Source organism: Camellia sinensis, chromosome 13, assembly GCF_055761805.1.
Source record: "Camellia sinensis isolate YWXY chromosome 13, ASM5576180v1, whole genome shotgun sequence".
Classification (NCBI taxonomy): domain Eukaryota; kingdom Viridiplantae; phylum Streptophyta; class Magnoliopsida; order Ericales; family Theaceae; genus Camellia; species Camellia sinensis.
The window spans coordinates 67,669,527-67,741,615 of record NC_138973.1 but is presented as its reverse complement, the minus strand read 5'-3'; the positions used below and the strand labels follow the sequence as shown (position 1 = coordinate 67,741,615).

General features: G+C 34.2%; 3 protein-coding genes and 1 long non-coding RNA gene across 7 annotated transcripts in view; 3 read left to right on the top strand and 1 right to left on the bottom strand.

Moving 5' to 3' along the window:
* The first annotated feature begins 26,036 nt into the window (after positions 1-26,036).
* LOC145805846 (uncharacterized) lies at positions 26,037-28,471 on the top strand. The gene is made up of 2 exons (XM_082901063.1): positions 26,037-26,747; positions 27,267-28,471. Exons 1-2 carry the CDS (start codon positions 26,228-26,230, stop codon positions 28,316-28,318), a joined length of 1,572 nt encoding a protein of 523 aa, XP_082757189.1. The 5' UTR covers positions 26,037-26,227; the 3' UTR covers positions 28,319-28,471.
* Positions 28,472-29,202: 731 nt separating this feature from the next.
* LOC145805461 (uncharacterized) lies at positions 29,203-33,371 on the bottom strand. The gene is made up of 10 exons (XM_082900598.1): positions 33,018-33,371; positions 32,788-32,928; positions 31,300-32,149; positions 31,000-31,086; positions 30,598-30,901; positions 30,418-30,502; positions 30,240-30,329; positions 29,865-30,116; positions 29,610-29,749; positions 29,203-29,529 (listed from the first exon to the last, which is right to left on the bottom strand). Exons 1-10 carry the CDS (start codon positions 33,369-33,371, stop codon positions 29,343-29,345), a joined length of 2,490 nt encoding a protein of 829 aa, XP_082756724.1. The 3' UTR covers positions 29,203-29,342.
* A 10,132-nt stretch (positions 33,372-43,503) lies between these two features.
* LOC145806201 (uncharacterized) lies at positions 43,504-45,592 on the top strand. The gene is made up of 2 exons (XR_014348955.1): positions 43,504-43,925; positions 45,401-45,592. It is a non-coding gene; the product is annotated as an uncharacterized LOC145806201 (long non-coding RNA).
* A 26,077-nt stretch (positions 45,593-71,669) lies between these two features.
* LOC114259157 (F-box protein PP2-A12) overlaps positions 71,670-72,089 on the top strand; it is a 2,827-nt gene continuing 2,407 nt past the window's right edge. For 3 of the 4 annotated variants that reach the window (XR_003628199.2, XR_014348954.1, XM_028199153.2), the window contains exon 1: positions 71,696-72,089. This exon is cut by the window's right edge and continues 119 nt beyond it. Coding sequence is in view for 2 of the 4 variants with exons in the window: in XM_028199153.2 (XP_028054954.1) it covers positions 71,900-72,089 (190 nt within the window). In the remaining 2 variants the exon portion in view is untranslated. The other variant, XM_028199151.2, reaches the window with a different exon arrangement.

The following is a 72,089-nucleotide window of genomic DNA, read 5'->3' as shown; positions in this document are numbered from 1 at the left end:
ATATTTTGAATAAATTACACTTTTCGTTCCTATAATTTGACTCAAATTTCAATTTAGTCTCTATTCTTTTAAGTTAATTTATTATCTTATGAAATAATTATATTGTAAATAATAATTTTTTAAATATTGCTTCAAAATTACATAGCATGTTTTATAAATTTAAGTAGATTGTAACCCATTATTAGTACTTACTATTCACAAACTCTCAACTATGTTATAATTGTTTACAAAATCTACAATATTGGTGTTGTTAAAAATATAGAATTTACTAGAAAAAGAGTTGATAGAATAACTTAAGAAATTATATATTATCAACAACTAGATTTAATATCTCAAGTATAAAATATAAATTAATTAATTAATACATATAATAAAAACAAACAAATATTTAAACTAAAACCAAAAATAATATAAAAAAAAACTTGTGTGAATTACAAAAAAGAAAGGGCAGGACAAAAGCCCCCTCCTCCAAACCAGTTACACAGATAACCCTTTTTAAATTATCAAAATATTAAAGGGTCAAGATCAATTTGTTTTGATCCAATGATTTATATCCAAATTGCATATGGTATGCAACCCTCACGGCGTTGCACACCAAAACACTACCCATTTTCATATATATCCACAATTGATTGGAAAGAGTTTGTGTATGCACAATCTGTTTACGTATGAGAAAGGATATAAGACCTAACATAGAATAAGTACAAATAAAAAAACATTAAAGTTTTGTCATGAAGATGCAACCATTGGCTTCCTAGCTACCAACTTGAATGATTAAATTAGGGTTGGGATTCTCTCAGGTTAGCCATCTTAATTTAAAGAGAATGTTTAACCTTGGTAAATCCATTTTGGAATTGATTTCGGCGATTTGAACGTTCAGTTTTTAGAACTTGTTGAGTGGAATATTTATGTAAAAAATTAAGATGATCGAATATTGATAGTTATATGTTTGGCTCAAATTTATATTACAAAAAATGAATGGTCATTTCTAAAATTATATTTACCTTCCACTTTTTAAAAAATAAATATGATTTAAACATACAGCTATCGATGTTTAATCATCTTAATTTTTTACATGAATATATTTCTCAACGAATATTAAAAAGTAAACGGTTCAGATCACCAAAATCAGTTTCAAAATAAACCTACGAAGCTCAAACATTTTCTCAAGTTGAAATGAAAACTTGAGACAAAAAAACCCAGTAAATTATATGTCTTAGTGAAACAACTGAACTATTCTTGCGTTATGCTGTGACGTTCAAGAAAAAGTATGCCCTATAAAGTCAATGGTAATGTTGGATCATTTATGGTTAAAAATACAATTCTTTGTTTCAAATTTCTATTTATCTCAATATATTTACAATCATTAAAGTCTATAAGAATTTCAAATTTGTGAATTTCAAAATACAATCTAATAAAAATGCATTAAACGATTGAAACGTTTATGCCCAAAATTAAATAAATAAATAAATAAAATCTTGAGCCATTCTTTATGTTATAGTTTCCAGCAAAATAGCTTCTTTGAGTGGAATCAAGCAATTTCACAATCCTAAGATACTCTGTTGCCCTCTCTAAAATTTGAAAAATATCATATATTATATTAGAAAATTTAAAATAATTTAAAATTATAAAGGTTTGTACCCCAAACATACTTTTGCACATTTATTTTGAATTCAATAATTTTTGCAAATTCTTTTTTGTGCCATATTTGACTTTATTTATTATTATGATAACCCAAAATCTTACCGGGCTAAACCGACTACTCCAAGAACACTCATCTATAAACCTGTTACTAGTACAAATAACATAAGGAAATGATTCAATTCTTGAATGAATCACTATGTGAATAAAATCGATATATGTACATATAATTCAATTCTTGAATGAATTACTATGTGGATAAAACAGATATATGTACATATATTATATACATAAGTACATGTAGTATATTCATAGGAGCTAATTAGTAGTTCATTCTTGAATAGAAAATTGATTTACTTAAGAAGTCTAGAAAACGGAAATGAATTGTTTCAAATGCACGGATCTGGTAAGAATGAAATATTCTCAAAATTCTTTATTGATACGACACAAGTCACACACGCATATTACGAAAGTACAAAGAAACGATGAATTGATTTGAGAGCGCTCCGATATTGCTATTCATGATATTGATCCAATTCAATATCATCGAGAGGTAATTTATCCATTCCATTGAATTTACATGCGAAAGATTTATCATCTCTGTGGGATTAAATCCCGAGTTGTTGTATTGTAAAGTAATAATTCTAGATCCATCCCTGTCTGCACTGCCGGCCATTATTTGCCTATTGGAATGCAAGATTTTATGATTGTTTCAAATTGCAATGGACAAACAGAAATTCAATATCCTATGTTGTTTTCATGGTTCCACAATCAAACTTTGTGTTATTCAATATCCTACTTTTCTCTTAGATTTGTGTTGCATGTATTTCTTGCATTTCATTGTTCATACTATGCCTATACAATTTAAGGAGAAAACTAAGTAGTTCACTTTACCAAAATCTTTGCATTTCATTGAGAAATCAAGGGTTCAAGTCGTGTGAGAGACAATATTTCCATTCTCTCGTACTACAATCTTGAAGGTACAAAAAGGAGAAGAAAAAAAATTCAAGGAGAAAATTTCCCTCACAAATAATAAACAGATTGGGGCCATGTTTAACCCCTTCATTTTTCTCTATTTAGTCCTTTATAAGTATCAATACTGAGATAACATAGAGTTTAGTACCATGCAAAACAAACACTAGATTGGACTATCTAGTGGACCTACATGTTTCACATCTCTAATCTTTTCATCCTTATCCCGCAATTAAACACTAGACTAACAATCTAAGTGTGTTTTACATATTTCCTCTACTTATAATTCCACTAATAGTGAGGCAATCAAACGTGGGCCGAAATGATACAACTAAATTATAGGCATAAAGTACAAGAAATGAAGGTGTTGGAATTAGGCCTTGCTACACATTGGGCCTATGAATCAATAGTGGACCCTGCTAAAGGTCCATATTCAGTTTTCATCTCTTCATGTCAGCCCTAAAAACGTAGTAGACCCTGCCAATCCTCCCATTTGTCCCATCTTCATTTCTATTTCTTCTTCTTCTTCTTCTTCTTCTTCTTCTTCTTTTTCTCTCTTTATTAATTTTTTTTTTTATATTTTGAGTATAATGCTATACAAATAAATAAACTTTCAAACTTTTTTTACTAATTTATTTAACACTTCATGAGTAAAAGAATTGTAAAAGTTATTAATTTGTTTAACATTTTTCATTTTTTCGATAAATATCCATGTTTAAGTTGAGCAACTGCATCCTAATAGCACTTTTACTGTCTTTTAATTTTTAAAAGATTCTAAGCAATTTTTATTTTTTATCATGAAAAAAAGACTGAAAAAAAAAATATGTAAAAAATGATATATGGTATAATTTCAAAATTTATGTAGTGTCAGAATAAAATTGAATCACACATTCTACTTTTTAAACATATGTTTAATACTCGTTTGGGAAGGGAGGGTTTGGGCTTATATGGCTAAAATAGACACACAAAAAAATAGAATAGACTTTTTAGTCCAATAAGACAAAATATCACATTCAACTCATAATCATTACATTTTTCTTTCATAAAAAAGTCAAAAAAGCTAAAAAAATCAAAAATCCTTCCCAAACAAGGCTTTTTAGCCCCAGGCTAAAATAGCCAAAAAGCCAAAAAGTTAACCCACTTCCCAAATGAACCATATATGTTTTGGTAACTAAGCTTTCTCACAGTGGATTGTGTGATTCACCATTTTATGGTTCACAAGTTGATGTGTCGTTTCACACACCAAAAATAAACACTAAACTATACCAAATTTCTTAGAATAATGATAAGTTCAGGTATCGATCCACAGGGACAATTGTGAAATTAAACTAATTTAAATGCTAAATTCCTAAATTAATTTTGATGAAAAAGATGGTTGTTCATAACCTAATATTAATTAAATTAAACAAAGCGATTAAAGTAACTATTGAAATTGAAATTGGAATTACTGATTGTGGAAAAACCAAGGGTAATGAGTCCACCACTAGTTACATAAATAAGGTTTCAATTTAAGATTCAATTATGTTACGGTTCAAACTAAATAATACTTTGCAACTACAAGCTCGAAACATTTATCAAAAAAATTAACACGTTCAATGTCTAGGCATGAACCATCTCAAGTAGTACCAGTCGTTCGCTCTAAACTAGGGTAGCAACATGACTCGTTTCTCGTAGTATGGCTTGTCTCATACCTTGAACATGAAAGTGTAAAAAATTATTGTGTGGAAAGCATTCAACAATCACAGAAAGCAGAATACTTGAAGAAATAATGGAAAGTTATATTAGAGAACTTCTTGAGAACCACACAATTGTTCAAACCATTACATAAAATAAATTCAAAAAGAAACCTATTTACATGGCTAGAGTTTCATCAAAATCCTAGAAAAGAATAGCCTAGTCACTCATGAAGGAGTGGAAAAAGGTTGAAGAGGAAGAAGCCCTCATGAAAGTTCTCCTTGAAGCTTGAAGAAAATCACCTTCTCTAAACCCTAGCCTCCCTTTCCTTAGAATAATTTTCGAACCCTAGGTTAGCCTATTTTTCTTCCTTTTATTCTCAGTAGAACAAACCCAAAATTTTGAGCATGCATCCCTAGGTAGGCCACTCGAGCGGTGGTGGGCCGCACGTGTGGTGGAGCTTGGCTGTGCGTGTGGTGAGGTGGCTGGCTTGGATTTTTCGTTTCTCACACGGAGAATCTGCTTTCGCGCCCTTTTTTATTGAATTTGCATATTTCCTGGCAAATCTATACAAGTGCACAAAACACATCATCTCCACCAAATAAACAAAATTAAAAGACTATAAATGTAACTTAAGCGACCTCAATGTGATACCTTTCGGCCTACATCCCATCCCCTAACTTACATTTTGCTACTCCTTGAGCCAAAATAATAGAAATAAGAAAAAGGAAATACTCTAAGCTATTTTCATAGGGATCACAATTGCATTTAGCATATGCAACAAGCCTTTTAACTACAAGGTTATCTTAAGTGGACGAGTATAGTCTCATGAGGGCTTCTAGAAATGATACCCACAACCATCAACATATTCATATCTGCTCAACAACAATTAACCACATTACTCCACCTAACAATCAACTTATGTGCCAATACAATGTGATATTAAGACATGATGAGTCATTAAAGGCACTGTCATGACCCGCTCCCCATACCCAAAGGTTAAGCATCGTGATGGCCAGTAACTGAAGTAACCTCTGGCCAATTTTTAAACAAATTACTAAACGCGAGTGGAAAAAAATATTTAAGGGTACTAAAATAATCATTGGAGCTTCTATTTAATTAAATTGCCATAGCTGAACTATGTTTACAAAGTACTTTGTGCCTACCCCACGCGCTGGCCCTGATATGTCACCTAAAAGTGGTAAACAACTATAAGCACATGGCAGAGTGAGAAATGTTATACTAAAAGCATAAGGGCATAAAATTCACCATAGATAATTATGGGGCTAAACAGAGCTTGATATTAAAATACATAATATATAATACGGAAATAGTTTAATATATAATATAGAAATCATATAAACAGAATAATCATAACCACGGTACAGAATAGAATAGATGTATGGACTCAAGAGGTGGCTCATATGTAACGCCCTCAAAATAATGACAATAAACCCATCAGATAAGACATACATTTACATATAAACTAACCACATTCTTTCATTCATTAGAGTTCCATTACATAAGTATTACATGTTAACCTCATAACAAAATGCCCTACAGGCTTACAGCTTTCCAAGTTAACACTTGGTTACAACAAAGAGTTCTAACTCGTTTACACATTAAGCCCTTGGCTTGAAATTACATGTAATACATCAAAAGTAAAACGACAAAACTATGCCCGCCACTAGCCTCCCAGCTATGTCCTTGGAGGTGGCATGCTTCCTGTACCTGAAAATGATATTCCCATATAGGGTGAGCCACAGCCCAGTAGAAATACACTAAACCAACCATGGACAATGACTAAAACATTAGCAATTGATAGTTGGTCAACACTGATACAATCACATAAATTACATATTTATGCCAACGACTTACAAGTCCCAATTACTTTTCATTTTCCCTTTTTCAACAGATAAGCATGTTAGCTCTATCATCATTTCCACAGATATGTATAAAAACTATATCTCACATTCAGATAAGCATAAAAGCTATATCCACATTCTCAACAGATATGTATATCAACAATATCCACAGATAAGCATACAAGCTGTATCCACACTCTACAACAGATATGTATATCAACAATATCCACAGATAAGCATACAAGCTGTATCCACACTTCACTTCACAAAGATAAGCATATGAGCTCTATCTTCACTTCTCTAGACAAGCATATGAGCTCTGTCTACGGAGTACATCCCCTATCTCCTCCAAATACCTATCCGGTTTAGAGGTCCATCCCCTATCTTCCCCTAAACCGCGGAGTACATCCCCTATCTCCTCCTCTACACACAACATATATAAACACATTGGTTCTATATACAATCACACAATACAAACAATTAATGTATTCTAGCAACTGTCAAGTTCCATAACACATTCCATTGATTAGTTTCAGTTTGCCTAATCAACATACATTGTCTACAACAATCACGACTATCCTCCACCGATAGCCCAAAGCAGTTATTTCTAAAACAGAAAATAAATGCACAAATGGATATTCAATCAACATTTCATTTCCTCATTTCTCACCAATTAATTATCCCAATTAATTAAACAATGTAATTAGGCCATTTTCCATAATTACCATTTCAACCCTTAGGTCCCATTTTCATCAATGATTCAACAATCATTCCATTTTCTTCATGCCAAACATGCATCTAGGTTTATTATGAATGAAACCCCAACCTTTGTAAAATTACACAAAAGCCCCAAACTTTCACAAAATTACCCAACCAAGCCCAACATCTCAAAATACCAAAATTTAAAGACAAAACCCATAGAGAGGAGTAGGTTATCCCTACCTCAAATTCGGAGTCCCAAAGGAGATGAAGATCAAAACCAAAATGCTCCAAACCTCGAAATTTTCAGATTAAAATAAAGCCCTCGACGATCAACAACTTTTTTGTAAAGGCCAAAGGTGAGTAAATCACTCCTACTAGATCAAAACCTAGAGAGAAGGTAGTATCTAGAGTGAGAGGCTCAACAATGGTGATTTTGGAAAAGTAAGAGAGAGAAGAGAAAGCAAAAAGTGATTTGAAAAGTCACAATTTCGGGACTTAAACCCAGTCTTCCGCTCGAGCGTAAAACACCCCGCTCGAGCGTCCACTCACAGACTTCCGCTCGAGCGGCCAACCTCCCGCTCGAGCGCAGAATGCACTCGCCCAGCACTTTTGCAGAACCAGGACTCCGCTCGAGCTCCCAACCCTACGCTCGAGCTCACAACACTGCACAACAAGATACTGGATGGATGTAATCTACGCTCGAGCGCCAACACCTCCGCTCGAGCGTACAGGCCAAAAATCTGGGCAACTAGTTTTGGTTTCTAAACTCAACCAACATGTAACAAACCCGCTCAACACATCCTATAACTCAAATACAAAGTAAGAAAGGATGCAAACTAGGAAATAAACAACTACCAACATCCACGGACACATGTCCGGATCACTGTACAACAAGGGTAAACCCGGGATCGCTATAACCTCCCCCCCTTAAAGAATTTCGCCCCCGAAATTAAGCACAAGTTTTCAAAAACAGGTTTTCCTCCATTTTAAACAATGTTACAATTTAACATTCAACAATTCGACCCATTACTGGTCATCCCATCCCTTTAACAAGAGACATATCACAATATGTAAACAACATATGTACTTTCAACATGCATCAACATTATGCACTATCCTTCCAATTTCAACAATATATTCAACAGATATAATGTTACATTCAACTTCCATATGAGGCAAGTTCCAAAACATACTTTCAATAAACCAAACATTCTCAATGTTTCACAACTTAAGACATATATCAAAGCTCTTAAGTTCAACAAAATGTAAAATTCAAATACAAGATTACATATCAATAAACAAGTCCGGATATTTCTCACGGACTTCCAACTCACGTTCCCAAGTGGCTTCCTCCACTCCGTGATGTTTCCACAAGACTTTCACCAAAGGAATGGTCTTGCCACGCAGGACCTGATCCCGCCTATCCAAGACCCGAACCGGTCTCTCCTCATACGAGGCATCCTCATCTACCTCTAAATCAGTCCAATCCAACACATGTGATGGATCTGGCTTATACTTCCGAAGCATACTCACATGAAACACATCATGCACTCCGGACAACTGTGGTGGTAAGGCTAATCGATAAGCAACCTCACCAATCCTCTCAAGGATCTCAAAAGGACCAATAAACCGAGGGGATAACTTCCCACTCTTCCCAAACCTCATCAAACCTCGCCTAGGTGATATCTTCAGAAAAACATGATCACCTACCTCAAACGCCAAAGGCCTCCTCCTACGGTCGGCATAACTCTTTTGTCGACTCTGGGCTGTAACAAGCCTCCTACGGATAAGCTCAACTTTCTCCGTCGTCTCCCTAACCAACTCCGGACCCAACAAAGGTGCATCACCCACCTCGGCCCAACAAACTGGAGACCTACACGGTCGGCCATACAAGGCCTCAAACGGTGCCAAACCGATGCTAGACTGAAAACTGTTGTTGTAGGCAAACTCTACCAAGGGTAAGTGCCTCTCCCACGTCCCACTGAAGTCCAGGACACAACCCCGAAGCATATCCTCGAGGATCTGAATAGTACGCTCGGACTGCCCGTCAGTCTGAGGATGATAAGCCGTACTAAAGGTCAACTTAGTGCCCAAGGCACTCTGCAAACTCTGCCACAACCTAGCAGTAAAACGAGGATCTCTATCTGAGACAATCGTCACTGGGACCCCGTGCAATCTCACTACGTCCTGAATATACAGGTCGGCAAGATGATCTACCGAATCTCTCACGCGCATAGGAATAAAGTGCGCAGACTTGGTCAACCGGTCTACAACCACCCAAATAGCATCACTACCCCGCTGAGTCCTCGGAAGACCTACAACGAAGTCCATAGTGACATGCTCCCACTTCCACTCGGCAATAGGCAAGGGTTGCAACAAACCCGCTGGCCTCTGATGCTCGGCCTTCACTTGCTGGCAAGTAAGGCATTTCGATACGAAAACAGCCACATCTCTCTTCATACCCCGCCACCAAAACTGGCGACCTAAATCCTGATACATCTTAGTACCTCCCGGATGCACCGCAAGGCGCGAATGGTGAAACTCTCGGAGTACTTCCTCTCGGCAAGACTCCGGTACAAACAAACGGTTTCGGTATCTCACACTCAGGTCGGGATACACCGTCAAACCCTTCTCAACTTTCCCACTAGAGATCTTCTCTCGGAGGGATTCTACCTCAAGGTCACCCCTCTGTGCCTCTAACACTCTAATCACAAGTGTAGGCTGCGCAACAACAGAAAACAAGGCCGCAGCCTCAACAGATTCGCCCAGTAGCAAATCAAACTCGCCAAGTGCTCCCAACATCTCCCATTCTCGGATGGCTATACAAGCTACATCACTAATGGTCTTCCTACTAAGGGCATCGGCCACCACGTTGGCCTTTCCCGGATGATAATGCAACTCAAAATCATAATCCTCGATGAACTCCATCCACCTCCTCTGCCTCAGATTCAAGTCTCTCTGTGTAAACAGATACTTCAAACTCTTATGATCCGAGAATACCTCGAACCTCTCACCATAAAGGTAGTGCCTCCAGATTTTCAAGGCAAAGATCACAGCTGCTAATTCTAGGTCGTGTGTGGGGTAATTCTTCTCGTGTATTTTCAACTGACGTGAGCCATAAGCTACCACTTTCCCCTCTTGCATCAACACACAACCCAAACCCTCTCGTGAGGCATCACAATAAACCGCATAACCCAACCCTCTCTCCGGAATAATCAACACCGGAGCGGTGGTCAATCTAACTTTCAGTTCTTGAAACGACTTTTCACAAGTCTCACTCCACACAAACTTGACTCCTTTCCGAGTCAGTCTAGTCAACGGTGACGCTAACCTGGAGAAATCTTTCACAAACCGACGGTAATACCCAGCTAATCCCAGAAAACTGCGGATCTCAAACACACTCTTAGGCTGTGCCCAATCTTGCACTGCCTCAACCTTGGATGTATCAACAGACACCCCTTCCCCGGATACCACGTGGCCTAAGAATTTGACTTCCCCCAGCCAGAACTCACACTTCCCAAACTTGGCATACAGCCTATGGGCTCTAAGCAATTCAAGCACCACTCTCAAGTGTTCCTCGTGCTCTTCCTCAGAAGGCGAATAGATAAGAATGTCGTCCACGAAGACGACCACAAATCGGTCTAAGAACTCCCGGAAAATCCGGTTCATCAAGTCCATAAAGACTGCCGGTGCATTGGTAAGCCCAAATGGCATCACCAGAAACTCATAATGGCCATACCGCGTACGGAATGCCGTTTTCGGAATATCCTCATCCCTGACCCTCAACTGATGGTAACCCGATCTCAAGTCTATCTTAGAGAAACAACGGGAACCCTTCAATTGGTCAAACAAATCATCTATACGGGGCATAGGGTACTTATTCTTAACCGTAGCCCGATTCAACTTCCGGTAGTCTATACACAATCTCAAGGCACCATCTTTCTTTTTAACAAAGAGTGCCGGTGCTCCCCACGGTGAAACACTAGGGCGAACAAAGCCCTTATCTAGCAATTCCTGGAGCTGAACTTTCAACTCAACCAACTCTGCTGGAGCAAAACGGTAAGGTGCCATAGAAATCGGCGCCGTACCAGGCACTAAATCAATAGAGAACTCTATCTCTCGGTGAGGTGGCAAACTAACAAGATCTTCGGGAAAGACATCCGAATACTCACAAACCACCCTCGGCAATACATGCTGGGTCTCACCACTCTCACCACTCTCAAAGCTAGCAAGTAGACTACTAAGCTCACTTCGCCCTCGCGAATCATACCCCGGTGGCAAAACACTACCAACCCGGTCTCCCAAGAAATGGAACCACTCCCCGCTCAAGGTACACAATGTAACCCTCTGGCGGTAGCAATCAATAACAGCCCGGTATGACGATAACCAGTCCATACCCAAAATAACATCAAAACCCTTCATGGGCATGACAACAAACGGAAAAGGAAGCCTATAGTCGGCGACCTCTATATCACAACCTCTAACACCCTGTTTCAGAATCAACTCACCACCCAAAGGCGATACCACACAAATAGGAGATGCTAACTGTGCTAACTCCAATTCCAAAACAGATGCAAATGCAGCAGATACAAAAGAATGAGATGCACCCGTGTCTATCAACACATTAGCAACCGAGTTGCAAAACAGAAAAGTACCTCTCACTACTGATGGAGCTGGTACTAAATCCTGCGCGGTAACAGCATACACGCGCCCCGTAGGCCCCTGGTCTACCTGCTCACCTCTCGGAGCAAAAGACTGCTGCACAGACTGGGATGACGAAACTCCCGGATTGGCCCTCGAGGCCTGCACAGACTGAGCTGGCTGAAAACCCTGCGTCTGCCTAGAACCAGACGCTCCCGTAGTGGCACTCAACTGTGGGCAAAACCTCTTCATGTGCCCAGGTTGTCCACACTGATAACAAATCAAGAGCTGCCCCCTGCCCAAACTCTGACTCGGCGGTCTAGCTGAAGAAGAAGCAGCTTTCTGACCTCCACCCTTCTGCGGGCAAACAGAAACCTTGTGACCCAGCTGGCCACACTTGTAACAAGTGAATTCTCCCTGACTGCCTCTCCCCGAGCCTACACTAGGCACTGGAAAGGTCAATCTAGAGACTGCACCCTGAGACTGCTGAGGGTTATACCCCTTCTGTCTCCTGCCATCACTCTGACTATCTTGGCTCCTCTTGGAGCCTCTCTGACCCTCATCCTCCTCCTGCATCATAAGCTCCATATGAGCTGCAGCGTCCACTAAGTGTCTATATTCTCGAATATAAGACCCACCAATTCTCAACTTGAGGCCCCGCCTCAACTTCCGCTCAAACTCATAGCAACGGCGTTCCTCAGACGCCACCAGTTCAGGTGCAAACCTAGACAGACTGGTAAAAGTAGCCTCAAACTCGGCCACTGACAAGCCCTGCTGATTAAGCCGGCTAAACTGATCCCTCAGCTTCTCCCTAGCTGCTGCTGATAAAAACCTCTCCTGAAAAGCATTCATAAACGCCTCCCAAGTACCACCAACACGAGCTTTCTCGTACTTCCACCATTGACCCGCATCTCCCTTCAGTTGAAAGGATGCCAAGGTCACTTTCAGTGCTCCGTCCTCGATGCCAAGCATCTCAAACGTCTTCGTTGTCTGTTCGAGCCATTCATCTGCCTTAAGCGGCTCTTTAGGATCCCCGATAAACTCGTCCGGATTACACCGAAAGAACTCCCTCTTCAAGAAGGAGGGCCCTGTCTCAGCTGCCTGATTCCCAGCTCTAAGAATACCTAAAGCTCCTGCTATCTCTCTGGCCAAGGCACCCATAGCCTGCTGACCTACTGGCTCAGCCACATTGGCCTGCCCAACTCCCTCCTGCACTGCCGGAATCTCACCCTGTAACGGTACTTCCTGCCTCGCAGGTCTACCACGCCTAGCACCTCTTCCTCGTCCTGACATCCTAATAAAGGCAACACAGAACGTTAGCACATTCATAAATGTGCCGAAACTAAACACTCACGTCCTAATGCATGGACAAGTGTAATTCACTCCACATAAGCACATAAACACATAAGCACTTACGAACTTCATTTCCGGATAATAATAGTCCCGAGACGTTACTAGAGTTCCGGTTAGAAATAGCATTGATCAAGTGCTTTTCCAACAAGACTCCCAGAAACTCAAGGATCCAATCAACATCCTAGAAATTAAATCCCATACCCACATAGTCACATAAGCATGTTAGCATTTAAGCACATAGCATATGATACTACATCTACGTCTCTATCAAGCGAGACAAACCCATTGTGATACTAATCACTTCCCACGTACCCAAAGTATTCGAACCCGGTACGCTCTGATACCAAGTTGTAACGCCCTCAAAATAATGACAATAAACCCATCAGATAAGACATACATTTACATATAAACTAACCACATTCTTTCATTCATTAGAGTTCCATTACATAAGTATTACATGTTAACCTCATAACAAAATGCCCTACAGGCTTACAGCTTTCCAAGTTAACACTTGGTTACAACAAAGAGTTCTAACTCGTTTACACATTAAGCCCTTGGCTTGAAATTACATGTAATACATCAAAAGTAAAACGACAAAACTATGCCCGCCACTAGCCTCCCAGCTATGTCCTTGGAGGTGGCATGCTTCCTGTACCTGAAAATGATATTCCCATATAGGGTGAGCCACAGCCCAGTAGAAATACACTAAACCAACCATGGACAATGACTAAAACATTAGCAATTGATAGTTGGTCAACACTGATACAATCACATAAATTACATATTTATGCCAACGACTTACAAGTCCCAATTACTTTTCATTTTCCCTTTTTCAACAGATAAGCATGTTAGCTCTATCATCATTTCCACAGATATGTATAAAAACTATATCTCACATTCAGATAAGCATAAAAGCTATATCCACATTCTCAACAGATATGTATATCAACAATATCCACAGATAAGCATACAAGCTGTATCCACACTCTACAACAGATATGTATATCAACAATATCCACAGATAAGCATACAAGCTGTATCCACACTTCACTTCACAAAGATAAGCATATGAGCTCTATCTTCACTTCTCTAGACAAGCATATGAGCTCTGTCTACGGAGTACATCCCCTATCTCCTCCAAATACCTATCCGGTTTAGAGGTCCATCCCCTATCTTCCCCTAAACCGCGGAGTACATCCCCTATCTCCTCCTCTACACACAACATATATAAACACATTGGTTCTATATACAATCACACAATACAAACAATTAATGTATTCTAGCAACTGTCAAGTTCCATAACACATTCCATTGATTAGTTTCAGTTTGCCTAATCAACATACATTGTCTACAACAATCACGACTATCCTCCACCGATAGCCCAAAGCAGTTATTTCTAAAACAGAAAATAAATGCACAAATGGATATTCAATCAACATTTCATTTCCTCATTTCTCACCAATTAATTATCTCAATTAATTAAACAATGTAATTAGGCCATTTTCCATAATTACCATTTCAACCCTTAGGTCCCATTTTCATCAATGATTCAACAATCATTCCATTTTCTTCATGCCAAACATGCATCTAGGTTTATTATGAATGAAACCCCAACCTTTGTAAAATTACACAAAAGCCCCAAACTTTCACAAAATTACCCAACCAAGCCCAACATCTCAAAATACCAAAATTTAAAGACAAAACCCATAGAGAGGAGTAGGTTATCCCTACCTCAAATTCGGAGTCCCAAAGGAGATGAAGATCAAAACCAAAATGCTCCAAACCTCGAAATTTTCAGATTAAAATAAAGCCCTCGACGATCAACAACTTTTTTGTAAAGGCCAAAGGTGAGTAAATCACTCCTACTAGATCAAAACCTAGAGAGAAGGTAGTATCTAGAGTGAGAGGCTCAACAATGGTGATTTTGGAAAAGTAAGAGAGAGAAGAGAAAGCAAAAAGTGATTTGAAAAGTCACAATTTCGGGACTTAAACCCAGTCTTCCGCTCGAGCGTAAAACACCCCGCTCGAGCGTCCACTCACAGACTTCCGCTCGAGCGGCCAACCTCCCGCTCGAGCGCAGAATGCACTCGCCCAGCACTTTTGCAGAACCAGGACTCCGCTCGAGCTCCCAACCCTACGCTCGAGCTCACAACACTGCACAACAAGATACTGGATGGATGTAATCTACGCTCGAGCGCCAACACCTCCGCTCGAGCGTACAGGCCAAAAATCTGGGCAACTAGTTTTGGTTTCTAAACTCAACCAACATGTAACAAACCCGCTCAACACATCCTATAACTCAAATACAAAGTAAGAAAGGATGCAAACTAGGAAATAAACAACTACCAACATCCACGGACACATGTCCGGATCACTGTACAACAAGGGTAAACCCGGGATCGCTATATCATACGAACTCTAGAGGTGACTCCCACAATAGTGTAGCACTTAGCTCCGTACAGCACTTTGCTCCGTACAGCACTTTGCTCCACACAAGAATAGGATTCAAGAGGTGGCTCCCACAATAGTGTAGCACTTAGCTCTGTACAGCACTTTGCTCTATACTAGAAATCAGAGTGTCAGTGGATCCATGATCGACAGAGGGTCACAAAGTGACTAATTAGAGGGCCAATGGTTATTTAAGTCCCCCAAGGCATAGAACCTCCGAGGTGGTACTTATAAAATAATTACTCAAAACACATTTTAATAAACAGCTATATCCATGGGTTTTCCTTATTATATAAAATAAGGTTCATAAATTAGAAATGGTAATATAATTTATAAAACACAAATTGTGTAAAATAAATTATGGTAACTCAAAATATACATAAAATATATGATGGTGGCTCAAGATATAATATAACTCACCTAAATATTAATCCTTTATCGAAACATCCTCCTTTACTGACTGATTACTCTTTCCTTGCTCCTCTTTTCTTACCCGAGGCACCCTTATATAGGTGCATTTCTTCTTCTCCACGCCATTTACCTCCCTCCCCAAAGAACCATGTGTATCCACCACATGGCCCTTCCTTGTTGCACGCTTATCCGCAAGGATAAACATCTTGATCTATATCTCTTTTTTTTTCTTTTTTTTTAGCTTAATTATTATATTTTTTCATTTATAATTAAATAATACTAATATAAAATTTAAGGGACAACTTAAATTTTCGGGTTGTTACAAGCACAGTGGACATGCATGAAGGAATCTATTGAGCAAAGACTGCAATTCAGTTAATACAAATGTTAAGTCCTTTGTGTTTGTGAATATTAGTAAACACATCATGAGTGCCCTTGGTGTAAAGTGCATTCCCCATAACTAATTTAATTGTTATGACCCAAAACTGTCCCTAAAAGTTTGGTCCATGACCGGCCTGTACTTAGGCCTCAAAACAAAAATTCCACAGATATTTATTCAAATATGGGCCCTTAAGCGGAAGCAAATACCAAAATAAGAATGTCCGTCTAGCTTATGTCTACATGCCAGGATCATTAAACAGCATATTCAGAAAGTTCATATACTCAGTTCATATATACAAGTATAGTTCATGTACACTAGCAAGACAAAAATTACATATCCATTAGTGTCTAAATAACAGGCTCCAAAGGACTCGACAAATGTGGAGACGCTTCCCAAAATACAAAAGGTTATACTTTAGAGGCTTGAGTAAACCGGTCCCTCAAAAGTTTCCCTGAAGCTGACCTAGGACTGCCCTCCAAGCTGATCACCTACATACACACATAAAAACGAAGTGAGCAAGGCTCAATGAAAAATAATAATGTAAGGAGGTTCAAGTGAATAAGCATGTGTCTTGGAGAAAATTTATCTAGGGTACACATAACCTCATAATCATATTCCAAAACAGTCTCAGGCCCACATAAGACAGAACTGCCTAGGACCTAACGTAACACAAAACGGCCTCAGGCCCAACGTAATACAAAACGGCCTCGGGCCCAACATAATACAAAACGGCCTCGGGCCTCGGGCCCAACATATCAATAGTTGTTCTGGACTTTATAGGGTAGATGGAACATCGGCATGTCTCCATGTAATAACCCTCACCACTGCTAACCGATAAACACTGATTACCGTTAAACTGAACTGATTATGACTGATAACTGAACTGATTAAAGTACCGAACTGACTGACTGAAAAACTGGAACTGAATTGACTGAGTATGTGTGTTAATTTGTATTCTATCTGTTTGATTGATTATTTGATCTGTTCGTGTTTTAGTGTTTAAACTGCTAATTGAAGGCCTTATCGGCTGCCGAATCGGGAATTGATTGATGTTTTATGATCCTCATAATTAATGTGATTTTATGGTATATTTATCTGAAAACTGATTATGTATGATTAAATTAGATTAAAATGAGTTAAATTGCAATGGTTGCCGTAATTACACAAATGCCACTCTAGTGGCCCACTACTTGGACCGTCTTGAGACTTGATTTCACTTAGGAGCAACATTTGATCAGCCTTTTCCTTGAGTTCCACCGAGTAGAGAGAGAGGTGAGAGCTTTAAGAGAGAATTGAGTTCATGTTTGTGAATTGGCTTGAGAGACTTGAAGGAAATTGAAGTGTATTTGCATATTTGAGCTCCCTCACTCCTAATTCTACACCTAAGGTAGATCATTCATCTTCTTAATTGTGTCTTTGAGTTGTTCTTGCATGGTTCATGTCTAATTGTAGAGCTAAGTCATGAATTGGTTCATTAATGGTGAATTGAAGCTCACTTCATGCATGCATGTTTGAATTAATGAGTTTTCGAGTTGAATTCATGGTAAAATGGTGCATGCATGTTCATAATTTTGTAATGGTCCATGTTTTCAACTTGTTTTGGGATCAAGTGGCTTCTTAGAACATCAAATTGGAGCTTCAAAATGATTTGAATTCATGCATGTTTGCATGTTCATATTGTTCATGAAATTGGTTTGAAATTGAGTTTGAATTAAACACCCTTGGGCTTTGATTTCTAAAATTGAGCTTTGAACCGTGTTATTCTATATGTTTACAAGTATTTTCTGGAAATTCAGCCCAAGAGGATCGGTTTTGATGCTTTTGAACCTGGGTTTTGGCTTGGAGGTGCAATCTGGAATTCCCAGATTTTGCACTTCCGCTCGAGCGGGGGAAGTTCCGCTCGAGCGTGGAATTCGAGCATCCAGTATCTCTGCACTGTTTTACAGTCCGCTCGAGCGGAGGATTGGGCGCTTGAGTGGAGTCTTGTGTCTCAAGCTCGAGCGAGCGTCGAGCGGAGATTTCACCCATCCAGTACTTTTACAGTACGCTCGAGCGGGAAAATTGACGCTCGAGCGTGTACCTTTGTTGCATGACCGCTCGAGCGGGGAAACCTGCGCTCGAGCGGGAATCTGTTTTTCTGAAAATTCTGAAACTGTTTTCTGATCACATCTTTGCATCCTCATCCCATTCTAGGCATTCTTAGGCCTAGTTTAAGGCATATTGTTGAGGATATAGATGTAGAACACACCGAGGCATTAGGGATTAAATTATGATATTTTCCAACTGTGTAGCTTAGTGTGTGTTCAACCTGTGAACTGTGTAGGGTTGGCGACTGGGGAGACACGCTCTAGCACACCGTAGCCCGAACACTGTGAGTAACAATTGTGTAAAGATATGTTCAACTGAGAATGTTTTCTGACTGTTTAACGAAACTATTTTCTGAAGTATTTATTGTTAATTGTTGAATGTATGTCCTATATTCCGAAATGTATTGTGGCATCCTTAGCAACTGTTGTATACTGTTACTGCTACTGTTACAGAGATCTCTGTCGGTTCCCTCGCGGAACCACTACTGTTTACTGACTGATGGCCATCATTACTGTTTGGTCTTTAAGACCTACTATTTACTGCTATGCTAATGGATATACAACATATGACTGAATAACTGTTCTGACTGAAAGACTGAAATATTGTTTAATGAATTTTTTTTATTACTATAAGGACATTTCATTCTTAACCTCTTTACGCATTATGTTATTCACTGGGCTTTAGCTCACTGTTTATATATATATGTAGGTGCTCAGCCACCAGATCGGAGCTAGGAGCGTGGGTTAGACTCCAGTTTTGTCAAGCCAGCCTTTGTGCCTCACCGCGAGGTTCCGAGTTGCCATGCTATGGCTTTGGGGTGTTTTGTTTTTCCCCCGTCTGTCCCCACACTGTTGGACTTCTGTATAGACTGTCAGCTGCTAACTGTACTGTTACCAAGCGATTAGGTCCCTGTACCGTGTAATTGTAAATTTTGTATAGACTGTACTGCTTGTATATGTGAATGCATGAAAAATCTTTTTGGCATACAGACTGTCACAGCTCAATGGACATTATTTATTTACTGTATTGGCTTCCGCCAGGCCCTGTACTCTGTTTTACTGTGTTACTGTTCTGCAGGCCTTCGGTAATCTTGGATTACTGGCCGGTTACGGTGCTAAACCCATAGGGCCGGGTTTGGGTCGTGACACTCCATCTCCCTTGGTAATAGAGCCATTAATCATAACGGAGACGGAACGATCCTAGGTCCATTTCATATGCCATTGTTCCTATTTGACCCATAGCTCAATCATTTCCATTCACTTACAATTCGTTTAACGTATGCTTTTCCATTCACTTACAATTAGTTTAACGTATGCTATTCACAAGTAAAAAAATATATATATATATAGAATTATAACACCACTCATCCCAAATATACCATTCACAATCATAATATATAAGCCATAGCTCAATGATCTCAACATGTCAAGCACAACCAAGGTATAATAAGTCATAAGCAGAAATACATGAATAAATATATCAATACACTATTATTACTTACAGTGCTTTGGTCGCGTAAGAGTCTCCTCCGACAAGTGACCTACACAAGGCGCGCACACACAACTTATAAATTATTTTCTTTTCTTTAGCCTTTCCTTACATCCGATTCGTAAATTCTCATTCAGTTTTAAACAGTTTAGAATGATCAAATATACACATTAACAGTTTCAGAGGGTCAAACAGCGGAAAGGAAGTTGACAGAATTCCTCCCCCTTAGCCGCACGTGCGGGAGTTCCCACCACACGTGCGGGAAGGTGTGCCGCACATGTTTTTATTGCTGTAAGCCTCAGTCTGTCTCCTCTATTTTCCGCACGTGCGGCTATGGGCCCCGCACATGCGGCGGTGCATCTCGCACATGCGGCCATGGACCCCACACGTGCGGTTTTTGCTCTGTTTTGGGTAATCCGAAAATGCAGTAATTTCAAGCTTTTTCAAGGCATTCTCAAGGCTTTATTCAAACAATTTCACTTCAACAACATGTCATATGATCATATTAAGCATGGATTCTAAACTCAAGTGAATTCTAATTTACTTTAATTTTCATATTCCTTTATCTACTTCATCTTTTCATGGTTTAACAAAGAGATACAACATATAGAGATCAAAACATGCAAAACTTGATGATTAGAAGGTATATCCTCTCAAGCTAACTCAAAACAAACCCCAAATACAAGAATCAACCTTTTATTTAACTGAATCCAAAGATTAGATGTTCAATTTCATGGAATAAGTTAAACTATGATAATAATTCATAAACCTTACCTTTTATGGGTATAAAACTTCATCCCAAGGCTTGATTCCAAAGAAAAGATGGAAGATTAAAAGTAGTTTAGTTAATTTCCACTTACCTTGAGAGCTAAATCTTTAATTTCATCTAACAATTTCTTTAATCTTCAAGCTCTTCTCCTTTCTCCCTATCTTTTCTCTTCTTCCTTTCTCTCTTGGGTGGCTCTCCAGAATTTTCCACTCAATATATATGAGAAGAGATTAGCTCAAAAGAGACTTATGTAACATATATACGTATTTAGCTACCATGCTTGCCAAACAAGCCTTAGCGAATCAAACGAAAAAAAATTTCATTTAAACTTTCCAAATGGCTCTAAAAATTTCCATTAACATATGTATGTACTCAATTTCGAGGTCTGAACTCATTGAAGTCGTTAATTTTAGAAGTTTAGCCAAATAAGCCAATTAATTCATTACGAATTCAATTTTTACAAAACTTTATATTATGTTCTAAAAATCATATTAATCATAATTGTCAAGTCAATTTTGGTTTATCGCGCCACTAAGGTTTTTAAATTTTCAGCCCAAAGGTTATAATTTTAATAGATTTTCTTATGATTGACATATACAAATTAAGAAATATAGAATTCACACATTTAAACATGTAATTTCACATCAAACATGTAAGCACACGTATAATCACACATATAATTAGGGAATTAAAGTAGCTGAAAGAGTTGGGTTATTACATTAACTGTCCACTATAATAGCCTAGCGTAACTCACAATAACACCCAACATATACAAAAAACTAAACTTTTGCAACTAAGATTCTTATCATTTTTTTTTTTTTTTGAAAGACTGTGCAATGTCCTTATCCATTAAGCTTTCTAATCAACTCATGTAACAAGCATTGGACTAATGACTCCCAAACCAGACGGTTTTAGGGCACTAAGTGTGAAGACACCCCAACGGGTTTAATAACTCGAGCTGAAAAGGCTATAAACCCGAACAAGTCTTTATTTTTTTAAAAAATTTTTTTTATTTGTTTTCTTAACTATGCAATGTCTAGGTCCCTTAAACTTTCTAATTAACCCATGTAGCAAGTATTGGGTCAATGACTCCCAAACCAGACGGTTTTAGGGCACTAGGTGTAGAGACACCCCTACGGGCTTAATAACTTGAGTTAAAGAGGTTATGAACCCAAACAAGTCAAGGTTTTTTTTTTTTTTTTTATAAGAATCAAGGCTACTCATTTATTCCTTTCTGCAACACTAGCAATTATCAATAATGTACATCAGGGATTACAATAAAGAGGTCACCGTTATGAAAGTGTGTTCATGTGAATCAAGGCATACTCATGATAAGTGTACTAATACTACAAACACAAACAACTCTCCTAGTACAAATATCGCATGCGAGTATTTACCCAATAAACCCTTTTTATACAAATCCACTATGTTTCCCAATTAACATATGCTTATATCACTACTATATTGGCACAAAGTGAACATCAAGTAAAGTGATGCAATCAAGTGCAGCAAGTACAAACATGAATTGTTTTTATTTTATAAATACCCTCACCCCTTAACTGGAATACAACATTATTGTCAATGTAAACAACTGTAAAGTAGAGAGTAAAATGAGAGAGAGAGAGAGAGAGAGAGAGGATCTTACCAGACAGCGTAGGCGCACATCCAGTGAGGCAGGGACAAACCAAACATACATAGACACACACTTCATTTTTTTTTTAAATAATTTTTTTTTTCATTTATATTTTTTTTATACTACCCTAAATTAACTTAGACTAAGTTAGCATGAAAGAAAATTGACAAACAAAAATATGAAATACAATGACAAAATAAATAAATTAGTAGAGAAAAAGAGAAGAAAATAAAATAAACACTAACGTATACCAAATTCCTTAGAATAATAGTAAGTCCAAGTATCGATCCACAAGGACAATTGTGAAATTAAACTAATTTAAATGTTAAATTCCTAAATTCTTAATATTAATTAAATTAAACAAAGCAATTAAACTAGCGATTGAAATTGAAATTGGAATTACTGATTGTGGAAAAACCTATGGTAATGAGAACACCACTAGTTACATAAATAAGGCTTCAATTTGAGATTGAATTATGTTACGGTTCGAATTAAATAATACTTTGCAACTACAAGCTCGAAGCATTTATCAAAAAAATAGCACGTTCAATGTATAGACACAAACCATCTCAAGTAGTACAAGTCGTTCGTTCTAAACTAGGGTAGCAACACGACTTATCTCTCGATGTATGGCTCGTCTCATACCTTGAACATGAAAGAGTAAAAAACTATTATATGGAAAGCATTCAATAATCATAGAAAGCAGAATACTCGAAGAACTAATGGAAAGTTATATTAGAAAACTTCTTGAGAACCACACAATTGTTTAAACCATTACATAAAAGAAAACCAAAAAGAAACCTATTTACATGATTAAGGTTTCATCAAAACCCTAGAAAAGAATAGCCTAGCCACTTATGAAGGAGTGGGAAGAGGTGGAAGAGGAAGAAGCTCCCATGAAAGTTCTCCTTGGAGCTTGAGGAAAATCACCTTCTCTAAACCCTAGCCTTCCTTTCTTTAGAATAATTTTCAAACCCTAAGTTAGCCTATTTTTCTTCCTTTTATTTTCAGCAGAACAAACCCAAAATTCTGCACACACATCCCTAGGTAGGCCGCTCGAGCTCCCATGTAGGCCGCTCGAGTAGCGGTGGGCCGCACGTGCAGTGGAGCTTGGCCACACGTGTGGTGAGGTGGTTGGCTCGGATTTTTCGCTTCTCGCACGGAAAATCTGTTTTTGCGCTCTTTTTTATTGAATTTGCATATTTCTTGTCAAATCTGTACAATCTACCAAATAAACAAAATTAAAAGATTATAAATATAACTTAAGCGGCCTCAATGTGGTACCTTTTGACTTACATCACAAGTCACATAGCAACAAGAAAGTTAGATGATAGAAGCTGTAAGTGGTTTCAAGAAGCCAGCAAGTGCATGAAATTATAGCAGATCTTGCTCAGTACTGCTCTAAATTATTATTATTTTATTTTTTTGAAAAATGTTCAAGAGCTCTAAATTAAGAGGTCTAATTTATCTTCTTCCTCATAATGATTTGTCTTTATCTCTCTTTTTTTTTCTTTTTTTTTTCCAAATTTGCCCATACCAACTGTATAGAGCTTAATTTAAAACTGAAACTGCACACCTAGTGGTCTCGAAAAATGCTTCGGACCCCCACTGAGGGTCGACCCCCAGTGAGGTGGCGCGCTGTGATTGGACAAAAAAAAAATTATTTTATTTTATTTTATTTTTTTTGAGTTTCAGCCAGTAGAGACTCGTCACTTGACTGAGAGTGCGACCCCCACAGAGGGTCTGAAGTATGGTCGTAGTGGTCTCTATCACAATCTTATTTTTTCTCTAGACCTCCAAAATAACCTGAAGTAAAAAAAAAAGTATCTGATGACTGTTTTTTCTGTTTTACGTTTGACTGTTAGATTTTGTGTCTATTCATTTCAATAAGGGGTGTTGACAAGGTTCAAAATCCTGATCACATCAATTTTCCTTTTTATTCTGTACCTCCCATCTCGTCATTGACGGCAACTTTTAACTTATTTTTATTTAAAAAAATGGAGAATTATATGGCCGGTATTTTTTAATCTTTAATTTTTTAATTGTGATATGTTTAATTTTAAATTTTAAATATTATTTTAAATAAAAATAATTGAAGATGTCACTGCCTAATTTGAATGACAAAATAGTCAATTTGATAACATATAAATTAATTTGACAAAAATAAATGTTAAAAAAATATTTTTAAATTTTTAAAAATTATTTCTACCCATTAAAAAAAAATTATGTAAAATTCATGAATTTTTTAGACATTTATTTTTTTTTAAAAAAATTAATTTTTATTATGTGTTTGGATGATAATCATGTAATGAGTAGTTGTTTTTAGGGAAAATTGGCCTAAGGTCCCTCCTCTACTTTTGATATGAGGAGAGGTCCTTTATAATATGTTTTGATGGCTAAGGTCCCTCAAATTTATTTTAGGTTATAAAGTACCTAAATTACCCTTCCTTTATAACATAAATTTGTTTGAATATTATATGGTTGAGTTAACTGATACATTTTGGAAACCGAATTTGAAGGGGAGATTTTGTCGGAGTTTTCGTCGGAGATTTCAGTGGAGATTTTATGGTGGAGATTTCGTCGGAGATTTCAGTGGAGTTGACGAGAAAGATTGCTACGATCGTGTAGATTTTGTTGGAAATTTCGTCGGAGATTTCAGTGGTGTGATAGTGTATTGATCGCGTAGATTTTCAGTGGAGTTGAATCAGGTTTGTTTTCGATGGAGATAGCACATGCATTTTGATATTTGTTTTGAATTTTTGTGTAGAGAGAGGCCAGCTTGATAGAGTTGATTTTTATTTTTGGAATTAATTTTTTATTATTTGTTTTTTAATCAATTTGAAAGAGTGTTGACAGTGTGTTGATCGCGTAGGTTTTTGAGTTGAGTTGAATTAGGTTTGTTTTCGATTTAGATTCCAAATGTATTTTTATTTTTGTTTAGAGAGAGGCCAGCTTGATAGAGTTGATTTTTATTTTTGGAATTAATTTTTCATTCTTTGTTTTTTTGATCAATTTCAGATAGTGTTGACAGTGTAGGTGATTTTGATGTTTAGAGTTCATTTTTGGTGCTCTGTTTTTTATCAACATGCTGATGAATTATAGTTGTGTTCTATGTTTTTTCAAACCAAAGAAATTTCATTTTCTACACTATTGTTTGTGTAGTCCAGAGGAAATTATAAGTGCATATGGACATATTATTAGAAGTTTGTAATGGCGATAGAATATGAGAAAGTGAATGTAAGTTCATAAATTTCTCTATACTTGTATTTGTAGTTCAGAGAAAATTGTAAGTTTGTTACTCACTTTCAGTTTGTAGTTCAGAGAAAAGTATTTTTCTGGACTTGTATTCTATGTGATTTTTTTTTTCTATAATTGTGTTTAATTGTTAGCAGTAAATTTCTCTGTGATTCATTAAGTTTCTGTGATTTTGTTTTTTATCATCTTGAAGGTGAATATCAGTTTGTAGATGTCTTTGGAGTTTTATTTTAAGTTCAGAGAAAATTATAATTTTTAGAAATTTCTCTGGACATTTATGTTGTTATTGTGAAGTGTTTGTGTGATTTTTTTTGTTGTTTTTTGTTTCAGTTTTAATGGACAGTGCAGTGTTGTTGCTGTGCAAATATGGGAATGATACTATTGTCATTAATGTTTCATGCGAATTGAATTTTGAGGAATTGGTTGGCATTTTGTGTAAAACATGGGAGAATTTGAAACCTGAGACTATGTGTATTTCATATTCTATTTTGGGCCATCCGAATTGTATGGTTCGAAATAATATTGATTTTCTGAATATGTTGAGGGTTGTTTGTGCACGCGGTGTTGATATAGTTGATGTTGCAGTTAGTAGATGTAGTACTTCTGATGAAGAGGATGAAGTGGGGTCTAATTGGGTAGATGTTGTGGATGGTGAGTGTGATAGGCTGGTGTATGTTGAAAGGAATTCACTCTCTAAGTTTTGTTCCCACCAAGAAAAGGTGTTATTGTCGGCTAGTTGGCGGAATAATATTACGAGTGTTGGACAAAAGTTTGAGGGTGGTGTGGTTGAGTTCCGTACTTTTTTATGCAAGTATGCTATTGAGGTTGGTTTTCAGTTTACGTATGTTAAAAATGACAAGCTGAGGGTTACGGCAGAATGTGCATATAAGGAATCAAGGGGATGTATGTGGCGTGTACATGCTTCTGTTGAAAAAACAAATGGGTTCTTCTACATAAGGACTTTGAACAATGAACATACGTGTGGTGTGGCGGTTCGTACGAGTAAACATTCGAGGATGACTTCCAGCTTGGTTTCTGGGCTGATACTTGAAGAGGTAAGTGCAAAACCTTTAACTCGTCCAGTGGATGTTGTGAAAGGAATGAAAGACAAGTATGGGGTCTCAATTAGTTATAACTGTGGTTGGTTGAGTGTTGAGAAAGCAAAATGTAGTACATATGGGGATTCTTGTTTGTCATTTGATCAATTACGGTGGTATTTTGATGAGGCATTGAAGAACAATCCAGGGAGTCGTTTTGAGTTAGATTTTGAAGATAACAAGCATTTCAAAAGAGTGTTTGTGGCTTTTCATGCATGCATTGCTGGTTTCAAATATTGTCGGTCATTGCTTTTTCTTGATGGAACATTTTTGAAAGGACGATACAAAGGAGTTATGCTTGCTGCAACGGGGAAAGATGGGAATGAAGGTAATTGTAAATATATCTATTTTTATCTAAGTATGTGAATTTTCTATACATGTAGGAATTGAGTGAATGTGAATTTTCTCTGGTTTTGGCCACTGTGTGAATTTTCTATTGTTGTGGCCACTGTGAGAATTTTCAATGGATTTTTGTCAGTGTATGAATTTTCTCTGGATGTTGTCATTGTGTGAATTGTATCTGTAGGTGGTCACTAAGTGAATTTTCTCTGTATATTATGATTGTGTGAATTTTCTCTGTAGCTGGTCACTAAGTGAATTTTCTCTGGATGTTGGCAGTGTCAAACTTCTCTTGTTGTTTTATTGTTCTATTTTTCTCTGTTGTTTTGTAGGTGGTCACTAAGTGAATTTTCTCTGTATATTATGATTGTGTGAATTTTCTCTGTAGCTGGTCACTTATTCAATTTTCTCTGGATGTTGCCAATGTGTGAATTTTCTCTGGATGTTTATTGTTCTATTTTTCTCTGCATGTGTGTACCTAATATGCTTGTTCCTATTTGTTTTGTAGGTTTTTTTCCTGTAGCTTTTGCTGTTGTTGATGCTGAGAATAAAGACAATTGGTGTTGGTTTCTTGAACATTTATATGGAGTATTAGGATCAGAAAGGGTGATAAGTTTCATATCAGATCGACATTGTGGAATTGTGGAGGGAATTGCTAGGTTTTTCCCTAACTGCTTTCGTGGATTTTGTCTGGAACATCTAAAGAGAAATTTGAGGGATAAGTTGTCATGTGGAAACACAAATTTGGTTAGGGAGACGATTGTGTCCAAGTTTTCAGAATGTGCATATGCTCCAACAAAGGCATCATTTCATTTCAAGTTAAATGAGTTAAAAAGTGAGGGAGGAGACATTGTGAGTGTTTTCTTGAGAAGTTTACCATATGAAAATTGGAGTGATGCATATTTTGCAGGGAAACGTTATGGTGAGATGTATTCAAATGTTGCTGAGTCATTCAATTCATGGATACGAGAAGCTCGGCACTTGCCAATAACAAATTTGGTGGACATGATACGGTTGCAAATCATGAATATGAGGTCTGATAGGAGGCTGCTCTCTAGTAAATGGAATAAAATTTTGTGTCCTCGTATGGATAGTGTGTTGGAGAAGTCTTTTTTGGACGGGAGGACATGGAATGTGAGTTTATCATCTGATAATGTCTTTGAAGTGCATTGTTTTCCTTCGGTTATGGTTGATCTTGGGTTGAGAACTTGTTCATGTCGAAAATGGGAAATAAATGGGTATCCATGTCAACATGCTGTTGCTGCAATTTTTAGGAGTGGAAAGAATTTGAATTCATTTGTTGAACCATTTTTTCATGCTGATATGTATCGTCAAGCATACTCCTTTTCGATTGGCCCAGTTCCAACTGTTGAAAAACCTGTGTGTAGCATTGAAGATGCTATGATTTTACCTCCATTGAGCAAGAGACCTGCTGGGAGGCCGAAGAAGAACAGAATTGCTTCTGCTGGAGAGTTTAAAAGGGTGATTAAGTGTAGTCGTTGTGAGAGTATTGGTCACCATAATAAGAGGACATGCAAGGAACCTTTGTTAAATAGTTGAGGATTATACATTTTATTGATGGAATAATACATTTGATGATTACTTTGTGTATTTTGTTTTGTGAAATTTATTTTTTGGACAGTGTATATAATAATATCAATCAAATTCATCCAGAGAAATTTTTCAATATGAGTTAAAGTGTGTTTGTTGATATATACTATAGGCAGTGGGTTTGTAGTACCTGTCAAATTCATCCAGAGAAATTTTCCTATGGCAGAGAAAATTCTGTGTGTTGTGTTTTGAAGCTTCATATTCATCCACATAAATTTGACAATGGCAGACTAAAGTACTGTGTGGATTGTGTTTTTTCAATTTGATAATTGTTTTGTACTAACACAGTGCATTAGAGATTGAATGATCATATAGGCACCTTCTTTGGTGAGATATGAGTTAAATTTATCTGTAAATTTCTGGTAGCTTCATATCAGTCATTTCAAGAAATATGCACAGCAGACAGAGCATTCAAAAAATTTCTCTGAGTTGAGAATTTCTCTAGACCAGGGAAGAATTTCTCTGGACTCACTTGAACTCAGAAATTTGTGTCAAAGCCAGAGAAATTTTCATCCAGAGAAATTTTTCACCAACAGAGAAAACTATATGGGCATTGTGGTCTGAAATTTGAAATTCATGCAATGAAATTTTCCAGTGGCAGATAAAATTACTGTGTGCTTTGTGTTTTGTTGAGTTTGATGATTGTTTTGTACCAACACAAAGTTTTACAGATTACATGATCATATAGGCATCCCCTTGGGACGATACAAGTTAAATTTCTCTGTGAATTTCTGGTAGTTTATACCAGAGAAATTTCTGCAGACAATTTTCTCTGGCAGACAATTGTTGAAATTTACATTAGTCGAAATAAAAAAAAAAAAATGAAATTTAGATTAGTCAAGAAAGGATATATACATATACGTCAAGGATCATCATTCCTTCAATGTATGAACAAGAAAGGATATATACATATATGTGAGACAATTTTCTCTGTGTGGATATGTACATTGTCTTCCTTTCACTAGTTTCACTATTACATTTGTGGTTCTTCTGGGGGTATTTCAATTGGTTCAGTCCATGACCTGCCAACTTCGGTCACAAATCTCTCTATGAGTTCTGCCCTCATCAACCTTATCTCTTGTGTGGATAATTTGGATTTGATAGGTTCATGCTTGCTATATTGTTTCATTATATAGCAGACGAAGAGGCCACAATCCAGACTGCATACAAATTATAGGTATGGTTAGTTTTAAGAAACATGCAACTGAAATTATCTTATTTATAGATGTATGAAACTTACGAATCGCTTTCTTGTTGTGGAGCATTGTTAACATACTCAAAGTCATAACTTGTGTTTTGTGAGTTAATTAATTTGAAAGAGGGTTGTGATTGAGCGTCTCTTTCAAGACAAGCTTTCAGAAAATTCTCCACGTAATCTTGCTGCAAAAAAATAATTTTTATATAAGAGAGAAATTTACGGACAAGTCAATGGGATTCTATGAAAATTATCATCACATAAAGATGATGATGGATCAGAGAAATTTGCACTCGTTACCAATTGTTTTGCATCTTTGACATATTTGTCTTCTGCATCATCCCTCCTTGGCCTCAATGAGTTGTAGAACCTCCATAAATTGTCTTGTTTGTCCAGGACAAGCAAGGTCCAGTGATTTCCATGTGTGGACTTCTCATTACCTCCAGTATTTATTGGGAAATGGAGGAACCTATAGTTCCTCCATGCTGTTTCAATATGCTTGTCAAATAAGGACACTCGAAAACTTTGATTTTCTGTCATGTTGATGAAATTCTGTGCTCAGAGAAAATCAAAAAATGGTTTTGTTAGTGACACAACTGACTTCAAGAAGTATATTAAGAAGAGAAAGTAGAAAGTAAATTCCAGAGAAAATCAAATAAAATAGTAGTAACATACTAAGCACATGGATGTGAAAAAAAATGAGGTTGGTTGTTGTTTCTCTCTGATTTGGTCAGCCAAAAGGATCTCTCCATAGCCATCAATGACCTGAAAAATATGATTTATAATTGTAATATTGTTTTATAAAGGCTGATGGAACATTGCAGAGAAATGTTGATGAAAGGGAAAGACTTACATTGTTGGCAATTTCTTTTTGCTTTATGAGGTTTCCAATGTCTTCAAAGGTAATGATATTCAACTCACTTGTCCAAATTAAAGCTCTACAAGATGACAAAGAAGGGATTGAATTGTTGTTAATGCAACATAAGTTTGTAATTTGTTGTTTGTTATGTTCTATTTTGTTTGTTGTACTTACTCAAGCCCAGACACATTTGATATGTGCTGCAAGATGTCTTTTATATGATCTTTTATCAATCTTGAAATGGGAAGAGTTTGTGGAAAGACCCAAGATTTTGTGATGTTTATAGGTTGAGGCAAGACGTATGCATCAGCATCAAGCACTTCTTTGTCCTTTGTGCTTTGCTCTACTTGTTTTGCAGCTTGTTTTGAAGCTCTAGTCACTTTCGCAACTTTCGGATATTGGAATTCTGGATCATGCTGCTTTTCCTTCCTTTCTTTTTCCTTTAAATTTTTTATCATTGAGGTTGGATCTTTTTTGACTGTAGGCAGTGAAAATATTAGGAAAAGTGAAATTTCTCTGAAGCAACAGATGATATTTCAATATGTAAATTTATTTAATTCAATATTTTGTAGTTACCATAGAGTTTCTTCTTTTGTTTCGGTGGTTGTTTGTGTGGGATTTGCTCTTGTTGGGTTGTTGGTTGTTGTTCCAGTTGCATTCCAACTATACACAGTGAAAATCAAACAAGCCCCAAAAATGGAATAAGAAAATATACAGAGAAATGAAATGAGCAGTAGAAATATAACTAATGTGTTGAGAGAGATATAACTTCCAGAGAAAATTACCAATGACAGAGAAAATTATAATAAATAGAAATTTCTCTGAGTTATGATGGCACAAGGACATAACTTTTTGTGGCTCAAGATTTTCACTGACCTTGTGGTTGAAGTTGTGTTGGTGTTCGGTATGGTTGTGTTGCTAGTTGGACAGATAGTTCTTGAACTTGTTCATGCAATTTGGCATTTTCAGTTTCAAGCTCCGAATTTGAACACCTCAACTGTTGAATTGTTTTTGCATCGTCTGCTTTTTCAACCTCCAACATCCTTAGTTTCATTCGGATTGTGCTTTCTTTTTCTTGAAGTTCTGAGTTATGTGATGTCAGGATTCTTATTGAAATATCCTTTTCAGCAAGTAATTCCATCCAATTTCTGTCTTCTTCTTTTTTAGATTGAGACAGTGCCTTCAGTCTTTGACGTAGATCAGCAATTTGGGCATCCTTTGATTCCTCAAATTCTTCAGGCTGATGCATTGTTGAGCCACAAATGCCATCATGTTGTTGGTCCATCTGCTCATTATTTTCTTCTTCATCACTTTCATCCTTGTTCTCTTCTTCTTGTTCATCTTCATCTTCATCTTCTTGTTCACTTTCTTTCTGTTCATTTTCTTCTTCATCACTTTCTTCATCATGTTGTTGGTCCATCTGCTCATTATTTTCTTCTTCATCAATTTCTTCATCATTTTCTTTCTGTTCATTTTGTTCTTTGTCTTCTGGTTCTATTTCTTCACTTTCTTTGGTGGTTTCTTCTTCTGTGCTGCTTGCTTGATGTTCTTGTCCATTGCTGGTTTCTTTGGTGGTTTCTTCTTCTTTTTGTTCATTCCCTCCATCTTCAGATGGATCTTGTAATTTCTCCTTGAATATGACAATTGCCTTTTTTAATTCTTTCTTCGTCTTTTTGCCAAGACAAAACTCCTCAGATGGGTTTTTGACTAGCTGCTTGTTATCAATCTGTAACAGGAGACTCTTTTATTAGAGAAATGTTACAAAATTCACTCAGAGAAAAAATTCAAATAAGGAAAATAAAATTCATCTAAATGATACTAATTGGAAACAAACTTCAGAGAAAATTGTATTGGGCCAGAGAAAATTAGAGGCATGGAGTTAATTGTATGGGGCAGAGAAAATTATGAAACAGTGAAATAAACAGTGTTTATAAGTTAATGTTTTACTATATTTGTGTCAGAGAAATTTGAATTCCAGTGAAAATTCATTAGAAGGGTAGAAATAAACAGTGTTAATCAAAGATGCAAGGCACACAAGTTATGGGCAGAGAAAATTACACACAAGGAGATAAAATTTGATGGGCCAGAGAAAATTATGTGACAAAGAACATAATTCAGATATTAGAGAAAATGAATCAGAGCATATAACTTAATGTGTTACAATTGTGGTCAGAGAAATTTGGATGGGAGAGAAAATTGATTACAATGGCAGAAATAGACCAGTGGTTAACAAAGAAGAAAACATAAATTGATATTTCAGAGAAAATTAATCTTAATCAATCAATGCACAAGGAGGGAAACAAAGCAGTAGTCAGAGAAATTTTTGAAATTTCACTGAGATTTCGGTAGCAATAGGAATCTAACCTGTCGAGGTGCAAGAGAGTGGACTGGTGTCTTCTGCAGCTGTTTCGTCAAGGTTTGAAGGTTCCACTTGGCACATCTTGGGAAGTCTGTTGTGTTACTGTCTTCTGAGTCAATGATAGTTGCATGTTCACATAGCCAATACTGTGATGAAAATGAAAGTAAATAAAATTTTGTAAACGCACAAATTTGTAAGTATGATAACTGCAAATTTGAATGGATATTATACTTACCAGCAATGCAATGACACACCCCGTAACTTTTTCTGGAGTTCTATGCAATGCCATGATAGAATCAATCAATGTTGATGTGATTGCTTCCGGCCAATCATACTGTTTCATTGATTCAAGAGGTTCCACATACTTTATAAAAACCCAACCTATTGAATTCCCACTTGTTGCAAAAAATAGGGTGAGACACAAGTACAATGTAACAATGATTGCTACATCTTTGAAGTCAGTTGGTTGCTTGCCTTTCATTGCTTTGACCAAGGCATTTTTAAGAACAGGACCAGTGAGCCTTGTGTCCTTTTGAAATCTTCTCCTGAGGAATGCAGATTTTGGCTTTTTAGAGTATCTTAATGACATGGCTCCTTTACCTCCTTCCAAACCAAAAATCAAGGTCATGTCATTTGTTGTAAAGGTCAGGTTCTTCTTCCCAACTGTGAATGCTTTTGTTTTTTCATTGTAACATTGGATTATGGCAACTACATCATCATCGGATTTCCTAGATTTCTTTGGATCCATCCTTCCAGTGGTTAGAGCTTGAATCAAATACCAGAATGGGGTCTTTTGAAGCTCTAGAAGATGTTTTGAACTGAATTTAAGTGTTTGAAAGAAGGAGACGACAGATGAGAGGTTGGATCGGAATTGAATGCTGTAATGAGCTCTCTTTCTGTGGAGTTTAACAGGTTTTTTCCCCCTTGAGCTTGAGTCTTTTGAAGTTGGGGTACTCATCTGGATGCTAGTTGCTTCATCAGCTTGGACTTGTGTGTTTTGGGAAGGAGTTTGTGGTGTTTTAGTGCTGGTTTTTTATCTTAGATGATAAGAGGACTGAGAGAGTTGTTCTTGCTTCCTTGGTGTTTCTAGTGTTTTGCTGCTGGTTTTTGATCCTAGTCCATAAGAAGACTGAGACAGTTTCTGTTTTTTGCTTGGTGTTTCCGGTGTTTCGCTGCCTTTACGTTTTGCCATTTCTAGACAATGATCAAAGCATAGAGATGTCAACATTAAATCCCAGAGAAAAATGGAAATGTTAGAGAAAATTACAGATAAGGGAGAAAATTGGAGATGCCAGAGAAAATTACAGATAAGGGAAAATTACAGAAAATTTGACATGTCAGAGAAAATCAACACAGCATCATAAACATGGGAGAGAAATTTTCAATAATTGTTTAAATTACAGATAGAAGTAAACATACCAGAGAAAATGAATGATAGAAAAAAGTAAACATGGCAAGTGAAAGAAAATTTGCATTCCACAATTAGCAAAGATAAAATAAACAAAGTAATGTAAACATGGCACTGAGAAGTATACCATATTGAAATCAAGAATTGAAGAAAATAAACATACCAGAGAAAAATGCACATTCTGGAAAAAATTACACATTCTTGAGGAAATTTCCATTCCAGAGAAAATTTCAATTCATAATATTAAAATGCAAGAAAAATTTACATACACAAGCAGAGAAAATTAACCATGATAGAGACACTCAATGGAGGAAAGTGGTGCGATGTGGTCAGAGAAAATTATAAATACCAGAGAAACTTAGACAGGGGCAAGAGTGTAATTGACATTGCAGAGAAGGATACATATTCCAGAGAAATTTACAAAGCAGAGAAATTCAGAGACAAAATGACAAAACATATTCAAGAATAAGATTAAAATTCAGAGAAATAACTTTTTCTCAAAGTACATATGGCAGAGAAAATTCCAAGAAGAAACATTCATTCCAGTCCACAATATTAAAATTCCAGAGAAAATTTAAAATGACAAAGACACAAGGGAGGAAAGTGGTGCGATGTGGTCAGAGAAAATTATAAATACCAGAGAAACTTAGACAGGGGCAAGAGTGTAATTGACATTGCAGAGAAGGATACATATTCCAGAGAAATTTACAAAGCAGAGAAATTCAGAGACAAAATGACAAAACATATTCAAGAATAAGATTAAAATTCAGAGAAATAACTTTTTCTCAAAGTACATATGGCAGAGAAAATTCCAAGAAGAAACATTCATTCCAGTCCACAATATTAAAATTCCAGAGAAAATTTAAAATGACAAAGACACAAGGGAGGAAAGTGGTGCGATGTGGTCAGAGAAAATTGTAAATACCAGAGAAACTTAAGACAGAGGCAAGAGTGTAATTGACATTGCAGAGAAGGATACATATTCCAGAGAAATTTACAAAGCAGAGAAATTCAGATACAAAATGACAGAAACATATTCAAGAATAAGATCAAAATTCAGAGAAATAACTTTTTCTCAAAGTACATATGGCAGAGAAAATTCCAAGAAGAAACATTCATTCCAGAGAAAATTATAAATACCAGAGAAACTTAAGACAGAGGCAAGAGTGTAATTGACATTGCAGAGAAGGATACATATTCTAGAGAAATTTACAAAGCAGAGAAATTCAGATACAAAATGACAGTAACATATTCAAGAATAAGATCAAAATTCAAAGAAATAACTTTTTCTCAAAGTACATATGGCAGAGAAAATTCCAAGAAGAAACATTCATTCCAGTCCACAATATTAAAATTCCAGAGAAAATTTAAAATGACAAAGACACAAGGGAGGAAAGTGATGTGATGTGGTCAGAGAAAATTATAAATACCAGAGAAACTTAAGACAGAGGCAAGAAAGCAATAGACATTCTAGATTAAGATAGACATTGCAATTAAAAATACATATTACAGAGAAATTTACGGAGCAGGAAAATTTATAGACAGAATTACAGAAACATGTTCAAGAATAAGATAAAAACACAAAAAATTGTTGTGAAAATAAACTTGCCAGAGAAAATTGAAAGAAGAAAATTACATTAATAAAAAATCAGAGAAATTCAAATGCCAGAGAAATTTACAGATAAAATCAAACAAACATGTTGAAGAATAAGTTCAAAATACACAGAAATAAATTTTTTCAAATGCAGGTAGCTTTTTATTACGAAATTGAAACCCTAATTTATGAAAGGTTATTATAAAATGCTATTAACTGTGTTTCCAGAGAAAATCTAGTTGTATTGTAGAAAAACTGACCAGAGTTAGGATGAAACTTGAATGATGAGCTGATATGGTCCGCGATGAAGATGCGACGTGACGAAGATGGACTGAGATGATGATGAGCCGTGAAAACGAAGCTTTAACCTAGGTCAGAGAAATTTGTGAGGAAGGAATGGGAATGATTTTTGGAGAGGATAACGAAGTTGTAATGTCGATGGTGCAGATGATGTTGAAACCCTAATTCTGCTGGTCTCCTGTTCGTGAAGATGCTGGATGTTTGGAATGTAACTGAGACGTCGGAATGAGTTTGGTTCTGTGTTGATTTTGGCGAGGGTATTTTGGTCCACAAAATAATTAAAAACGCGCGCCAAGTTGTTTCAGGGACGTGAGGCATCACTATCTTTTTGTGTGTCCTTTAGCCTCTAAATTGTTATTATTAGGGACCTTAAAAAAAATCCCCTTGTTTTTATAGTCAACTATGGCAACAACTTTAATATGATTATTAACCCAATCTATTAAATTAAAAAATCTAAAACTAAAAACATTTTATATATTAAGCCTCCGTTTGAGAACTTAGTTGGTTTTTTGACTTTTTTGACTATTTTAGCCTGGGACTAAAAAGCCTGATTTGAGAAGGGTTTTTTAACTTTTTAGCTTTTTGGTGAGGTGACTTTATGGTAAATTACCAAACTGCCCTTGACACATGATTCTCATGGCAATTCACACTCAAATGGTCCTCCACGTCACGCCATGTACAGGACCGAAATTGTTTGATTTTTTTTTTCGGTTTGGATTTGGCGTATTTTCCTTTAATTTTTTTTTTTAATTTTGGGTTTGGATTTGGCGTATTTTGCTTAATTTTTATTATTTTTTATTTTTTTATTTTTTTATTTTGGGTTTGGATTTCACGTATTTTACTTAAATTTTTTATTTTTTTTATTTTGGGTTTGGATTTGGCGTTTTTTTTTTTTATCTTTTTTATTTTTATTGGTATATAATAACTTTTTTTTATTTTTCAAAAATAAGTTTTCATGTGTTTTATTTATTTTTAAATTGCGTCATGAATGGTAATTTATGTTTTTATGTTTTTTTTAAAATATTTTTTAATGAGGCGTATTTTTCTCGTTATTTTTTTAATTTACGTTTTTGTCAATTTTTTAATTCGTACACATTAATTTGTTTTTATATTTCAAAAATGAGTTTTCATGTGTTTTATTTATTTGTAAATTACATGGCAAATGGTAATTTCTTTTTTTTTTTTTTATCTTTTTGGATGAGGCATATTTTTGTCGTTCTTTTTTTTTTTGAGTTTACGTTTTTGTAATTTTTTAAATATTTTTAAATATTTTTGAATGAGGCGTATTTTTTTTAAATAATTTACGTATTTTAATTTTTTTTGCAAATGGCTTTTTCATGTGTTTTTTATTTTTTTTTTAATTTTTTTTCATTTTCTGTGAAATGATAAAAAGTGAGGTTTTATTTTATTGTCTTGTGTATTTTAAACAATTTAATTTTAATTTTAATTTAATTTTAATTTTAATTTTAATTTTATTTTAAATATTTAAATAATCTAAATAATCTAAATAATTTAATAAGCAAAAATTTAAAATAAATATTCAAAAATTTTAAATCGTAAAAATTTAAATAATTTAAATATTCAAAAAAATGTAAATAATTTAAATATTCAAAAAATTTAAATAATTTAAAATGTTAATATTTTAAATTTAAAAACAACTCTACACTCAAATCGTAACCAAACACACAAAATAAAACTCAATTAATAAATTATTTTTAAAACTCATAACCAAACACATAACTTGAAACTCTATACTACTTTCACAACTCTACACTCAAATCATAACCAAATACATAACAAAAAAAATTAAAATATTTTAAAAATATTTTTATAAAATAGAGTTTGAATTTATTTTTATAAAATATTTTAACAAAAAACAAAAAAAATGTTTTTAATTTTTTTTTTCAACTTTCTTTGTTTTTTTTGGGAAAAGATGTTTTTTGGGAAAAGGTTTTTTTTTTTTTTTACTTTGAATATTTCTGACGCCGAGGCTAAATTAGCCCCTCTTTCATGTGGGGTAGTTTCGTAAATTTACCTATGAAATGGTTGTTCCCAAGCTCCTGCCATGCTTTTGTCTCCATGTGGCTGAATTAGCCACTTTTGTCCATATGTGGCTAATTTAGCCTCAAACTGCCTTTCCAAACACAGGCTAAATATATCTATTACACATTAAAATCTAACAACCACCCATTATATGATCATTATCCAAACCCATAATAAAAATTAATTTGGTAAATAAAATAAATTAATTAATAAATGTCTAAAAGATTTATCAATTTTGTATTTGGTGGGTAGAAATTATTTTTAAAAATTTAAAAATATTTTTTTGACATTTATTTTTGTTAAATTAGTTTATATTTTATTAAATTGACGACTTTACCATTGAAATTGAGCAATGGTATTTTCAATTGTCTTTATTTGGAACAAGATTCAAAATTCATAGTCAAATGTGTCACAATTGAAAAGTAACACGTGTTCCAAACTATAAAACCTGTTAATGTAATTCGAACAATTTGATATAAATTCTAAAATTTAAAAAATATATATATTATCACATAAATTGCACCAAACTGACAAATTGTATGGTCCTCACTCTTTGAGCAAAGAAAGGCTGAAAGAGCAACAAGTTATTCATGAATCATGCCCTACCTAAACTTCGGCTTTTTGAAGTCAATTTTGAAAGATAATTTTGTAAAATGAATTTTAAGAATTTAAAACTTATTTTGTTATGAGTTTTCAAACTGATTTTAAGTTGTATATTTTAAAAATAACTTTTAAAAATTCAAAACTTGTCTGATTATGAATTTTCAAAACTAGTTTTTGAATTTTTTAAGTCTTGTGCTTTTAAATTATTATTATTTTATTTTTATCTCTACATATCCAAAATAATCTAAAGTAAAAAAAGTATCTGATGACTGTTTTTTCTGTTTTACGTTTGACTGTTAGATTTTGTGTGTTCTTTTCAATAGGGGTGTTGACAAGGTTCAAAATCCTGATCACAACAATTTTCCTTTTTATTCTGTACCTTTCATCTTGTCATTGACGGCAACTTTTAAGTTAATTTTATGAAAAAGAAAGGCGGTCCCTGTAACCTAAACTATAGCGACCATTCACTTTTTAATGGTAAGAGCATCACCAACAATTATTGTTATAATATTATTATTATTTTTATAATTTGATAATAAATAGTATTATTTTATCAAATTATAATAATAGTATTTTAATGGTCATTTGTTATTTTGACAAATTTTAATCAATTTTCACTCTAAATTTGTAGGTGTTATTTGGATATAAGTTTTTTTGTGATTTTATTTTTGTTTTTTTTTTTTTGTCTTTTGTGACAATTTTTTACCTGTTTGTTAAAAAAATAATATATTTGTATTATTCTCAACTAGACAAATATAAAAAAATTTAAAAAATGAAAAATTGGAGAAAAAAAAAATATTTGATTAATTCACCCCACCAAAAAATATATCACTACATATTTAATAAATTTTTTTAACTACACATAAAAAATAAACAATCACCAATTACCCACCAACAACCATCCATTATTAACCCAGCATTCACTCACAACTACAAATTGCCATATCTTCTTCAATTGTGAATAATTTTCCTCTCTTTGTTTTTGATGAACCTTCCATAGTGATTGGATGAAAAAACTAAAAAGAAAATAATTTAAGAGGTTTGCTGTGAAATCAAATTCAAAGAAGAGAGGAGAAAAGAAAAATTAAATTAAAATGTTTGTATGAAATAAAAGTGACATAGAGGGTTTCAATTTATAGAAATAAAAAATATTGTCGTTTGGAAAATAGCCGTTTGAAATAGCTGTTGTAAAAAATAATTAATATTTTTTTAAAAAAAAACCAAACAGAGCCCAACGGCTCTTTTATACACTAAGGCATCACTCTGTCTCCAAACATCTAGAATGATCCACTATCTGTCTCTCCCTCTCACTCTGTCTTCCTCTCCTTACCACTCCCTCATGTCCTCCATGATCGAAACCCCTATCACTCTCTCACTCTGTTTCCCTCTTCTCAAACCACTCTCCTTTCTTCTCCATGATCGAAACTCCACTTTGACTCTCTCACTCTGTCTCCCTCTCACTCTCTTACTCTGTCTTCCCCCTCTCTCACTCTGTCTCTCTCTTACTCTCTCAATCTGTCTTCCCCCTCTCTCTGTTTTCACCCAATCCCTTCTCCTCCTCCATGATTGAAACATTTCTCTCTCTCTCTCTACCTATGAAGCTCCGATCTGTCTCCCTCTCAATCTTCACCTTCGATCGGTGTATGATCTGTCTGTATACATACTCATATCCGATCTGTCTGTAAAAATACTCATATCCGATGTATACGATATGTCTGTATACATACTCATATTCACCTCCGATCTGTCTGTGGTATGATCTCCATCTATATACATACTCATATATATATATATATATATGTTTTGATCTGTCTCTCTCTCAGTTTTCATGTGTTGATTTTTTCTTTATTTTTCCGGTTGATGTGGATTTGAGGTGATTGTGATTTTTGAAACTCAAAGCTGGCGATGGATTCAAACCGGATCTTCATTCAACTCAAATCTGGTATGTTTTTCTTCAAAATTTCTTAATTATTTTTTTTTGATCAATTTTTGTTCATCCATCAATTTTTGATATCTGTCTTATTGAATTTTTTTTGTTTGTTCATCAATCAAATCTGATATCTCCCTATATATATATATATATTTATGTTTTGATATTTGTCTCCCTCTTAATCTTCATTCTGCAAATTTTTTGACTTCCGATCATTTTATTGTGATACTGGATTATCTGATTTCATTTGGTTTATTGTGAATGCATACAATTTGGCTTGACTGATTTGGTGATAATTAATTAAAAAAAAAATTTGAGAAACCGAATTTGGGTTTTTCAATTTGATTCTGAAATTTGTTTGATTCTGAAATTTGTTTGATTCTGAAAATTGGGTTTGATTCTGAAAAATGAGTTCCCTACTAGATTAATTCTATTGTTTTCAACTGAATTTGGTGTCAAATTGCTGTTGATTTTTGCTGATCCAGCAAGCTTGGCATCTGCTATTTCACTTGCCAAATTTGAAAGCACATATGGCATCTGCCATTTTTGGCAAGTGAAATAGCAGACTATTGGAGACAATTTTTTGCCATTCCTGTCATTTTTTAGCTTTGGTAAGTGAAATAGTAGCTCCATTGGAGATGCTCTAATACATTTGATTTTAAATTTTGAATCTTATTTTAAATAAGGACAATTAAAGATATCATTATTTAATTTTAAGGATAAAGTTATCAATTTGATAAAATATAAATTAATTTGACAAAAATAAATGTCAAAAAAATATTTTTGAATTTTTAAAAATTATTTCTACCCGCTAAAGATAAAATTATGTAAAATTGATAAATTTTTTAGACATTTATTTATTTTTTTAATAAATTAATTTTTATTATGTGTTTGGATGATGATCATATAATTGGTGGTTGTTTTTATTTTCATTTAAACTAGTTTCTACTTTTCTAAAAGTCAAATATGACGATAATTTTGATATAATTATTAACCCAATCTATTATATTAAAAAAATCTAAAATTAAAAACATTTCATATATTAAATATATCTATTACATACTAAAATCCTAACAACCACCCATTACATGATTATCATTCAAACACAAAATAAAAATTAATTTGGTAAATAAAATAAATAAATAAATAAATATCTAAAAGATTTATTAATTTTACATAATTTTATCTTTGGTGGGTAGAAATTATTTTTAAAAATTCAAAAATATTTTTTTGACATTTATTTTTGTCAAATTAATTATATTTTATCAATTTGACGACTTTGTCCTTGAAATTGAGCAATGGTATTTTCAATTGTCTTTATTTAGAACAAGATTTAAAATTTATGATAAAATATGTCACAATTGAAAAGTTAGGAATTAAAGTAATACGAGTTCTAAATTATAGGGACTATTAATGTAATTCGCCCTTAAAAGAAACTATATTAAACAGTCTGATATAAATTCTAAAATTATATATATATATATATATATATCTCACATAAATTGCACCAAGCTGATATGGTCCTCACTTTTGAGCAAAGAAAAACTGAAAGAGCAAAAAGTTATTCATGAAGCATGCCCTACCTAAACTTTGGCTTTTCCAAATCAGTTTTGAAAGATAATTTTGTAAAAAGAATTTTAAGAATTTAAAACTTATTTGGCTATAAGTTTTCAAACTAGTTTTGAGTTGTATATTTTGTTAATAGGTTTTAAAATTTTTAAAATTCAAAACTTATTTGGTTATGAGTTCTCAAAACTAGTTTTTGAATTTTTTTTGGATCTTGTGTATTTTTATTTATTTATCTTGTAATCAAAACTTTTTTGCAATATTATAGTCAAATTTATTTTTTTATACTTCGTTTTAAATGTGTAGTTAAAATTTCACTTTATATTTTTTTATTTTTCATGAATGTTTTAAAAATTTTAATACTTTTTTTATAGTTTTATTTCCACTCAAGCTATGTATATTTAAAACATCTCATATTTAAATGTAACTTTTTATTAAATTACTGAATAATGAGAAAGATACAAAAAAAAAAAAAGGACCTAGTTTAAAAATTAATACAGTTTTAATATTTTATGTATTTATTAATTTGTTTTTGAGTTTTTCACATTTTGTATACTGTTTAGGTCTATCTAGATCATATATATCTAAAACATAAAAAAATTATTTAATTAATACTTAAAACCCAAACAAAATCAATTTTGTAAAAACCCTAAACTAAACAAATTTTAAATTTTGAATTTTGAAATGAATTTTTAAAAATTTTAAATCAAAGAGATTTTGAATTTTAAATTTTTAAAAAATAATTAAAATTTTTTACTACAGGCATTCTTTGATTTGCCAGAAATGCCAATATCTAATCCTAATTTGGTTGCATATCCAAATGAAGTTATTTGATCATGCGCTCTAAATTCATCCCATCATCATTCTCACCCCCACAAAAATGAGCATTATCCATCGACAAAAGTATTCCATTTTGTAGCTCGAATTTCATTTGGCTCGAAACTGTCCAAAACGACGTCATTTTGGGCAGTGTTTTTTTTTTTTTTCTTCCCCTTTTCTCTATGCAGATGAAGAAGGAGGAGAAGAGGAGAGGATGTGTGAGAGAGAGAGCACATCATCATCATCATCAACAACAACATATCATCATCATCATCAACATCAACGGTGGAGACCCTAGTTTTTGGTAATTACACTTGATATCCTAAGCCTTAGGTTAATTAAATTTTAATCCCAAATTTTATAAAATTTTACAAAATGATCCAAGAAAGAATTATTTTTCTGTATTTTATTTTGTATTATAATTAAATCATAGAATGCCATTTTTTATATTTGGAAATACCCTAACACTTGGCTTTTATTTATGTACCTCCTAGTTTCTAAATTAATTCATCAAATTTATTTTTAGCCTAATTGAATATTTATTAGTTCTTTGAATTTTTATTATTTTCTTTGAACCTTTATTATTTAATTGAGCAAATAAATATCTTTAAATAAATATCTACACATATCTTTAAATAAATAGTTTTATTATTTATTTTAATACTTATTTGAGCAATGGAAAAATATCTAGATTTTTATGCTTTTTCTTAGTCATTAAGCTAGCCCTATTTCATGGCTTATAAATTGAGAACTTTGTCTCAATTTTCACCACACATTTTCAACAGCCTAGGGAGAGGGTGAGAGGGTGAAAGTGTGATCAAAGGAAGTAGAGAAGAAGAAGAAGAAAAAAAAAATAATAATAAGGGTGACTCTCAAAAAGGTAAGAACATACCCCTCCTTTGTCTTCTCCAATTCTTTCACCATCTCCTTCTATTGTCTAATATGCCTCTTGTGTTGCAAATTAATGGTAAATAGGGTTTTGGGTGTATGTTGAAGTGTGGATATGATCAATTGCCATTGTCTTACAAATTTGTGAAATTAGGCATTGCTGCAACTTCCCTAATTTAAAATAAATATCAAATCTATTTAATTCTCAAATCTGAATTTATGGTAGGATATTTGGTGTGTTTAGAGTTTGTGAAAATTTTATTAGCTCCAAATTGTTTGTTTTTAGGGCTTGAATAAATTGTTGAAAAATCTGGTCCTGAATCTCTGAAAAATAGTCCACTTTTAGGAATTTTATAAAATTCTAGAAAAATCACCTCATGTTGGTTCTTCTATCAAAATTTAGAACTCTGAGTCCTCTTTCCAACAGATTTTATTTGAGTGAAAACCATCGGGTAGATTGAGAGAAAAGTTAGTTTCCCCAAAGGGTGACAAATCTGGATAGGTTTTCGAATATAGTTTGTAGATGAATTTGTGGAGGTGCTGTGCAACTTCTGAAAATTGGAACTGAAACTAGACAGATTGAATATTGTTTCTGTGCAATTTCAGCCCCTAATTTGACCTATAAGTATTTTTACCAAAGCGTTCTTGTTAGCCCTGCAGAACCGAACAGTGCTGGAAATGGTGTTTTGTTGTGTTGTTTGTCTCTAAGTATTTTAAAGCATGCCTAATGTTATTTTCTTGCCTTACCATACCTATGTATGATTATCATGGGCTACATTTCATTTCTTATGTTTGCCTCATGCTCTTTTATATTACTGAATTACCAAATGTGACTAGCTTGCTTGGCAAAAGATCCAATAAAAATGGAAAGGGGTTGGTAGTGGGTGACGTTCACCCTTGTGCTTCAGAATGATTTATGTATTGAACATGTGAATGGAATTAAAACCAAACGAGTTAAGTCTTGCGCAAGCGGTCTAAACGAGCCCCTAGGTTGACACGGTTGTATTCAGACTCTATGCGGTGGTTTCAGGGTGTAAGCGAGCCCTTTGGTATGATATATGCAGGGTGTAAGCGAGCCCTAGGCACGATTTGGTATGGTATGTGCAAGGTGTAAGCGAGCCCTAGGCACGATTTGGGTGTAAGCGAGCCCACTTGTTTGGCCGTCCTTTTTGAGGTCCATCAATGTCACTAACCGGTAAATAACCAGGAGGTGGGCATAGATGGTAAGGTCTGCAAAGCAGCAAAAGGGGGAGTCTGAGTAATTCGGTGTTCAGCCTTGTGGTTGGGTAGAAGGATCTCTTTGGGGGACCCTAGATGTCTAGGCAAACTCCTAATTCATAGAACCTTGTTGTAATTTTGCATGTTATGTTACCTAATTTGTCCTATGTATGGTTGATTGGTTGATAGAAGATATGGGGATGTGTGTGTTTTTACTGGGCATTCCAAGCTCATGGCGTGTCATGCCAGGTGGTGAAGTAGTTATAATGATGAAAGTTATTGCAAAGGCAAATACAATGAAGTGTTGGAGCGGTGGTTCATTTGAAGACTTAGACTAGTTGTTTTTGTTTTCAATGTTTTGTAATCCTACAATGGAAAATAAACGAATGATCCGTGATACTAATTCTGGTTATATATGTATATTAAGATGTTTTGGTTATCTATCCTAATTGTGTGGTAATATTATACTTAATTAACGGCCTGGAAGTTGGGGCGTTACATCAACAACAATAACAACAACAAACATCATCATCAACACCACATTATCATCATCATCATCAACTCAGAACACAGAGAGAGAGAGAGAGAGAGAGAGAGAGAGAGAGGGAGATAGATAGATAGATAGATCTATACACACACACACACACACACACAAAGAGAGACATATTTACAGATTTGTGTATACACACACAGATCTATCTGTGTATACACAGATTTGTTGATAATGGCGCCGATAATGGTGCGGTGATGGCGTCAGCGGTGATGCCTCTCTCTCCTCTCTGTTCTCTCTTCCTCTCTATTCTCTTTCTCTTCTTTTTTCTTCTTCATCTTCCTTTTTCTGTTTCAGAATATAAGAGGAAAAAAAAAAAAAACTGCCCAAAACGACATCGTTTTGGGCAGTCGGGCCACTCGAGCCAAATGAAATTCGAGCTATGAAGGATTATTGGTTAGAAGTGCGAATGATAATTGACTGGTGAAGGGCGGGGATAAGGTAGGAAAGTGTGAGGATAATTTGTTATATTTTAGAAGTGAGAGAGATACTATAACATATGGTTCATGAAGAACAAAAATAAGTAAAGAAACCTAAAAATATTACAAGATGAGAGATAGATAATATATATTAGTATTTTACTTTTATTATATTTAATTAATTAAACTATATATATGTTTTTTAATTTATAGTCAGGGCAAAAATAGATAAAACGATGTAGAAGAAATCAATCCGTGTCTTTGACTTTAGTTTTCTGAATTCAATTTTTTAGAAATTAAAGTTTTTTTTTTATTTTTTGTGGTTTTTGATTTTTAACGAAATTTTTTAAAATTTTAAGTAATTCTTTTACTTTTTTAGATGCACCTTATTTAGATGTATCTAAATAGTAAAATATTTGTGAAAAAATATTTAAAAAAATTAATAAATATGAAAAAATATGAAAAATGTACTTTTTTCTCACAAATATTATACTTTTTAAATGTATTTATATTAGGTGTGTCTAAATTTTTTTTTTAAAAATGCTTAAAATATTAAAAAAATAAGTAAAAATAAAAAATACATAAAAAAATAGAATTGTTTTGAAAAATAAATTCTAGAAACTAGAACCAAAGAGAGTAAATATTAGGGTAATTCTATTTCTACACAGTACTTCCTCTCTTTCCACACTTAATGATTTTTTTTAATTACATTTTTGTCTTAAAATTAAATTACCAAAATATCCCTTTCCTAAAACCTTAGCTTTAACTCTCTATATCAAAAACAGAGAACAAGTTTGGGGATGAATTCTCAATTAATATAAAGAACATAGGCTTCTCTTGAGGGCTTTTGCTCTTCGGGTTTGATTTCAACGATGATTCTGATTCCGAATGCAATAGAGGAGCTTTCTTTGATTGGTTATTATCTAATTTCCCGGATTTCTTATCCACGGACGAGCTTTCCTTCTTAGAACCCAAATCACTATGACTTTCATGATCTCAATTTTTCTTCCACCTCTACTACTTCCTTTTCCATAATCTCCACTTCTCTCATCTCTCCACCAACAAGATAGCGTAACTCTGAATCAATTCTTGACTTATCACCATCAGATCCAAAGCTAGCCCTAGAAGGTGACTAATCAGAACTCTACATCTCATATACATTATCATAAAACTGTTCAATTGAAGTGTCAATAACTCCATTAAAAGGGGTTTCTACAACAGCAGCATTTTGAGGACTCTGTGGACTCGGAGTACATTTAGGGGGTTTATTTTGAACTGAATTCTCTTTACATGGTGTGGAATTTCCATTTTCACTCACAAACCCATCTTCAAGAGTTCCCTCCACAACAACTTCAGGCATTTTACGAGCCCCAATTAACAAATAAATTATCTGCAACAGATGTTCAATTTACAAAAGGAAAAAAAGGCAGACCCTCGCTGGAGGTGACCCCCAAGACCCCTAGTGGGGTGTGATTGGTTGAATTATTATTATTATTTTTTTTCCTTGGTCCACAGCCTCCCATGTAGAGGTGGGGGTACTGGGGGTCACCCCTACTGGGGGTCCCCAGCACGGCTATTTACAAAAATCAGACCTCCACTCTACATATAAGTCCTATCAGATGAAGAAAGAAATAACAACGGGAAGTGAAAGGGAGGGGAAGAGGTGCCACCAACGGCGACAACAGCCGTGGTGGCTTGTTAGGGTTAGGGTTTAGAGGATAAAGATGGTAAGGGTATTTTTGGTATGATAAGATGTGTATTGAGTGAAAGTTAATAATTTAAATTTATTTAATATGTGTATTGAGAAAAGATGTGAAAAAAGAGGAAGCAGTGAGTGAAAATAGAATTTCCCTAAATATTATCCTCCTCTCACTTTCTTATAGGGGAGGGCAAAAGTCTCACAAAATGGGATGCGAATATTGGATTGAGGCTCAGTTGTAAGAATTGTCATCACTAGTTAGAAGGTATGATTTTTTAGAAGAGTCAAATTGAGTAACAACGTTTATCTTTATAATTTTTATTTGTTTTATTAAAATTTTAAAAATTAAAAATTGTTTTATATTTATTTTCATTTAAAAAAAATGTAATTAGTTCATAAAATTTATTACAGTCTAAATGAAAAAAAAAAGTTATTTCCACTTTTTTTGAAAATAAAATTTTAATTTTTTTTCTTTCCATCGCCACCACTAAACATCACTTATTAGTCACCCACTTCCCAACACCCGCTACCTGTAGCTGCAGTGATCCAGTGAAGTCCCTCTGATCATTGTTGCTTACCTCTGGCCATTGACAACTACCTCTGACGAGTCCTTCCTACCTCTAGGTCTAACAATTCTCATTGTCAGCCCTCAAAACAAATGCTTGTATTAAACATATATTTTATTAATAAAACATAAACATAAATATATTTGATATTTTTTTAAAAAAGAATAATAAATTATGAACGTTACCACACAATGACTTTAGAAAAAATGCGTGAGAGCTCGAAATTGCAACAGCTCGAATTCCCCGAATGCCAAAACGACGTCGTTTTGAAATTTTTTTTTTTTTTTTTTTCTTTTCTTTTTCCTTCTTCCTCGAAATTGGTTTGAGGGAAAGAGAGAGAAACAAAGAGGCCAGAGAAAGAAAGGAGAAGAGAGGAAGAGGAGAGAAGAGGCCATGGCGGAGATCGACGGTGATGGCGGCGTAAGATCGACGGTGGGTATCGTCGATCGACTGTTTTCTTTACTTTTTTTTTTTTTTCTTCTAGCAGATCTGGAAAAAAAAATTCTTGTTGATGATGATGATGTGTTGATGATGATGTTGATGAAGATGTTGTTGATGATGATGTGTTGATGAAGATGTTGTTAAGGATGATGATGTTGATGAAGATGATGATTCCTCTCTCTCTCTCTCTCTGTGTTGATGTTGTTGAAGATGTTGATTTTCTTCCTCTTCTTTCTTCTTCTTCTTCTTCTTCTTCAACTGTTGTGTGTTGTGTGTTTGAGAGAGAGGGGCAAGGAAGAGAAAGGAAAAACAAAAGAAAAAAAAAATCAGGCTATTCGAGCCCTATATTTTCGGGCGACGCAGCACGACTCATAACTTTAGACTGTATTTGAATCTTACATTTGTGGAGAGATTTGTGATGAAAACAAAAATGAATGGAAAAGTGAACTTTTTCTCATTTTTCTATTCTCTCACTAAATTTAAAATTAAACATAGTAAGTGGATGCATAATATTTATTTAACAACCTTAATGAGACATTCTCTTAAATCTTGTATTGATAAACTTCATATAAATGAAAGTTGTGGGACAGTGTTAAGCATATTTTTAATCACAAAAGCCAAAGATGTATAAATTTAAACAAATAAATGTCAGTCAAGATTTAAAATAAAACTTTAGATCACATTCTTTTACCAGATTAGTTGGATACAAAGGACTAAAAGAGTTCTTTATGACGACAATTTATAATTTAAAAAAAAAATTAGAAATAAGCCCTAAATAAAAAGGTTGATGAGCATTGAACAAAGATTCTAAACTATTATCTCTTTTGAAATATTTGGATAAAATGTTCTCGGATCTCTTCAAATTTGACATTCTCTTTATAAGCAATGCTACATTTATCGAATTTTAACTTGTTTGAATCGTTTAAATTTGTGCATGCTGGTTGTTCGGCCAATCATCCGATAACAAGGGTGACAACCGCGGTTGACAATGATTACAGCGGTCGTTTGGGTAGTCGTCCGGGTGGTCAACGCTTGCACAAATTTAGGCAATTCGGGCAAACTCAAATTAAATGGATAAATAATTTTTGTTTTTCTATAAAAAGCCAAAATTTCAGCCAAGTAATGGAGAAAACATTAACATAGCTGTTTTTTATTTAACATAATTGTGTTATTTAAAAAATCACGTTGATCGGATATCGTTAGTTATCTCATCGGATCAGATTTTTGTCAACTATTTATTTTTTCACCATCCATTTTTTTTAATACAAAACTGATTTGATCACGTAGCCTTCAATATCCGATCAATGTGATTTTTTACAGATATATAGCAATCGACGAGTTTTACACATTGACGGTGCAGATTATCGAAACGGGACCCGTGGTGGGCTCCCACGGGCCTAACATTACCCTCCAGTCCGTAGCCAGCCACATAAAAAAAACATTCAAGTTTTGACATGAAGATGTAACCATTGGCTTCCTAGCTACCAACTTGAATGATTAAATTAGGGTTGGGCTTCTCTCAGATTGGTCATTTTAAGAGAACGTTTGGGCTTGGTAGATCCATTTTAGAATTGATTGTGGTGATTCGAACATTCAGTTTTTAGAACTCGTTGAGTAGAATATTTATGTAAAAAATTAAGATGATCGAACATTAATAGCTATATATTTGACTCAAATTTATATTACCAAAAATGAATGGTCATTCCTAAAATTATATTTACCTTACATTTTTTTGAAAACAAATATGATTCAATCATATAGCTATCGATGTTCAATCACTTTGATTTTTTACATGAATATTAAAAGGTGACGGTTTAGATCACCGAAATCGGTTCCAAGATAAGCCTACAAAACTCAAATACATTTTCAAGTTGAAATGAAAACTTGAGAGAAATCAAACCCAGTAAATTATATGTCTTAGTGAAACAACTGAACTATTATGGTTAAAAATACAATTCTCTGTTTCAAATTTCTATTTATCTCAATATATTTCAATCATTAAAGTGTATAAGAATTTCAAATTTGTGAATTTTAAAATACAATCTAATAATTAAAAATGCATTAAGATAGACAGATTGAAACGTTTATACCCAAAATAAATAAATAAATATCTTGAGCCATTCTTTATGTTATAGTTTCCTGCAAAATAGCTTCTTTGAGTGCAATTAAGCAATTTCACAATCCTAAGATACTCTGTTGCCTTCTCCAAAATTTGAAAAATATCATATATTATATTAAAAAATTTAAAATAATTTAAAATTATGAGGGTTTGCACCCCAAACATACTTTCGCACATTTATTTTGAATTGAATAATTTTTGCAAAATTTTTTGCTGTATTTGACTTTATTTATTATTATGAGAATCAATCTTACAAGGCTAAACCGACTACTCCAAGAGCACTCATCTATAAACCTGTTACTGGTACAAATAGCATAAAGAAATTATTCAATTCTTGAATGAATCACTATGTAGATAAAACTCTATATGTACATATATTATATACATAAGTACATGTAGTATACTCATAGTGGCTAATTAGTAGTTCATTCTTGAATAGAAAATTGATTTACCTGGCAAGTCTAGAAAATTGAAATGAATTGTTTCAAATTGACCGATCCAGTAAGAATTAAATATTCTCAAAATTCTCTATTGATACGACACAAGTCACACACTCATATTACGAAAATACAGAGAAACAATGAATTGATTTGATAGCTCCGATATTGTTATTCATGATATTGATCCGATTCAATATCATCGAGAGGTAATTCATCCATTCCATTGAATTTACATGCAAGAGATTTATCATTTCTATCAGATTAAATCCCGAGTTGTTGTATTGTGAAGAGATTAGTCTGGATCCATTTCTGTCTGCACTACCAGCCATTATTTGCCTACTGGAATGCAAGATTTTATGATTGTTTCAAATTGCAATGGACAAACACAAATTCAATATCCTATTTCTCTCCTAGATTTGTGTTGCGTGTATTTCTTGCACTTCATTGTTCATACTATGCCTATACAATTTAAGGAGAAAACTAAGTAGTTCACTTTACCAAAATCTTTGCATTTACTGAGAAATCAAGGGTTGAAATTGTGTGATAGACAATATTTCCCTTCTCTCGTACTGCAATCTTAAAGGTACAAAAAGGAGAAGAAAAAAAAATTCAAGGTGAGAATTTCCCGCACAAATAATAAAGAGACTGGGGCCATGTTTGACCCCTTTCATTTTTATCTATTTAATCCTTTATAAGTATCAATGCTAAGATTATGTAGAGTTGAGTATCATGCAAAACAAACACCAGATTTGACTATCTAGTGGACCTACATGTTTCACATCTCCAATCTTTTTATCTCCAATCTTTTTATCCTTATCCCACAATTAAACACTAGACTAACAATCTAAGTGGGTTTTACATATTTCCTCTACTTATAATTCCACTAATAGTGAGGTAATCAAACGTGGCCGAAATGATACAACAAAATTATAGGTATAGGTCATGTTTGATTCACAAAATTAATAGTGAAATATTAATAATCCTATTAAATTAGTGTGATATTCACTATCCAATTGGATTAATATCCATTGGATTAATAATCTCACTCCTACCTCATTACTAAGAATCCTACAAATTTGTTGGATTAATTATCCATTGGATTAATAATCTTAAATCAAAATGTTAAAACAAACATAGGATAATTGGGCCACAGATTAATAATCCTAATCCCATACTTTAATCCACCCAATCAAACATGTCAATAAAGTACAAGAAATGAAGGTGTTGGAATTAGGCCTTGCAACACATTGGGCCTATGAATCAATAGTGGACCCTGCTAAAGGTCCATATTTAGTTTACATCTCTTCATCTCAGCCTTAAAAATGTAGTAGACCCTGCCAATCCTCCCATTTGTCTCAGAGTTCCATCTTCATTATTTATTCTTCTTCTTCTTCTACTTCGTCTCTTTTATTAATTTTTTTTTATTTTTTATTTTGAGAAAAATGCTATACAAATAAATAAACTTTCAAACTTTTTTTACTAATTTATTTAACACTTAGTGAGTAAAAAAATTGTAAAAGTTATTAATTTGTAAAACAGTTTTCATTTTTTTTTATGAATATCCATGTTTAAGTTGAGCAACTCCATCCTAATAGCACTTTTACTTCGTCTTTTAATTTTTAAAAGATTCTCAGCAATTTTTATTTTTTATCGTGGAAAAAGACTCAAAAAAATATGTAAAAAATTATGTACGATATAAATTCAAAATTTATGTAATGTCAGAATAAACTAGATCACAAATTCTACTTTCTAAACATATTTGTGCGGGGGTGATTTCTACACTATGAAGAAGGGTTGAACTTTGTGGATGAACAATGTGCTCTGGGAATTGAAGATCTGCACAGAGTAACAAACAGTGAGGCTGCCCGACCGGAGTTTGGTCAAAAATCCCTCTGATGGTAAAGTCAGGGACTTAGGGAGATTAAGAAGAGAGAATACAAAGAGTGTATATATGTTAAGTGTGTGGATTTCGGATCCCTTGAGAATGAATAGTGTTCACCTTTTATAAGAGAAGGTTGCTTGTCCTCCAAGACCTTTTCTCTCCGCCATTTGTTCGATTTGTCTTATTCGTGGTCGTCTCCCATTGAAGGAGGACGGCCACTCCGCCTGACACTTGAGTGCAGGTCTGTCTTATTTGTCTTACTAGTGATCATCTCTCATTGGAGGAGGACGACCACTCCGCTTGACACTCAGATGTAAGTCTGTCATGTGTACGCCTTGTTCCTCTATACTTCCATGTCTCCACATTCTGTTCAGATAGAGGGAGAGGAGTAGAGTTGTTTGTCTCCTGTGAGCCTAAGAAAAATCTTCAATGAATCAGCCTTCTTTAAGTTAGTCTACTCCAGAGTGGTTATCCAACCAGGAGGTCCAACATGTTGCTCAGCCCACCTCAGAGTGGTTGTCCGTCCATCCAAGAGGTCCACCATGTTGCTTGGCCCACTTTGGAGTGACGCTCATACGTTGGGCCGAACTCCTATGATTGTCTTGTTTCGGAGCAAGTGTTAGCCATAGGGCCGAGGTCCAACCTAGCTCAACCTCAGAGTGAGCATCACATTGGGCCTAACACCAAGACTTGATTAATTTTTACCCACTTCATTTGCCCCTTAGCTTGCACTTATGTTTAGCGAAGTGGAAGCCAATTTCGTCACCAACTTCAAAGTTTGGTTAGTCACAACTTGATTTGAGCTTCGCGGGTTGGATTCAAAATTATTGTTTAGCCCAGTGATTGTGTTGGGTTTAGCTTGGTTTTTGTTCAGTATTTCGTAGCTTGGTGGTGTCCCCAAACTGAACATGTGCATCATCATAAATCTCATAATTGCCTAGCTCGGTGCTTTCTCAGTCAGACGAGCGTCGTTGCTTGACTTGAAAATATATATGCAGAATAGTGTATATATATATATATATTTTTGTAGTGTTCGTCGACTGGGCCGAGCAACACAGTGACGCTTCAAAGCAGGCCAAGTGTGCTTTATCATAGTTTTGTTCTAATTTGAAAGACATATTCGCTATCTTTTTGCTCGGTCCTATTTATAGGAGATAAATTGGTGTTAGTCTCAATGCTTGGTCGGCCAAGTCCTGCCCCTCCACTCTGTTCGGTCTCGAAGCATAGCTTGCTAGCATTGCTCGGTCATGTGGATCATGCATCATTTTCTTGTTTGGACATGATTAGCACGTCTATTTGTTTAGCTCGTTTCTTCATATATTGGTTGGTCATTTTACCTTCGGCTTAAGAATTGTCTGTCACGTAGTTAGTCGGCCGTAATAACTTGTTTGCACAGTTTTTGTTTTTCATCACCTAGTTACTTGGTCGGCACTAGCAGCTTTGGCGTTGCGAGTTTGCATTTTTTAATTTGGTTGCTCTACCACCAAGCTACTGTCAACCTTAGCACCTCTTATCTTGAGAGTTGTCTAGTACATAGTCGTTACAGTCTTGGTGTTGACTTTGATAATATTGACTCTCGTCGGGCACTGCACTCATTTGACCTTTGCTTGTTGTTTGTAGTGTATTTATTTGGTAGAATGTTGCACTTCCAACTTTGTTTGTTTTCAATCTTTTGATTGTTTACTCAAGCCATGAAACTTGGTTTTGCCTTAGCTAGTTTTGACCCGCTTCCTTTGCTCGGTCCATTTTGGAGTGGATGTTAGGTGTCCAATCAACCTCTGTTGCTTGGTCCACTTCGGAGTGAACATTGAGCGTCCGGCCAACTTTCATTACTCAGCCTACATCGGAATGGGTGTTGGGTATCCAATCAACCTTCGTTGCTCAGTGTGCTTCAGAGTGGGTGTTGGGCATCCAACCAACCTTTGTTGCTCGACCTAGGTATTGGGTGTCTGACCAACTTTTGCTGCTCGGCCCAGTCGTTGGGTGTCCGACCAACTTTTGTTGCTCGGCCCAAGCATTAGGCATCTGACCAAGAGTCTGATCAACTTTTGTTGCTTGGCCCAAGCGTCGGGCATCCAACCAACTGCTATTGCTCGGCCCAGGCATTGGGCGTCCAACTAACTTTTGTTGCTCGGTCCACTTCAACCTCTGTTGCTTGGTCCACTTCGGAGTGAGCATTGAGCGTCCGACCAACTTTCATTGCTCAGCCTACATCAGAATGAGTGTTGGGCGTCCAATCAACTTCTATTGCTCGACCCAAACGTTGGTCGTCTGACCAACTTCTGTTGCTCGGCCCAAATGTTGGGCATATCTCCAACTTCTGCTGCTTGACCCAAGTGTTGGGCGTCTAATCAACTTCTGTTGTTCATCGCTTTTCGTAGCTCTTCCTCTTCGTAGCACCTTCGCTAAGCCGAGCTCCTTTTTTTTGTAATGAAACTTTAAGTTAATGAAGTATTTTCGAAATTTGCCCAAGTGTTGTAACTTGCATTTTCAATTTCTTTATGTTTATCTTGTTTGTCTTTCAACCGAGCATCAAGGATGTAACCCTACATTGTTGGTTGTTCGGCCAAACTTCACCTTATGCCTTTGAAAAGTCGAGTTGCTCTTCTAGTCGAGCAGTAATAGGGGAACCTTGCAAGATTGTCCGTTTGGCCTTATCTGATGTCAGTTGTCTTGTCCCTGGCCGAGCAGAAGATTCTTGGCAACAAAGGTTGTCTGCTCGGTCAAATTAGGCTCCGTGCTCTTCGGCCAAATAGAGGCTCTGAAGGCGAGCGGGGCGTCTGATCGATCAGGCTAGGCATCGTGCCTCATGAAAATTTAAGAAAGAAAACTTTCCATGCCCCTGACCGAGCAGAGGCTCCAAGGTTGAGTGAGACGTCTAGATAGTCAGACCAAGCTTCACGCCTTAGAAAATTTTTGAAGAAAGAAATTTTTATGCCCCCTATTCGAGCAAAGACTCCAAGACCAAACGGGGTGACTGATTGGTCAGACTAGGCTTTGTGTCTTCAAAAAATTTTAAGAAAAGAACTTTCCGTGCCCCCAATCGATCAGAAGCTTTAAAGGTTAACGCGGCGTCTCATTGTTCAGACTAGGCTTTGTGCCTTAGAAAAATTTTGAGGAAAGAACTTTGCATGCCCCTAGCCGAGCAGAAGCTCCGAGGCCAAGCGGACAGTCTGTTCGGACAGACTAGGCTTTGTGCCCTAGAAAATTTTGGGCAAGTTTTACTCATCGGAGAGTGTAACTTGGCTCTTTGTAAAGCGCAAGTTATTATCATGGACCATGCTTTCAAGTAACGATACTTGGCACAACTTCCACCAAGCTATACCACTTGGCGCCCTATTCCGACCAAAGGGCCGAGCTTTCGGGTTGGGGCGTAGGTTAAGACCCGTAACCCATTATTGCTCAATTGTTGAGTGAAATATGTACAACACATCAAAAAGAAACTTATCAGAGAGTGTAACTTGGCTCTTTGTTGAGTTCAAGTTGTTACCATGGACCATGCTTTCAAGTAATGATACTTGGCACAAATTCCACCAAGCTATATCACTTGGCGCCCTATTCGCGACCAAGGGGCTAGGGCATGAATTTCGACGGACTGTACTTCGAGGGAGGTTCTACAGCTTCAATCTCAAGGCAGAGCGGAGAAGGGGGTAGCCACCAACTGATCCAGAGCGTGACGCTCTCATTGGTGTACGGACCGGTCCAAGTGGTCCCTCTCTCTGTCAAACCAGCGTTCCTCTTCTCTATCTCACTGATGCTCCTCTTCCTCACATAGTCGTCGTTCCTCTTCTCTGTTGTCGTTCAGCCAACTTCTCAGATCGTGCGACCGCTCGTAGTGGCGGTAAGAAAGAGTTTCGGATGGGCGACTGACGGTCCTTTGCCTTTTATGAGAAGCCTCTTGTAGGTTGTTTTTTCAGAGGTTATCCGTCCGACTACTAGCCCTTTCACTGCGCACTGGAATCGGCTGGCTACGTTCTCCACGAGTAGGGCCACGGCTGGAGTACTCCTTGTGAGGCGGCGGAGGAGTACGTCTCCTTTGCGACGGTCCTCCAATGGACTTTCTTGGCTCCGTGGGGGTTGTCATGAACTTCATTAATTGGGTACGAAGCTTAGTGATCTCCAAACCCATTGAGTCGATGATGCGATCACGGTGGTCTCTCTTAACAAAAAGAAGCTGAGACGATTCGATGGCAACGACACGACATCGTTCTGCCGCGTTGGGTGTCTGATCGTCATGGTCCATAGGGTCATCGTGCGCTGAGGGGAATGCCAGACCCTTATCTTTGGTCCTCTCCGTCATTGGAGTCCTCTCTGCTAACCTAGAATATGGTGTATTTTCGATTCCCATCGCCGGAGTTCGACATGAGGCAAGCAGTGGTTTTTCCACAGATGACGCCAATTGTGCGGGGGTGATTTCTGCACTATGAAGAAGGGTTAAACTTTGTGGATGAATAACGTGCTCTAGGAATTGAAGATCTGCACAGAGTAACAAACGGTGAGGCTGCCCGACCAGGGTTTGGTCGGAAACCCTTTCGATGGTAAAGTCAGGGACTTAGGGAGATCAATAAGAGAGAATACAAAGAGTGTATATATGTTTAAGTGTGTGAATTTCGGATCCTTTGAGAATGAATAGTGCTCACCTTTTATAGGAGAAGGTTGCTTGTCCTCCAAGAACTTCTCTCTCTGCCATTTGTTTGATTTTTCTTATTCGTGGTCGTCTCCCTTTGGAGGAGGACGGCCACTCCGCCTGACACTCGAGTGCAGGTCTGTCTTATTTGTCTTACTAGTGATCATCTCTCATTGGAGGAGGACGACCACTCCGCTTGACACTCAGATGTAGGTCTGTCATGTGTACGCCTTGTTCCTCTATACCGCCATGTCTCCACATTCTGTTCAGACAGAGGGAGAGAAGCAGAGTTGTTTGTCTCTTGTGAGCCTAAGAAAAATCTTCAATGAATCGGCCTTCTTTAAGTTAGTCTACTCCAGAGTGGTTGTCCAATCATGAGGTCCAACATGTTGCTCAGCCCACCTCGGAGTGGTTGTCCGTCCATCCAAGAGGTCCACCATGTTGCTCAGCCCACTTTGGAGTGACGCTCGTACGTTGGGCCGAACTCCTATGATTGTCTTGCTTCGGAGCAAGTGTTAGTCATAGGCCCGAGGTCCAATCTAGCTCAACCTCAAAGTGATCATCACATTGGACCTAGTATCAAGATATGATTAATTTTTACCCATTTCAATCTTTTTAATAATACTATATGTTTTGGTAACTAAGCTTTCTCACAGTGGATTTGTTGGCTACATATTTTGTAAAAGCCAGTTACAGTTCGACACGTGGCATAGTAAGGGTAATAAAGGAAGGTTATTCAAGCCTTTAATCCTGATCGTACACGTGACAATAAACATTGGTCCTCACATGATCCGAGTAACACTAGATCAAATAACGGGATGCAAGATGACGTGTCTTCAAACGGTTACTCATATTCAAATCTAAGTACAAGAGGGAAGCTCAACTGCCAGTAATGGCGTAATGGAGCTACTTGTAAGGAAGCATGACCAGCGATCATGGAGGAGCAGTTCGACAGTTCGAAGTGCAGTTCGAAGGTCATCACTGACGAGTATAAATAGCAGGGTAGCCCCCAGAAAGACAGGAGGACTCAGATCATACAAACCAGTCATTTACTTCATATATTTTCTTTCCAGTCATTTACATTTCCAGTCTTTAAATACCTGTTCTTTAAATACCTGCACTTTAAATACTCGTACTGCACTTCGATTCATAGGAGTAGCTTCAAGTAGATTCAAGTAGATTGCTGTTGTAAACCTCTCCGAGGCTGAGTTCGGACCATTGTAAGTGTTCATTTTTATGAAATACTTCAATTGTTCTTCATATTACTGTTATTTCTCTTAATTTCTCCTAAGTCAAGCCACCAGTAAAAGTCCTCTTCATTGAGGCTGAAAAGAACTAAAACACAATCGTCTGATAATTGGTTGGCAATTATAATTTCTGTAAGGACTGATTGATCCTTGCTGGCACGCTCACATTCACAAAATACCCTTCGAAAAGCCAAAAAGCCAACGAGATTGTATGATTCACCATTTTATGGTTCACAAGTCACATAGCAGCAAAAAAGTTAGATGATAAAAGCTGAAAGTGGTTTCTAGAAGCCTACTAGTGCATGAAACGACAGCAGACGTTGCTCAGTATTGCTCTAAATTTTTATTATTTTATTTTTTCTCTACATATCCAAAATAATCTGAAGTAAAAAAGTATCAGATGACTGTTTTTTCTGTTTTACGTTTGACTGTTAGATTTTGTGTCTGTTCTTTTAAATAGGGGTGTTGACAAGGTTCAAAATCCTGGTCACAACAATTTTCCTTTTTATTCTGTACCTATCATCTTGTCATTGATGGCAACTTTTAAGTTATTTTTATTTAAAAAAAGGACGAATTATATTAATGATCTTTATAATTTGAGATTTGTATTATTTTGATCATTAACTTTTTAATTATAATATATTTGATCTTAAATTTTGAATCTTGTTCTAAATAAGAATAATTAAAAATATCATTATTCAATTTTAAGGGCAAAGTTATCAATTTGATAAAATATAAATTAATTTGACAAATAAATGTCAAAAAAATATTTTTAAAAATTATTTCTACCCGCTAGAGATAAAATTATGTAAAATTGATAATTTTTTTAGACATTTATTTATTTTTTTAACAAATTAATTTTTATTATGTGTTTAGATGATGATCATATAATGGGTGATTATTTTAATTTTCATTAAAGTAGTTTCTACTTTTTTAAAAGTCAAATATGATAACAACTTTGATATGATTATTAACCCAATCTATTACATCAAAAAATCTAAAACTAAAAACATATATCTATTACACTCTAAAAGCTTAACAACCACCTATTACATGATCATCCAACAAACACATAATAAAAATTAATTCGGTAAATAAATAAATAAATGTCTAAAAGATTTATCAAATTTTCATAATTTTATCTTTGGTGGGTTGAAATTATTTTTAAAATTCAAAAATATTTTTTTGACATTTATTTTTGTCAAATTAGTTTATATTTTATCAAATTGATGACTTTATCCTTGAAATTGGGCAATGGTATTTTCAATTGTCTTTATTTGAAACAAGATTAAAAAATTCAAGGTCAAATATGTCACAATTAAAAAGTTAGGAATCAAGGTGATACGAGTTTTAAACTATAGAGACTGTTAATGTAATTCGTCCTATATAGGTCCGTTTGGGAAGAGCTATTTCAGGCTTTTTTGGCTATTTTAGTCACAAAAGACAAAATAGACTATTTTAGCCATAAAAAACAAAACATCACATCTAACCCATAATCATTACACTATTCTCTCACAAAAAAGTTAAAAAAGTCAAAAAGTCCTTCCCAAACCAAGCTTTTTAGCCCAAGCTAAAATAACCAAAAAAGTCAAAAAGTAAAAAGCCAACCCGCTTCCCAAACGGAGGGTCTGATATAAATTCTAAAATTATATATATATATATATATATAAATTGCACCAAAGTGATATGGTCCTCACTCTTTAGCAAAGTAAGGCTGAAAGAGCAACAAGTTATTCATGAATCATGCCCTACCTAAACTTTAACTTTTTGAAATCAGTTTTGAAAGATAATTTTGTAAAATGAATTTTAAGAATTTAAAATTTATTTAGTTATAAGTTTTTAAATTAGCTTTGAGTTGTATAATTTGTTAATAGTTTTTAAAATTTTAAAAATTCAAAACATATCTAGTTATGAGTTTTCAAAAGTAGTTTTAAATTTTTTTTTGGGATCTTGTGTGTTTTTATTTATTTATCTTGTAATCAAAACTTTTTTGCAATATTATAGTCAAATTTATTTTTTTATACTTCGTTTTAAATGTTTAGTTAGAATTTCACTTTATATTTTTTTTTATTTTTCATGAATGTTTTAAAAATTTTAATATTTTTTTTATAATTTTATATCCACTCAATCTATATTTACATTTAAAACGTCTCATATTTAAATGTAACTTTTTATAAAATTACTGAATAATGAGAAAGATTGCCCCCCCCCAAAAAAAAAAAGACCTAATTTAAAAATTATTACAATTTTAATATTTTACGTATTTATTAATTTTTTTTGAGTTTTTGACATTTTGTTTATTGTTTAAGTGTATTTAGATTATATACATCTAAAACATAAAAAAATATTTGATTAATACTTAAAACCCAAACAAAATCAATTTTGTAAAAACCCTAAACTAAACAAGTTTTAAATTTTGAATTTTGAAATGAATTTTTAAAAAATCTTAAATCAAAGAGATTTTGAATTTTAAATTTTAAAAAATTAATTAAAAAATTTAACTACACGCATCCTTTGATTTGCCACGAATGTCAATATCTAATCCTGATCTTGTTTCATATCCAAATGAAGTTATTTGATGATGCGCTCGAAATTCATCGCATCATCATTGTCACTCCCCACAAAAAAGAGCATTATCCATCGACAAAAGTATACGCTAGATGTGCGAATGATAATTGGCTGGTGGAGGGCGGGGATAGGGTAGGAAAGTGTCAGGATAATTTGTTATTTTTGGGAAGTGAGAGAGATGCTACAGCATATGAAGAACAAAAATAAGTAAAGAAAGCTAGAAATATTACAAGATGAGAGATAGATAATATATATTAGTATTTTACTTTTATTATATTTAATTAATTAAACTATATATGTTATTTTAATTTATATAGTCAGGGCGAAAATAAATAAAACAATGTGGAAGAAACTAATGCATGTGTCTGATTTTAATTTTCTGAATTCAATTTTTTGGAAATTAATTTTTTGTTTTTTGTGTTTTTTGATTTTTAGTGAATTTTTTTAAAATTTTAAGTAATTTTTTTTATTTTTTTAGATGTACTTTATTTAGATGTATCTAAATAGTAAAATATTTGTGAAAAAATATTTTAAAAAATTAATAAATAAAAAAAATGTATTGAATTTTTATATATATATTTTTTGTATTTTTTGTATTTAGTAATTTTTTTAAAAAAAAATCACAAATATTATATTTTTTAAGTGTATTTATATTAAGTGTGTCTAATTTTTTTTTTAAAAAAATGCTTACAATATTAAAAAAATTAACTGAAAATATTAAAAAAAAACAAAACAAAACAAAAAACAAAAAATAAAAAAATATAATTTTTAGAAAAATAAATTCTAAAAACTAAACCCAAAAGTGAATATCACCCTCCTCTCGTTTTCTTATCGGGAAAGGCAAAACTCTCACAAAACGGTATGCATATATTGGATTGAGGCTAGTTGTAAGAATTGTCTCTAGTTAGTAGGTATGATTTTTTAGGAGAATGGTTCTCTTCGGGCCAATTACGGACTAGAGTATTGTTGGGTTTGTGAAGGTGCACATAGGTCTCATTTCGATAATTCAAACTGTTAATATATAGAATTCATCGATTATTATATGTTTTTAAAAAATTACGCTGATTGGATATCGATATCTATGTGATCAAATCAGTTTTGTATGAAAAAAATAGATAATGAAAAATAAACTGCTTACAAAAATCTAATTTGATCACATAGCTATCGATATCCGATCAATGTGATTTTTTACAGGCATATATTACTCAACGATTTTTACATGTTGCACAGTTCGAATTATCAAACCGAAACCCGTGATGAGCCCCCACAGATCCAATAATACCCTCTAATCCGTCTGATCACGGATTAGAGGGAAGTCATCCCTTTTATAAGAGTCAAACTGAGTAACAATGTTTATATTTATAATTTTTATTTATTTCATTAAAATTTTAAAAATTAAAAATTGTTTGATATTTATTTTCATTTAAAAAAATGTAATTAGTTCATAAAATTTATTACATTCTAAATGAAAAAAATATATATATTTTTTCACTTGTTTTAAAATAAAATTTTAATTTTTTTTCTTTCCTTCGCCTCCACTGAACACCACTTCACCCACTGCCCAACACCCACCTATAGCCGCAGTGAAGTACCTCTGATCATTGTTGCTTATCTCTGGCCATCGACAACTATCTGACAAGTTAGGTGCTAGCAACTCTCATAGTCACCCCTCAAAACAAATGTTTGTATTAAACATATATTTTATTAATAAAACGTAAACATAAATATATTTAATATTTTTTTTTTTTTTAAAAAGAGTAAATTATAAACGTTACCACAGAACCACTTTAGACTGTATTTGAATATTGCATTTGTGATGAGAAAATAAAAATGAATGGAAAAGTGAACTTTCTCCCATTTTTCTATTCTCTTTATAAATTTAAAATTAAACATAGTATGCATGGATGCATAACGTTTATTTAACAATCTTGATTAGACATTCTCTTCAATCTTGTATTAATAAACTTCATATGAATAAAAGTTGTGGGACGGTGTTAAGCATATTTTTAATCACAAAAGCTAACAATGTATAAATTTAAACAAATAAATGTTAGTCAAGATTTAAAATAAAACTTTAGATAACATTCTTTTACAAGATTAGTTGGATACAAAGGACTAAAAGAGTTCTTTATGCCGACAATTTATAGTTTAAAAAAATATATATAAAAAAAAATAAGCCCCAGATAAAAAGGTTGAGGAGCATTGAACAAAGATTTTAAATTATTATCTCTTTCGAAATATTTGGATAAAATGTTCACTCTCCAAATTTGACATTTTTTCTATAAGCAATAGTTACATTTATCGAATTTTGACTTATCTGAATCGCTTAACTTTGTGCATGTCGATCGTCTTGCTGGTCATCCGACAATAAGGGTGACAATCATGGTTGACAAGAGTTGCACCAGTTGTTCGGGTGGTAGTCCAAGCAGTCGACACTTATACAAATTCAGACGATTTGAGCAAACTCAAATTCGGTGGATGAATAATTTTTGTTTTTCTATAAAAGCCAAAAATTTCAGCCAAGTAATTGAGAAAACATTAAAATAGCTGTTTTTTTATTTGACATAATCGTGTCTTCAAAGATCAAGTTTTGCCTAATATCTAAAAGACAAACTCAATTACTCATGTCTTGTTGAGAATCATTTTTACCATAGTCAAAAGTTTATATCCTTTGTCTATATACGGTATATATTTTGTTCAACTACTATCTAGGGTTTTAGACTGACTAATTTCTTGGTAGGCCTATTTTTTATTATATATATATATATATATAAAGTAATTACGAAACCATGGTCCTGAAGTCGCTCAAAGAGAAATAGAGAATGGAATTTTTAACTATCTTTTGAGAATCAATGACTTCTGTATTACTAAAGAATGTTGAAATAATTGTATTGATTGGGTTCACGCAATCTCGTGAGGCTATTTTAATCTTGAATTTGATTTTTTTTTTTTTTTTTAATGTATGAAAAAAAGAAGAAGAGAATAATCAAATTAATTATGCTAAAGTGCAACTCATATTTTGATGTATCAATTAAGATAAGTAAAAACTCACATAAATGGGATCTTTCTCTGTCTTTGAATAAGATTAACAAAAACTAATTTAGTTGGTAGAAATCCACACCTTATTATGGCCTTTTCTTTCATAGTTTATACAAAACTGCCATTTTATTGTCAAATTAAATTGAATGCAATTATAAATATAATAAGATTGAGTGATAAAATTATAAGTGTGGTAATATCACGTTGAAATTGTAAGACAAATTACTATTTCTGGAGAATTGGTTAGAAAAATTTATATAAAATTATGTAAACATACTTATTATATAAAAATAAATTTTATTTTATTTTATTTATAAAATGACGGTAAAATAATCTTTACTTATAGGATGAATTGTGAAATCCCAATATGAGAATACTAATTCCACCTTATAGGAGATTAACAATACCTTAAAACTTTTAGTCTAAACCAAATATAATCTTGATGGAATCAACAAACAACAATCTAATTTCCATCCCGAAACTAGTAATTATGGTTTATAGTCTCCATAGGGATGATTTACGGACCATGTCCAAAAGTAGAGGCAAGGCAGACCATGTCCAAAATGCAAAGGCCCCACAAAGGCCTAAAAACTTTACGTCGGCATATTTAAAAGTAGGTGGGAAAGAGAAAATCTAAGTGATTAACAAGAAGAGATCGGCTAATAGAAAACATCACATAATTGATCAGAGAAAGAAAAGATATCTATACATCTATCAAAATTAGATCACCCGATGTTTGATCACACATATGGATGATTAGATCTCAATCTAAAAGAGCACCCTTAGCATTATAAAAAGAGGACGAAACAATAAGCTAAGTACACAGCAATAACTAACCCGCTCTTCTATGTTTATTTTTTATTTCAATAAAGTAGTGACATTTAATATCACAGCGCTCTTCCAATCAACACCCAGATCCGAGAAATCTCTAACGATTCTATTTGTTTTGCAAGTCAAAAGAAAACAAAAGCATCACAACTTGCTCTTATCTAGTAGTGTGAGGCAAATACCTCCTCCACAAAGTCCCAATATATGTATCAAACAAATAAAATAAAATAAAATTGATTGAAATTAATGAGACAGTTCACAGAGGGTACAAATTTGGGAAAAACCAAAGGATGTGGGTTTGACATGTTCTGCTGCTGACTCAGGGGCACATGCACGTTGGATGGCTAGCTGGACTTTGGTTAATGTTGTCTTGCCCAATTTTTTTTTTTTTTTTATTATTATATATTTGTTGAGAATTTCATTCAGTAGCTTTGAATATTCAACAGTTAAAAACCACTTTTAACAATTTTTTTGTATATAAAAAATATGTATATACTATTCTACATGTGAAACCGAAGCCAAAACAAGAGAAGCCAAAACGGTAGAAGAGGAAGGTTTTGAAAGTTGAGACCTTTAGGACCCATGCCCTTTCAAAGGTGAGCCGCTGCAATGGTCCAATATTTCAGTCTCCAATATATATATATACATATATATATAATATTTTGTTGTTCACTGTTTGAAGTTTCAATTACATTCAACTTTCGGTGAATAAAAGAACGTAATATATATTAAGATTATGTTTGAATTTAAGATTTGAGCATGAATTTGTAAAAAAAAAAAAAAAAAAAAGAAAATTAAGATAAAATTTTACTTTTATTTCATTCACTTTTTCCTTGCATAAATTCTTACTTAAATCATAGATCTAAACACAGTATCATCAGTGAGTCAGCATGTCTTATTAGTAAAAATTTTCTTTACATGATTGGTTTAGTAGTGCACCCCTTAAGTAATGTCACATGGTGTCACATTTTATTCTAAGATTGTTGAATAATTATTCCTTCCAACCTAATTTAGTAAATTGAGAAATTATTCAGCTGGAGCAATTCTAGGTGATACTTCAAATTAATTGATATTGGTTTAACCTAGTGGTGGACATTCGTCAGGACGAGCTGACACTACATAATAGTAAGAAATTTTGTATTTGTTCAAGCCTGGCCCACTTCTAACATTGAGCCTCTATATTTGCCCAAGCCCAACCCAAAAAATAATTATAAATCACAAATCCACCCATCGGGCTATATTTTATAAAAAAAAATTTCGTAATTAAATTCAATCACACGTTATATTTCTTAAATAAATATACAGATATCGTTATAAATTGAAGGATTTTGTTTATAAATTGAAAGATTTCTTACATTACCACAAATGTGAGTTTTGATAAAATTAACAAAAATAAAGTATAGATCCCAACAAAAAATATATTTTTTAAAATATTATAATTAATTAATTAATTTAATAGCGAAATGGGTTAGGTTAGAAGTATAAATATCAAGCCCGACCCATTAATATACGAGGCTAAAAATATTAGCCCAATCCTATGAGGTGAAAGGGGGATTCTATTTGAGTCCAAAATATCATAAATTTTAATTCATATTATATCTTAATATGAATTTACTAATAAGGACAACACATGTTAAACTCTAAAATATTTTTTTTTTCTCATGGTATACCCTAATTAGTTATTCCTATTCAAATCTCTATATCTTCTTCCACAAGAGATCAAAGTTATTTCTTCTTCTTCTTCTTCTTCTTCTTCTTCCTCCTCCCTCTAAAACTCCAATCTACCCTATCAAAACTCACCACCATCATCAACATCATTGTTTTTTATTATTTTGAAACCTGAAATCCAAGAAGAAAGTTTGAACAAATTTAAATAATAGATGAGAGTAATAATCAAAATAATTTTTTGGAGCAACCCATCAAAAAGGAGGTAAGTATTCATATAAAGGGATTTCACAATTTGTGTAGAGCACCATCAATTATTTTCTATATCGTTTTTTTAACCAAAATTAAAGGGCCCATTAGTTAGATTAACAATAACATATTATTGGAGTTGTTCTTATTTTATCATTTAAATAGTACATTATCTGAAAACTATTCTTTCTTATTAATGCTTAATGCTTAATGCTTAATGCTTATGTGCTTATAAGTTTTGTTTTTACTTTTTCACGAGCATTTTTGTAGATAATTTATAATGTAAAAGTTTTTTTTTTTTGTATTGAAAAGTTTTATAATGCTTATGTAAAAGTTTGGTTTTATCTGTATTTATAATGCTTATGTACGTATAAGTTTTTTTTTCTTCTGTATTTGAGAATTATTTTTTGTATTGAAAAGTTTTTGAAATAATTTAGTTTTTTTTAGTTTGTTCATTATTTATTGTTTGGGCTTACCTTAAGAGTAATTTGGGAAAAATAATAGGGTTCTATGAGCGTAAAATAAAATTTTAAATAATTAAACAGTGTGTACTTAAAAATGGGTAGTACTTAATAATTTTTTGAGTATAAATAGAATCCCCCGAGGTAAAACAACCTTCCCAAACCTTAAAAAAAATAGGACGGGCTGGCCACGTATTGATGCCCATCCCTAATTTAAACTATTTGACACCTTACTTTTGTGTTGGAGTTTTAGGAAGTAATATAAAATGTGTTAATTACCAAATAAAATAGGACATTAACGTTTTATTTGGTTGAAGGATATGGAAAGAGATTTGAAAAGAAAAATAAAAAAAAGTAGGTAAAATATGAATAAAATATATTTATATTTTATTTAATTTTACACATACATCTTTTCTTTTTTTTCTTTCTAAATCTCTGTCTAAATTCTCTAACCAAACACAAGTTAAGAACACTAAATAATTTCTAATATAGTGCATTATTTAATACCCACGGCAACACTGACAATTAATATTCACAAAAAAATGCTATGGACTGATAAAGTGTGTTGTTCAAAATTTGCATACAAAATGTAACTTAAATTTGTTATAGTATGTGCTATAGCTTAGAATGAATCTGATTTTCATATTTTAAATTCTAAATGCTATGGATTGATAAAGTGTGTTGTTCAAAATTCGCATGCATAATGTAAACTTAGTGTAGTATATGCCATAATTGAGAATAAATCTGATTTTTATATTTTAAAATTCTAAATATTATTTCGTATCATTTTTGTTGAATACAAGGGTACTGTACCTCCTCTCTCACGATTTTTAGAAGAGCAACTGAATTGTACATCTTACTTAACAATGATTTTGTTTAGGGTTGCTGTTGGGGCACATATTGGTACACTTACAATGAATATATATTTCCTTAGTAATTTACTAGTGCTTTGTAAATCAATACTCATTAATAAAACTCATTATAAATAGGATAAATTACAAATACACCTCTTGAGGTTTAATTAAAATATAAATCACTTCCTGTGATTTTGAAAATTGCATTCCATCTCTTGAGATTTTTAATTTTGTAACAAATTGTTCTTTTTATTAATAAATCATGAAGTCAATTAACAATTTTTAATGATATTAGAAATATGTTTTAATTAATAATTTAGATAATTTTATTATTGTATTAGGGAGCAATTATGAATTTTATTTTTTTAGTTAATTCTGTTAAATAATTTTTTTTAACAAGGAGGTATTTGTAATTTCAAAATCACAGAGGACAATCTGTACTTTAAGCAAACCTCAGGAGGTATATTTGTAATTTACCCTTATAAATAAGAAAATATTTTACTGCCATACATTTTCATTAAATTTTTACTAAAATCCTATTAATTAATACATAAATTAACAATCTCAAAATAGTTGTAATAGAATTCAATAAAAAAAAATTATATAAAAACATAGGATTTTAAGAGTAAAAAAGCAACAGTGTTGTAGTGACAGGCAATGAAATGAGTGAATTTATGAAGCATTTATGTACTGTTGATGGACAAAGCAACAAAGCTACAAAAAAAAATAATAATAGTAATAAATAACAAGTTTTCAACATTCAAAGAGTTGAAGAGTTGGTTTTGGTATGGAAGGTTAGGCCACTGCCCTTGTCGAAAGCATAGAGGATGTGCACATCACTACATTTCTAACCAAAAGGTTCTGTAAAATTCTTGAGAGAGAAAGTGGGTGTTTAGAAAGTACGTTTTTTTGTAAGTTTTTTTAGTTGTAGAATATTATTAGAATTTTTTGCATTTGGAAAAATAATTAGGTCTTTTTATGATTATATGTGATCTTTGTGAGAGAAAAAGTGAAATGATTATGAGGTTTAATGTGATATTTTATTTGGATTTGTTTTTTTTTTTTTTTAGTTTTGTAATCAGTTTATCTTTTAATAAATAAAAAAAATCCAAAAATCAAGTTCCCAAACATTGCCGAGTCGAGATTTTTTTCAGAGCTATCAATTTGAGAGATATTTGTGGTGAAGCAGAGAGTGTGACTTGGGCATGTGGCTACAAATTTCAATTTAGATTTATTGGCTCACTAGAAAGAGACTACATGTCTTGTTCAATCACCTGAAATTAGGATTTGGAAAAATCAAATTAGATTTGCATGTTTCTTTCTTTCTTTCTTTCTTTTTTTTTAAAAAAAGTTTTACGATTTGGATATTTATCAATTTGATTTTTCCATTTGGGAATGACCAAGTTTTAGAGAAGTTTGATTTAACTAAAATTTAATCACGTTTGACGGCAATGTTCTCACAATCAAAACAAGAACTGAATAAATTAAATAAAGGGGGTGATTTTCACCGATCATTTTTGAAATTTGAAAAACAGAATATATATAATAAATTTTATAAATTTGACATAATTATATTAATTTTTTTTAAAAATAAAATAAAACAAAACATAATTAATGTAGATGGTGTGTAACATATGAATAATTTATGATAAATATACATTTCAAAGTAAAAATGATAATAATATCATTTTCTATTCATAAAAATGAATTACTAATAAAAATAATGTAAATTAAGATTATAAGAGAACACAGTATATATATATATATATATATAGAAAAAGAAACTACAAGAATGAGTAAGCATGGCTTGCATTTATTAATGAATTGGGCTTACTCAGTTCATCATTCTTGCATATTAATAGAAAGACATAAAAATAGACCGCACATAAACTAGCACTAGTTTAGCATTTTTTGTGAGGTTAGCAAACTTTCTTTTGATTTACTAGGCCAACAAATTGTTGGGAGTGAGAAATGATAACAAACCAGATGTTGTTTTTATAATTTTTATTATTTGATAGGCTTAATTTTGTAAAGAGATAATGTACCTGACGAATTTTAAAATGTGAATTGTTTAAATTATTGAGTAGGTCTAATAAGCCAAAATAGACTATTCAATTCAATTTAGCGGCAATCCAGGTCCTATGCAAATTGGGTGTTTAGAAAATTGCTATTTTAGTTTTTGACTATTTTAGTTAGCTAAAATTTTTGTATTTGAAAAGATAGTTGGATTTGTTTGTAATTTGATAGGATATTTGTGAAAGAAAAAGTAAAATGATTATGAGTTTTATGTGACATTTTATCTTATTAATTATTTTAATTTATTGTTATATTTTATAAATTTTAACCCAAACAAAACAACCCCCCCGAAATGGATCGTCGGTCGCCCTTCCCCGTCGCCCTTTCCTGTCGCCCCCAAAACGACGTCGTTTTGGGGGCGAATTTTCAAAAAAAAAAAAACGCAGAAGAGGGAGGAAGGAGAGGAAGAGGGAGGGAGGAGGGAGGAAGAGGAGGAGGGGAAGGGCCGGACTGGAGGGGGCCATAAATACAGGGGAGGAGGAGGAGAAGGTGGAGACGGGTTGGAGGCGGAGGCGACGGCGGTCGCAGGTGCTGCTACGAGGTGGAGCTGCTGCGACGGCTGCAACGGCGGTAAGGGACGAGGACGGCGAGCTCGCAGCCTCCTCCTCCCTCCTTCCTCCCTCTCCCTCTCCCTCTTCCTCTCCTTCCTCCCTCTTCTCTACGTTTTTTTTTTTTGAAAATTTACCTCCAAAACGACGTCGTTTTAAGAGCGACAGGAGAAGGCGACGGGTGATCCGGATTCCCCCCAAAAAAAAACATATATTTTTTCTTTTCTTTGGGTTAATAATATATCCAACTAATTTTCAAATCGAGTACCAAAACTAATTTTTAAATCTACATCCTGTATTCCTTACCCTTGGATTCCGTCAAAAATCTTTCTAAAGAAACAAACAAAAGAAAACAACCCCCCCATTGTGTACTGCACCCGTATACAAATACCAGCTGGCTTGGTCGCACCCATCAAACAAACACACTCAATTCTAGAAATCCTTGATCACTTCCGAGTTCTATCGCCTTAATGGGTTCTGGGTTTTCGGTCTACAACATGAAGCAACCACAGTTGCCGGAGCTGAGTCTCGGCGATTTGCCGGAGGCTTGCTTGGCCTCTGTGATGGAGTACTTGGATCCGCCGGAGATTTGTAAGCTAGCGATGCTGAATCGAGCCTTTCATGGAGCTTCATCGGCCGATTTTGTGTGGGAGTCGAAAT

Coding starts and splice junctions, on each gene's coding strand:
- LOC145805461 (XM_082900598.1), bottom strand. CDS start 33,371: ATGTCATTAAGATACTCTAAAAAGCCAAAATCTGCATTCCTCAGGAGA. Junction 30,330..30,417: donor AAAAAGAAATTGCCAACAAT/GTAAGTCTTTCC, acceptor CATATTTTTCAG/GTCATTGATGGCTATGGAGA. Junction 29,750..29,864: donor TCAAAGATGCAAAACAATTG/GTAACGAGTGCA, acceptor ATTTTTTTGCAG/CAAGATTACGTGGAGAATTT.
- LOC145805846 (XM_082901063.1), top strand. CDS start 26,228: ATGTGGCGTGTACATGCTTCTGTTGAAAAAACAAATGGGTTCTTCTAC. Junction 26,748..27,266: donor GGGGAAAGATGGGAATGAAG/GTAATTGTAAAT, acceptor TTTGTTTTGTAG/GTTTTTTTCCTGTAGCTTTT.